Genomic DNA, 72,089 nt, shown 5'->3' on the forward strand with positions numbered 1-72,089 from the left:
CTCACCTGACACCAATAGAGCAGTCAGCCAAATTCGCTGTTAAATTTATTGGACGACAGCTACCGTCCTCACGTTAGAAGGACGGATAGCACTGCGAATTTGCTGGTTCTAGTCGCTGAAAGTCAGGTCGCTGATCGTTTCTCCTCGCCCTGGCCTCGTTGGCCACCTATAGATATATATCAAAGTGAGCGCGAAGGCCTATTTTGCGTGCGAATGGAAATGCGGGCGGCGGCTAGTCAAAATGTCGGTAGGGAGCTCTCCTCAGCAGCAGGTCTTCAGAGCGGCGTCTCACATTGCCTCGTCAGCAATCAAGGATAGTGATGGTTAGTGGGTAATCATCGCATATACAAAATGGTATCGAAGCATCGGTGCATGCTAGCTGGTTCCACGCAGCCCGATCATGTTAACTACGGTAGATGCGGAATATTATAAGAGGGTCGAGTAAAAAAAAAAACGGAAACGAATTTATGTCGTAAAGTGGCTAATTATTTAATAAATCAGAATCTTTATTATACTGGTCGGCCCAAGGTCAAGCTATTGTTCTCGTGTAACTATCGCCATGCTTTTCTATTATTTGTCGGCCCAAGGTTAAGCTATTGTGAATTTTTATTATGTCGATACCCAATCTATTAGTCTACCCAATGCCAATTTATTCTATTCTATTTTTAGACGACGCGGGTCAACCTAATTGTCCATGCCGACGCTATCCCCATTTGCAGCACACGAGTCGTTCCTAATTAAACGCACCGCAACGCAAATGCAGCCCGCACTTGCGATATACTCAGGTCAGGTCGGTTGGTCGGTCAGAGAAACATTTCGAAACAAAGGCAACCGTATTCATACACCATAGGTCTGTCGTGAATTAATCGAAATGAGTCGCGGGTCCGCGAGGTCTAAGTTATTTCACGTACTCCCTTTCGCGATTCAAATGTAAAATGTACTTACAGGTGTCGTGAAGATCAGGGCTACAGGGCTATCGTCCTTTGTCTCTGTCACGTTCTCACCGTATGCTCTTCTCCATTCCCCGCTCGCGCCCAATCACTCTCCTAACGGTCGTCTCACTCACACTCACGCGCTGACTCTTTCTCCCCTCCCACTCTCTCTCTAGCTCAAACTTGCTACCAAGCACGTCGCAACATGGCCGCCGCTCAGCTCACGCGTTAGCGTCGCGTCCCGTTCCCGTTCTTCGTACCTGCTTCCCGGTGCTCGGTTAGTGTGTGTGTATGTGTGTGCTTCGGACTGTCCTTCGGGTGTGCTGATTGGGTGACAAGCGGTATTAGTGTGTATGCGATGCTTCCTTGTGACGTTAGCCAGCAGGATCTAGCCTTCTGGGGCAGCGTCGGTCCGGGTTTCTGTGTGTGAAAATGTGCGTGCGGGAGTGTAATGGTAGTGCGCATCAATCGGATGGGTCCTGAAATGTATTTTCGTAAGGTCTCGGGGCTGTTTATATGCACGTATATGAGCTAAGCGACATCAACTGATCGTCCGTCCGCGTCCTCTTGTCGGGAGAGGATTTCGCGCGAGCCCTGTCGATTAGGCTTTTCGCATGATGACGCATCATCACAAGTGTTGTAATATTTGCAGCACCTCAGAGGAGCCATCCCCATCCCTTGCCGTCCCATAACCAGCCGAATAACTATGCTCGACTCGCGCTCTAACCGACACACTGCTTATTTTTATTTTCGCCCACCCACACTTGGGAAAACGAAGCAACAAGTCAAAGAACGCGATCCGATGGATGAACAAAAAATGGAGCGCACGACGGAAAAAAGAGAGCGCACGCACACACATACTCCCGACCACGTATTGCTGGCAGGAGGGAAAACACACGGGAAACCTGACTAGAAAATGCAATAAAAATGCATGTGAGTGAAACCCGCTGACACGTTACACATCCAGGCACTAGCACAGACACTCTGGGGAAGCTGTTACACTTGGGTGACCAGGAAATCGCCGATGAAACGGTAGCCGGCAATCAGCTGTGTCAGGCTGCCGCTCACCATCAACGACACCCTGAGCGTCATACACACTGCTGCTGACCACTGGCGAACACCTGGAGACATACACACAACACCCGGATGCACATATACAACACGACTGAGGGAGAGCGCTCCAGGAGACGCTCCGGAGACCGGCAGCAGAGCACGAAGTCTATACGCGGGAGTGAGGGCGGCGATTTTGAAGGGTCGAGACAGACTAAGCAGGAGCGAGCGAAACATACTAAACAAGAGAAAGAGATACAGACTATATGAAAATGAATAAATACAATAATAATTTGAAAGCAAACTCGATGATGAGGGTGCTACGAAAATGAAACCTACCTACAACTATGGTATTATATTGCAAGACACCTAGCGATGTGATTTAAAATATGTAACGTAATAATGAAAAATTAGAAATACATGTACGTGACCGCTACAATTCCCTAGGCGTAATCATAAACGACAATTAGTCTGACAAATTAAATTAACATAATCAATCGCAATCATGACACCGAGCGGAATGGAGCCGCCCGATGGCTCACTTCTTAAGCACTACAAATGTCAACCTAACGTAAAAGTGGGTGCGGTAGTTTGCATAGTTTGTAGAAATTTCTATCATACATCTGAAATAGTGGCAAAAATAAATGCAGGCAGTTTAATTAAAATAATAAATAACTCTTTTGTGATATGTCAAGAACATACAGACCTGATACTGACCTCCCAGCTACCATATGGCACACTAACAGAAGAAGCAGCGAAATTTATAGCACAAATAAAAACTGTAAGTAGAGAACAAATTAGACAAGAAATACTAAACGAAATAAGACACGAAAAACAAGATACATATGGTTAAATAATGGAAACAATTACTTTTGAAAATTATAATGAATTACATGCATTAAAACTGAAAAATAACTTATTAAAAGAGCTATACAAAGAAACTAAAGAAAAGAATGAATTATTACAAGAATTGCTCACTACAGAAAGACAAAATAAAACAAGTAACAATTTGAAAAACACATATGCAGAGATTATTGCAAAAAATAAACCAAAAAATAAAAGAGTACCTAGACTAGTTATAAAAAAAATAAATAATGTTGATAATTTGAATCTAAAAATACAATTGCTCATTATCTGATCAGTGCTATAATCGCTTCTTTATCTACACCAAGCCCAGCAGGTAACAATAAAATAATCAAAACGAAATAATGGAGTCCAACAATGTAATTATCACGAACGAAATAAATGCCAACAGCACAGCTACTTTAAATAAATTGTTGAAAACAGAAAATGATGTAATACTTTGTGTAAATATACGTAGCTGAAATGCTAATTACAATAAACTATCAGCTTTCATTAATAGCTTAGTAAAAAACCGAATATTATAGTATGCACAGAATCATAGAATCTTGATTATCACCAACTTTTCAATATAAATGGTTATGTTATGCACTATAATAATAGTGAAGTGAATAAATCAGATGGTGATGTAGTCTATATAAACAATGAAATTCCAGAAACCACTGAAACCATCTAAATCAATAAGCTAAAAATTGTAAATACTACAATTAAGCTCGAACATAAAAAAGAACTAGTATTATTAGCTATCTATAGATCAAACGACATACACAAAATAGAATTTCTAGCAAGCATAAAAAACTTTTTGCTAATACATAAAAATAAGAAAAATTGTATATTAGTTGGCGATTTTAACTGTGATATACTAAGTTAATAATTATTAGACCAAGAATTTTTACAACTTTTACTAGAAAATGGTTACTGCCTAGGATACAATTCCATAAGCCGACCTTCTATAAATGATATTAGTAAGGGCTCATGCTTAGACAATTTTTTCATAAAACTAGAAAATATTAAATACAATACCTACATACTAAACATACCTTTTAATGATCATTATCCAATTTTAATGACATTAAATTCCATTTAAAAAGATATAAAGCAGATTAATAATAGTCCAAAAATAAATTTCCACAAATTAATAAATTTTGCAAAAACAATAAATTGGTCAGAAAGAATAACTATAACAGATCCTAACCAAGCTATCACGAAATTAATAAGAAACATTCAATTATGTATAAATCCAGCAAATTACAGTACTAAAAATAACTAAGACAATCATTCATGCATATAAAACAAAAGAAAAACTCTATGACATCTGGAAAAAAGATCCTGAAAACGTAGTAAAAAAGGAAAATTATAAGAAATATGTTAAAACGTTATACCAGGTAATTAATAAAGCAAAAGAAAACTTTGATAGTATAAAAATTAACCTCAATACCAACAATCTTCGAAATCTATGGACAATACTAAACAACAAATTAGGAAAAAACCCTAAAAAAAAACTAATAATATCGATTTCATTACTGAGAACAATATTATAATTACAGACACACAAAAATAGCCGATAAAATGAAAGAATTCTTCTGTAACGTGGGAAAAGATTTAAGTAATAAAATTAATACGCCCAATAATAAAAACATAGAAATGCCAGAGATGAACAACAAAACTATATTTTTAAACCAACAAATACATATGAAATACAAGAAATAATCCATAAAATGAAAAACAAAAAAGGTGATGTTGACGGAATAAACTCAAAAGTAATTAAAACTTTAACAAGTTTCATTTCAGCACTCCTGGTCCACATAATAAATACTAGCATTGTTAAAGAAAAATGGTCAGATACACTTTAAGAAGCGGAAATAATTCCCATTCATAAAGCCAAAGAAAAACATTTACCAACAAATTACAAGCCTATATCACTTATATCGAACTTAGCTAAAGTTTTTGAAAAACTAATACACAAAAGAATAACTAGTTTTGTAAATGATTGCAATCTAATTTCAAACAAGCAATATGGCTACCAGAAAAATAAAAGTGAGAGAGCGTAAATAGCGACGAAGTAGGAGATGAAATGAGGGAGCTGTTACTTTTCTAATTTGTATATTGACCAATGATTGAATATTTGGAGGGCGCTAACGATATCCGAATTAGCATATCGGCCAATAAAATGATTTTTTCTCCGAAAGAGGAAAAGTAAAGGATCTTTGACCGTGAAAAGCCATTTCTCGTCCATTTTGCCATTGATCGTCAGCTTCGCTACACGCAGATCTGCTACTAGCTGAGATCATCGAAAAATTAGGGAAGTAATCGAGTGAGTCTGTAGTTGGAATCTGTAAGTAGGCAAAGCGCCGCTCAGTAGGGGTGCTGTGTGTGATTCGTCGTGTCCATAATTCCGTCGTCACGCGTGGATCCGTCGACGCCGGGAATAAAGTGCTCCGCCGTCCGAGTGGAATGAGAGACCAGGGGTTGAGATTGGGGTCACTTGGACCCCACACCTTTCTAAATTGGACGCAAAATTGAATGAAGGCTGCGAATAACGTTTTCCTAAGTTGACCTCAAAATGACCTTAGGAATGAGGTGCGAGTCACTTAGACACCACAGACATGACCTTGCCTAAAGGTAGAAATGAACGTAAAATACGAATATTATTTCTTAAATGTAAGTTTATGTCATGTCTATTTAAAAGAACTAGATCTGAAAAGTGTTTTAAGAGGTTTTTCGATGGTCTGAATCCATACACGTCTAGTGGTTGTGAACATCCTGTGGCTCCAGCTGGTATCGTACACACTTTTACTTTTTTAGATTAATTGCTCATTATCTGATCAGTGCTATAATCGCTTCTTTATCTACACCAAGCCCAGCAGGTAACAATAAAATAATCAAAACGAAATAATGGAGTCCAACAATGTAATTATCACGAACGAAATAAATGCCAACAGCACAGCTACTTTAAATAAATTGTTGAAAACAGAAAATGATGTAATACTTTGTGTAAATATACGTAGCTGAAATGCTAATTACAATAAACTATCAGCTTTCATTAATAGCTTAGTAAAAAACCGAATATTATAGTATGCACAGAATCATAGAATCTTGATTATCACCAACTTTTCAATATAAATGGTTATGTTATGCACTATAATAATAGTGAAGTGAATAAATCAGATGGTGATGTAGTCTATATAAACAATGAAATTCCAGAAACCACTGAAACCATCTAAATCAATAAGCTAAAAATTGTAAATACTACAATTAAGCTCGAACATAAAAAAGAACTAGTATTATTAGCTATCTATAGATCAAACGACATACACAAAATAGAATTTCTAGCAAGCATAAAAAACTTTTTGCTAATACATAAAAATAAGAAAAATTGTATATTAGTTGGCGATTTTAACTGTGATATACTAAGTTAATAATTATTAGACCAAGAATTTTTACAACTTTTACTAGAAAATGGTTACTGCCTAGGATACAATTCCATAAGCCGACCTTCTATAAATGATATTAGTAAGGGCTCATGCATAGACAATTTTTTCATAAAACTAGAAAATATTAAATACAATACCTACATACTAAACATACCTTTTAATGATCATTATCCAATTTTAATGACATTAAATTCCATTTAAAAAGATATAAAGCAGATTAATAATAGTCCAAAAATAAATTTCCACAAATTAATAAATTTTGCAAAAACAATAAATTGGTCAGAAAGAATAACTATAACAGATCCTAACCAAGCTATCACGAAATTAATAAGAAACATTCAATTATGTATAAATCCAGCAAATTACAGTACTAAAAATAACTAAGACAATCATTCATGCATATAAAACAAAAGAAAAACTCTATGACATCTGGAAAAAAGATCCTGAAAACGTAGTAAAAAAGGAAAATTATAAGAAATATGTTAAAACGTTATACCAGGTAATTAATAAAGCAAAAGAAAACTTTGATAGTATAAAAATTAACCTCAATACCAACAATCTTCGAAATCTATGGACAATACTAAACAACAAATTAGGAAAAAACCCTAAAAAAAAACTAATAATATCGATTTCATTACTGAGAACAATATTATAATTACAGACACACAAAAATAGCCGATAAAATGAAAGAATTCTTCTGTAACGTGGGAAAAGATTTAAGTAATAAAATTAATACGCCCAATAATAAAAACATAGAAATACCAGAGATGAACAACAAAACTATATTTTTAAACCAACAAATACATATGAAATACAAGAAATAATCCATAAAATGAAAAACAAAAAAGGTGATGTTGACGGAATAAACTCAAAAGTAATTAAAACTTTAACAAGTTTCATTTCAGCACTCCTGGTCCACATAATAAATACTAGCATTGTTAAAGAAAAATGGTCAGATACACTTTAAGAAGCGGAAATAATTCCCATTCATAAAGCCAAAGAAAAACATTTACCAACAAATTACAAGCCTATATCACTTATATCGAACTTAGCTAAAGTTTTTGAAAAACTAATACACAAAAGAATAACTAGTTTTGTAAATGATTGCAATCTAATTTCAAACAAGCAATATGGCTACCAGAAAAATAAAAGTGAGAGAGGGTAAATAGCGACGAAGTAGGAGATGAAATGAGGGAGCTGTTACTTTTCTAATTTGTATATTGACCAATGATTGAATATTTGGAGGGCGCTAACGATATCCGAATTAGCATATCGGCCAATAAAATGATTTTTTCTCCGAAAGAGGAAAAGTAAAGGATCTTTGACCGTGAAAAGCCATTTCTCGTCCATTTTGCCATTGATCGTCAGCTTCGCTACACGCAGATCTGCTACTAGCTGAGATCATCGAAAAATTAGGGAAGTAATCGAGTGAGTCTGTAGTTGGAATCTGTAAGTAGGCAAAGCGCCGCTCAGTAGGGGTGCTGTGTGTGATTCGTCGTGTCCATAATTCCGTCGTCACGCGTGGATCCGTCGACGCCGGGAATAAAGTGCTCCGCCGTCCGAGTGGAATGAGAGACCAGGGGTTGAGATTGGGGTCACTTGGACCCCACACCTTTCTAAATTGGACGCAAAATTGAATGAAGGCTGCGAATAACGTTTTCCTAAGTTGACCTCAAAATGACCTTAGGAATGAGGTGCGAGTCACTTAGACACCACAGACATGACCTTGCCTAAAGGTAGAAATGAACGTAAAATACGAATATTTGATCAAGAATAGAGATTCCCGTTAAAACAAAAGGTTGACCAAGAAATGACCTTGGGGATGGGGTGTAGATCTCATGGACCCCCATACATGTTACATTATCTGAACGTAAAATTTTCCGCTGAATCCAAATCTGCCATCAAAAATAGGTGTTCCTATTTGAAAAACAATATTGACCTTGAAATAACTTTGGAAAAACATGGTCAAGGTCAAATGCAATATCACCAAAACATGGCCCCCTCAAAATTAAATAACTTTTGTCTCAAATTTTTTTTGAGAAAAAGCTTACTAATTGAGATATCTTACAAGTAACACTACCCAAGTGCCACTCACTGATTTCAACCAAACTTGGCACATCGTTAGAACACTAAAAAATATTGAACCCGTGTTTTTTTATATTTGCGGAATCCACTTTTTAGGGGTAGAAACCACCCCTACCAACCCCTATGCGGGATAACCCACCTTATCCTGGGTAGAGCGAGTTTAATTGACTGCTTTCTATAAAAAACTTAAGATCTCAACCATGGAGAGGTTAACCCACCGTAACATTGACATACTTCATCCCCATAAGCCCTTACAACCCCTTATAAACCACCCCTACGAACCATTAAGCAGGCTAACCCACCTAACCCTGGGTAGAGCAAGTTCAATCTTAACCATAAATAGGCGAATCCATCTTAACCCTGATATACTTTACCTCAACAAACCCTCACAACCGTAATAAACCATCTCTACGAACCCAACCCCTAAGCAGGCTAACCCACTTAACTCTAGGTGGAGTAAATTTAATCAATTATTTTTGTATTAGAAAATGAGTTCGTTGGCTCTAAATAGCTTAATCTGCTTGCACCATCATTTTATAATTACTTTATCTCCCAAAGCTATATGCAATCCTCAAAACCCATCTTTTTCAAGCTATTGTTAGTGTTATCCAGGACAACGACGAGGACGTAATAGATTTTTGTTCACATATTGAGTTCGTTTGTAAGAGTTGTCATATAAGGCTAAATATTTTTGATTTCCTTGTAACCGTTGAATCATAAAGAAAGATTATTTAATGATTTGCCAACTATTATGAAATTTATATTTTTCATAATTTTGTCAGCAGAGAAATCAGTATTATAATTAGCGTTCTTGAACAACTTAAGATTTCGTTGTCGGAGTAATATGTAACATTATTCTTTGTAAGTAATATGAATGTGACGCATTACATAGAAAACTAACAGTGTCTAAAATAATATTTTGCTTTAATGGGCCCTATAATTTTTTTTCTTTTAAACGATGTAATATGTACTGTAACAGGCTGCCGTTTAGCCTATAATACCTCTTGAACGTACCTATATAATGACTAAACGACGCCTAGTTATCTATGTACTCGAAGCACATCAATCTACCTTGTCTTGGAGTGCGCCTGCGCAGAGTCCGTTCGCTACTCCGAGTTGGGTTCCCCCAACTCGCCGCTTGGCGGCGCTGTCGCCCTTGCTTAGTAGCGCTCGCGCGGCCGCTGCTGGAAACTCTGTTGACGGTTCCCGTCTACCGGTATCCGCGTGATCCGTGCTGCGCTACCGGCGAATTCGAATCGAATGTAAACAAATATAGACGCGACCTCCGGACAAAGGAAAGACTAAATAACGATGACTAGATCTAGTAAAGATTAACGTTCACTTTATTCATGCAATTCAATTACACGGGGGGATTTGCCGAGAGTCTTGCGCACGCTAGCGCGAATGACAATATACGCTGTATGAGAGAGAGAGAGAGAAAACCCGTTCGCCGCGAACTAACCGCTCGCACGCAACAATTAATCCCTTAGCGCACGCTGCGCGGGATCGCACGCTATTAACAATAATAGGGGAAGGTGCACCTACCGCGAGATAGTAGAGGATACGGTGGCCAACCGTATCCGATCAACAAGCCGCTGAAAAGCTGCTTCGCTGCTCGCCGCACCGCCGCGATTACTGTTGCTGTTGTTGCTGTCGCTGCTACTGTTGTTGCTGCTATTGTTGCTGCTGCTATTGCTGGTGCTATTGCTGCTGCTGCTATTGCTGCTGTTGCTGCACACCGCACCAAAGTTCACGCTGTCCGATTTAGCACCACCAAACGAAAACGCGTTGAAGGCACGGAAAAGGGTTAGCTCCACGATACAGGCGGACTGAGTGACACAGTCATATTGCCTGTTGAACTCTCCCCTCCCGGTCATTGCCCCTACGCGCCCTCTCTTTCTCGCGAACCGATCGCGGCTTTTCTCGATCAGCCGCTAATTAACCTCGCGCGAGTCGAACGATTTTCGGTAATCGTTGCAGTACGGAAATATTAAAATTTTTTTTTTAAATTTGTATTCTATTCATTAATTTTGTGATAATATGTAAACGCTTATGAAATTATTTACACCTATTGTTTTTTTAATTTACTAATCGTATAGACAATTGAAGCTTATCTTGTTTTAATTTATTTAAAAAATTTTGAGTAAGTTTTTAGCTGTTAATAAGGATTACTATGAATCCAAAAAATATTTTGAAACTATTAAACTTTGCTTTTCAACATCCAATGTACAACATAGAGTCAAAAATTACTGATGAAGAAATCACTTTTGCAGCAAATATAGTTGATATTATAAAAGATGCTATTGATAATGATGTATTTTTAGAGACTTATGATACCTTATGTTTAAATGAAAATAGTGTAATTGCTGATGAGGCTTTAATGATCGGAAATGACGAAGTGGAAGATGAATCTGATGAGACATTTGAAGAAGAGAATGAAGTTACTGAAAATATTGATATAGAGTACAAAATGAATGCTGTTAACTTTTGGCGTTCGTCAACCAAGGCGCGGAGAAGTTTAGGCAGTGTTTAGAGCAAATACAGGAAAGTGAAAGATTTAAAACAATTGTACAGATGGGAACAACAAATAAGTAATAATGGCGAAAGAATAGAGAAGTTACAGTTTATTTCTAATAAGGTTTTTCAACATTTTCAAAGAGCAACAGATCAGTGTCTTCCTATTCATGATATAGATTTGAAAAGATGGGCTTTGGAAGCTAGAGAGAAATAGGATTATCCGCTAAATTATTTACAGGTTCGGTTAAATGGATTCATAATGTAAAAAAAAAGAATGGTATAGTTTCGAGAAAAATAAATAAATTTGTTACTCAAGCGCAAGTATCAAATAAAGCAGAATTATTACAAACAACATCAAGTTTTGTTGAACAAGTCAAATTAGAAATTTCTCGAATAGGACCAAGCAACGTTTATAATTCGGATCAGTCAGGATTCAATCTTGAATCCCATGCTGGTCGTACACTCGCTATTACAGGTACTTTGAAAATTTAATGTCTTGCTCAATCTCTGAATTCATTGACTCATAGCTATACAATACAGGCAATCATTTCTGCCGATGGTACTCTAAAATCACCTTTACTAATAATTTTGCAAGAAAAAGACGGCCAATTTGGTCCAATGATAGAAAAATTAATATATAAAGCTGAAAATATTATTGCATATGCTTCGAATTCAGGAAAATCAACATCAAATTTAACTATCAAATGGTTTGAAGATATTTTTTTACGTATTACAGGAAACGAAAGTACGCTGTGCCTAGATTCATGGACTGGACAGAAAGAAAAAATATTCACTAATTCTAACAAAGGGTCTAAAAAAGTAAAAGTGTGTACGATACCAGCTGGAGCCACAGGATGTTCACAACCACTAGACGTGTATGGATTCAGACCATCGAAAAACCTCTTAAAACACTTTTCAGATCTAGTTCTTTTAAATAGACATGACATAAACTTACATTTAAGAAATAATATCCTTAAAATTCAATCGTTAATACACAATCAATTTTCATCACCGCGATTTGTAAATATGTTTAAGTATGCATGGTGGAAAAGTGGGTACATTACAGAAAAACCAGAAAAGGTTCAAGCTCCTGTTGAGTTTTGTTTTAAAAATGTTGACGCTTACTGTAAAGCATGTAATACTATTGCAATAATAAAATGCGCCTGGTGTACTAATCCTCTGTGCATACAGCATTTTTTCTCTATCACTGACGAGAATCGTCCTCATTATTGCAAGAAATACGTGAAAAGCTAGGGAATTCATGGAAATCTATCATTCGTGAGAAGCGAGGGGACTCATGTTAATCTAGCACCCCGATCGTGAGAGGCGAGGGGACTCACGTTAATCTAGCACCCCAAAGGGAACAATAACCTACTACGTCCTCATCGTTGTTCCTGGGTAACGCTAAATGTAGGATTAGATAGGTTAGCCTCCTTGGAAATTGGCAGAAAATATTTGGTTGAGATGTTAAATTCTTTCAAAAAACAGTCGATTGAACTCGCTCTACCCAGGGTTAGGTGGGTTAGCCTGCTTAGAGGTTCGTAGGGGTGGTATATAGGGGTTGTGAAGGTTCGTGGGGATGAGGTATGTCAAAGTTACGGTGGGTTAACCTCTTCATGCTTGAGACCTTAAGTTTTTTATTGAAAACAGTTGATTGAACTCGCTCTACCCAGGGTAAGGTGGGTTATCCCGCATAGAGGTTGGTAGGGGTGGTTTCTACCCCTAAAAAGTGGATTCCGGAAAAATAAAAAAACACGGGTTCAATATTTTTTAGTGTTCTAACGATGTGCCAAGTTTGGTTGAAATCAGTGAGTGGCACTTGGGTAGTGTTACTTGTTAGTGGGGCGATTAAATTTGGCCAGCCTGCATATTTGTAATAAAATTGTATGTAGTTCGTTATATATTTGCACATTAATAAAATATATTTTATTTTCCAACTAAAGATTATCTATAAAAGCGATCTGTATTCATTTCTGTACATATAAAATAAATACACTGAATTATTGCCTTGCAGGGAGGGTGGATTTCGGGGGTTTATGTCGTACGCACGAAATCTCTTCGCCACATGAATTACAACAACTAGATTTAAAAGGGCACTAAACCACCGTTTCTGGGTATGATAATCGTCGGGGATTCGAGTTAGAATTGGCGCAGAGTTGGCTTTGCCCACAGTGCAACTGCGTAGAATGGGCAAAGTTTTTATTTAAATTTTTTGCCTTTTCTACTCTTCGAGCCGGTTCCGATGTTGTCCACCGATCAATATTTGTCTTTCCTAATGCTTTCTATTTTAACTTGTTGAAATGCCGGATAGCATAGATATAACTCTTTCTCATAAGCCGGGGGTCGGATGGGGTAACGGCACGTGCGGTTACTTACGTACAGAAATTTAAATAGTTCTCACTAGTACAAGTCGGTCTGCGGCTGAAAATAAAAGTTAACATGCAAGAGGGAATCGGTCAGCGAGACGAAAATAACGGAATACCAAATACTCTTCACTTCTCTTTATTATCGAAGTCTGAAATACACTCGCGATCGGGAATGGTGGATGGTCAGCGCGGTTCTATCGGATATTGGGGTTTACGGTAGCGACAGGCTCACATATCCCGGCAAATCGATTAAATTATATATAATTCGCAGTAATTAGCACGCGCGTTCAATAAATTCAAAAGGTGTCGGTTAATTCCGTGCACACGGTTTCAGTTGTTCACTGTCTTTTTCTAGTCACTCTCTCTCTCTCTCTCTTTATCTCTAGCTCGTATTCCTTCTCACTCTCTATTCTATCTATTGTTGTGCCTCATCAAGATGGCCACCGCCACTCATCCACGTGTGCTTCGCTCCCAGCGCCAACACTAGGTTTCGTCTCCGACAGCGCTTGGTCGTCACTCCAGTCACGTATTTTTAGTGTGCGCCTATGTGTATAAGTAAAAACAACGAGTTTTTCTCCACCGTATGTTAGTGCGGCGCTCAGGGCGCCATTCACCATCTACGAGTAGCCGACGACAGCTCATTGTCAGCTGTTCGTATTTCTTGCTTGAAGCTGTGGTTTCAGCAACTGAGTGATCCTGTGAATTGAGAGAAAGTGTGTGTGTGTGTTGTAAATGCGGTGCAGTGTCAGTTTTTCGGGTCTTTTTACGCGATACTCCATTTGAGTGTAGGTATGTATAATGTGTGTGTGCTCTGTCGTCTGGCGTTTTCCGTTGCTTTTATTTTCCCTTTTTCGCGGGTTTTCGCTTTTCCGTATTTGCGAGTCGATTCGAGGGTGGAAAACTTACCGATTTTCCATTGGTAGACGCGTGTCAATTATGCGGTAGCGAATAATAGCCGTTATCTGTTTCGAGGCGGTATCAGAGTAATGTAGTGTGCGTGCGCTTCTTAATTTTTCCTCTCTCGTTAGCTGCTTTTGTTCGCCGGCCATTGGACCACGCAGCCACATTTGTTACGCCGTTTCCTCCGGCGTGGGTCACCCAGTTCTTGGGCAACAAAGTGTTCCGGTTTTATTAATTGACGGTCTAATATTTTCGCGCAGACACGTGGCGGGGAAAAGTGAATAATGAAGGAAAAATATTCAAATGAATTGAAACATTGAATTGATTAGTGAAATAAGGGTCAACTTTATAGGAAATTAGCTTTAATATTCTTGACGAGACTCCATCAAAACTGTACCTGATTGATATTTCAATAGTAAGGGATCTCTAATGCAGGTTTAAAATATTGAATTCGAGAAAAGTAAAAAGATGGTCGGTTTGTTTACCGGAGTTTATTTGACTCTATTGTAATGATCATCAATAACTAAGAACTGATATCGCCATCAAGCTAATCAAGCTACTGAGGGTTTCTCAAACTGCTTACGTGCACGTCAGCATTATTTTGAGTACAATACTGCGCGAACCATTAGCGGATTTCTTGAATTATGACATTCCAATCATTCACAACCGTAGTCAGAAGATGGAAAATGGTCTTTCACAGCTCCAAAAGATGCTTTCAAATTAATGAAGACTACAACGATGTTTCAAAAAAAAAAACCAAAGAGCACAGGAATTTCCTCGAATATGACTACTTGATGTTAATAGGAAACATGAAAAACATTAGTTTGCTTAGGGGAGTATATATGCACCGTAGCCATGAATATTCCGCTGGACCATGGAATCACATACAGATCTATCAAAGATATAGGGGGGGGGGTGGGAGAGTAATAAATAATATGCACTTGTATATAAAAAAATATATTCTTTAAAAAAATATATTAAAACGTTATAAAACGTCGTGCGCGTAAATGAACTGGTGAACTGGCATACTGGGATTCACTGCGGATTACTGCACGTTAATTACAGACTGTATGCCAACTCGCATCGATGAAGACCGCTAAAAATGAAACTACTGTACTATGCTGCTCCCGCTGAACGTGGTGCTGTTGGAAAGTAAGCCAAGCTAGCGCGCGCTCAGTCTCTGTTAATCTTCCGTCTTATTCTTTCTTCAGCAGTCATGATGCCCACCACACTTTGAAAAAAGAAAAACGAAGTGTCAGTATAACTCAGAGCTTGGTAACAAATATGGAACTACGATCGAAAGCGGACAAATGGTAGAATAGGCTTCACGTATCGATTACTTTATAAATATTAAAAAAATCACTATTAAGAACAGTGAATTATTCACAACGTAATTGAGATTATATCTACTCACCGATATTCGTGCTACTCAAATATTGCCTTGAGAATTAAGCGTTGAATAATGATAAAACATTGTTTTACTTTCAGGTAGCCGGAAAGATACATAAAATTATAAATTCAAAAATTCTAGTATTAACAAGTAATCATAAGAACTGTAAATACTATACATAGGTCCATGGAGTAATTGTACGTGAAACATAACACTTTTTAATTATACTAATATAATATTATTAATTTTAATTTATATTAAAATTAATAATATTATATTATAAACGCACGATTTTTTGTAATGACGACATGAATTCTTTCTTTATTGTATATCGATTACAATCTTTAACTAGACACTCATAGTTTCCAAAGTCAAGATTATATTGTATCGTTTATAAACATACCATTATTAAATTGTTTATTAGACTTTCCAACATAATAATTAGATATTAATAACATAAATTTATTTATAAATGACTTGCTTATATTATATTTCAGGCAGAAAGCTTCCAATTTTATTCCTGGCTAATAAAATGGATTTAGCTGATTCTTTGACGACTATAAAACTTGTGGCTGGATTGGGTCTAGATAAAGTGCAAAATAAGCCTTGGCATATCACTCCGACGAATGCAATGACTGGAGAAGGATTGCAAACTTCTATTGAATGGTTAACTGATCAATTACGTAATATATATTATCAAAAAAGATGATTTGTTTTGTTGATTATAACATATATAAAGTATTTATAAGTATGAGAAGTCATATTACTGAAACATTCAATAAATCATGTGGTAGATGAGTCAACATAAACATATTATGTAAATATTTTTTCTAATGTATAAATATTACAAATAAATAGGACATTTTCAAATTTCAAAATGATTTTAAATATACTGTTATTCCATAAAATCTTTTGATTACGTCAACGAATTATTATTTTACATTTTTTTAGGTAATAATATTTAAGAAGAATAGTTTTGAGAAATTGTCTTATTTTATTGCATGGTTCTATGAAATATGTTTGTCTGTTTTTGGAAATCATAAGATTTACAACGAACGTATATTCGTTAAAACAAACGCTTATATGTTTGCACGAGACTGCGATAGTGAGTAGTAAGTGTGAGAGCGAGAAAGAATGAGAAGCTAGCTGAGGAATATGGCAATCACTGCGTTCGAATAGGTAGCAGAAAAGGAAAACAGCACGTAACGGGCGATGAAAAGTAACAAATACGGCTTTGACAAACAACATAGTAGCTTGCTCGAAAAAGCAACTTTATTTTCGACGCACTGTAAAGTATTGACATATGAATACCAGTAGTGATTTGCGTTAATGGTGTATGTAACGAAAGACGAAAGCTTATCTGAAAGTGTCGCTGTCTGTGCTCGAAAGAGGCTTGGTTGCCCGGTGTAACTGGATGTGTGACCTAGATCTGAAGAACTATTTTCTAAACAGTATCATGGTTAAGCACGGAGAAGGGAGTATCATGGTGTGGGCTTATACTCAAGTACGAAATTCGAAAAAGATTTTAATTTGAAAAAGAAGTTATTATGGATTAAAAATCACATACTACAGCGTTTTGCAGCAGCACACTATTCGGTTTCGATCGCATTTAATTAGTGATGGATTCCACTTCCAAAAGACAATAATCCTGAACACTATTCAAAGTTTTATAGGACTATTTGAGTTATAAAGAAAGATATGATATACTAAAAAGAATATGAGCTCATTAGTCGCCAGATTTTAATTCAATTGAATAATTGCGGGATCAACTAGATCGACAAATATGAAAGAAGCAGAAAAGAAAACAAAACTTTTCCGAATTATGGAATGTCCTTGAAAGTAGCCTATCTGTGCTTTAAAAATCAGTATTAAGAATGCCAAAAATATGCAAAGCTCATTAAAGCCAAAGAGAATTTTTTTATGAAAATTTTTGTTGATTAAAAGTATGTTTGTTTAAGAATATATATATATATATAATTTATTATTCTACTAATCGAAATTGGTTTCAAACTTTTCTTGAATTTTCAAAGATTTCAGAAAGTTGTTATATTTTGTGTTGTATTTTATATATATTGTATATTTTGTGCAAAGTCTACTTAAGATTATATTATACACTATGTAATGGGGCAGTTATTGTTCACGTGGATAAATGAACAGGAATTACGTGTACTTGCCCTGGCGGACAGTCATGATTAATATCACGGCGCAAGGTTTGCCTCCATGCTCTTATCTTGATAACCATGATGTGGTGATTGCATTCAACGGTGTCGTTGTCTGCTGCTGATCTATAGGAGGGAAGGTGCACTTTGATATGCTCACAAAAATGGCGCCGCAAAATCGCAACCACAGACAATACATACGTTTGTACTCGGGATAGGTTTGGGCAGAATGTTACCAGTGGAATAATATCGACTCTTAACATTGTGAAGGTAGCTCTGAGGCTGATTCATTTTTCTTCATGATCGCCGTAATTACATGTGACAATGTCAGTTTACGATCAGAAAATGCCTTAGCGCGTGATGAATATGGGCGCCGCCATTTTGATTCTCGTTCTGCGACTGTTGTACGCATTGTAAAAGCTCGGGGCAAAAACGTATTTATATGATCGAATGATAAACTCTGGTGAGATCGTTCGCTCGCTGCTACGGCTTAAATATACCGTGCCTCTGTGAAAGAAGGATGGAGGGATAACAACTAAATTGATGGCGTTAATGGTTGACCTTCTTTTGCGAAATTGGAATTACCTATCGGATAGGTGCTTTTCCGCTATTACTTCGATTTTTCGATTCTCAGATACATCATACATTCTACGATCTTAGCTGCGGAGTCGAGCATGCAGAGAGGATGGTAAGATAGCGGTTCGTCCGATAGCTTTTTTTCTTTCAAAAGAAGAATAAGGTTTAGTCGCTTCCATTTGTCAGAGAAATGATCTTCTTGTAAGCACAAGCTAGAGGAACCTATCTGGTGCTTTACTGTCAATTTCAGGGCAATGTTTGGGATGCTGTCTGATCCAGGGGCCTTCTTGTTTCTTAAGTTAGTCTTGCGCATGCGTTCTTTATTTTCTCTAATGTGACCAGTGGAATTTCATTTCCTGCATTAAGATCTCCGATATTCAGCTCTGGTTGCTACGGGAAGAGACTTGCGACAATCTCTCTCAGCAGGACCGGGCACGTAGCTGAAGATAGTAACTGAGGCTTTACCCTTTTCACCATCACTTTGTAGAATCTGCCTCATGGGTCGCTACCTTTTCAACTAGTTCTTTCCAGCTCTGTTCCTTACGTGTTTTAATTGTCTTTACCAATTAAAGTCGCGCTACGTTGCGAATCTCCTTGTGTTGAAATCTCCCGCTATGACAGGGGAAGTGTTTCTTGGCATCCTCTACCAGTCAGTCAAGTAAGTCCGTGAATTCGTTGATATTCAATCTGGGAGGAGCATACGAGGGTGGTCCGATAAGTACTTAGCCTACAAAAGAAAAACGAAAATTTTAGAAAAGTGGCGTTTCATTTTTCAACATAGTTTCCTTTTAGTTCAATACACTTGGCCCAGCGATGCTCCAACTTCTTTAACCCGTCTGAAAAATACGTTTCCTCGAGGTCTGAAAAGTAAGCTTTCGTGGCAGCGATTACCTCCTCATTCGACTCAAATTTCTGCCCGGCGAGTGACTTTTTCAAGTTTGGAAACAAAAAGAAGTCGCACGGGGCTAAATCTGGAGAATACGGTAGATGGGGCAGCAGTTCGTAGCCTAATTCGACCAATTTAGCCATGGCGACGGCGGAGGTGTGAGCCGGTGCGTTGTCATGGTGGAAGAGCACTTTTTTCTTCGCCAAATGGGGCCGTTTTTTCTGCAATTCGACGTCGAATCGGCCCAATAATTCGGCATAGTACACCTCTGTGACCGTTTTGCCCCTCTCCAGATAGTCGATGTAGATCATACCTTGTGAATCCCAAAAAACGGTGGCCATCACCTTTCCGGCCGATGGGGCAGTCTTCGCCTTCTTCGGAGCACTTTCACCGGGTAAAGTCCACTGTTTCGATTGTTCCTTGGTCTCTAGTGTATACCAGTGGATCCATGTTTCGTCGACTGTTACGAAACGACGCAGAAACTCCTTCGGATTGCGCTTAAACAGCGTCAGACATTGCTCTGAAGTTGTCTTACGGTTGCGCTTGTTGTCCGGAGTGAGCAAACGCGGCACCCATCGCGCCGACAGCTTGTAACGTGATTTTCGGAGACACGTTACACATCGGCGAGCGGATAAGGAAGCGTCAGGAGCCGCGCACACGAGCGATAGGTAGCGCGACAAATGTAAGGACAGAGAGAGAGCTAAACACAAACGACGCGAGAGAGAGAGTAGCGCGACGCCGAAATCACGAGCGCGACCGCGAGGAAAACCGCTTTCGGACTCCGGCTACGGGACGCATCGTACGCGAACAGTGACAACCGACGTGTTCTAAGGGCGCCTGAGCAACTCTGTAAACCGACGAGTAGCACGCGGTCCAAGCCCTTCCTTGCAGCACACACGAGGAAGTAAAGCCCGGAGACGAGATCGAGATTCAGCGTAATTCGACGAGCGATGTGAGTCTGTTAGACCGATTACTCTCTCTCTCTCTCCCGAATATTAAAGCTGTAAATTGCTGCTCGGCGGAGCAGCAGCGATTGTGATAATCCACGGCGAAACGAGCGATCGACTGGCGCGAAACAATCTCAGATTTTGTATCATCCCACTACAATAAAGATATTGATAATCGCTACCAAAATCTTTGTCATGGACGCCCGCTAATCTAAGCCACGGATCCCTCATCAGTCGACGCATCAGCAGCAGCTTTTCGGACCACGCCTCTCCGCGGGCAATCGCGTGCTGACCCGACTGCATACTATCTGAACGAGCCAGGCAAATATCCTCCTGCAGGGAGACTTTCGCGGATAAATCTAACATCGATTTATTAGGTTCTAGGGGATCCCGCACGCGAAAAGTACCTCCTCACAAGCTTTTTCATGCCCAAAATTTCATGCAGGACATGACCCATGCGGTCTTTTGAGATGCCTACGATCTTAGCTATCTCGCGCACCTTCAATCGTCGATCTGCCAATACGAGATCGTGAATTTTTGTCACGTTATCCTCCGTGGTAGCCGTTTTCGGAGCACCTGGTCGTGGCTCTTCAAAAATCGACGTGCGACCACGTTGAAACTCGTTAAACCAATTTTTGACGGTCGCCATCGAAGGAGAAGAGTCACCATCCAAGCGCTTTTTGATTTCGCTGAGCGATTTCCCTTCCAAAAACAAGAATCGAATCACCGACCGATACTGCTCTTTATCCATTTTTCAAAAATCAACGGACACACTTGCTTTCACACGCTCTCAAAAATAAACTGCAACTCCGATCCAGCTAAAATCTTGACAGTAACCATCGAAAAGGTTGTACTACGTTATAAAATATTTCTTTTGCTAGAGTGGCGCCATCGGGCGGTGAAGCTAAGTACTTATCGGACCACCCTCGTAGACGCTGTAGAAATTCACGTTTCTAAGTTTTGCCCTCACAAATCCTCTGTAATTGGTGTCAGGCTGGTCTTCGAACGACGGGTTGCTGAGATTGCGGAAAAGCACCCGATAAAGGAATCAGTAAACCAACCCCATTAGGTGTGTGTGTATGTGTGTGTGTGTAGCGCGGATATTAGCCAGCTTACCTGTAAAACGGAGCAGAGTTCCTCTCGTTATTTTGTTTCTAAAACACCGTTACGTTTAGTAAGCTTATGTAAAGATAATCAAATGAAGCTTAGATGTGTCCCTTGTCTTTCGCACGGTAGCTTCTATATCCTTCGCTTTATCACACGTACGAGAATATCTCACGCTGTACACTCTTACCAAGTAAAACAAGCAAACCAACCTATTTATTGCGAGATTAAAACTCGAATGATGCGATCGGTCGCCCTCTCGTCCTTCTGAACATACGTGCGCATATAACGAGGTCGATATTTGAGCCAGTTGATGTTACTTTCGTGAGTATGCTTGATGAACTGACCAATACGCGCGATTATTATCGTTGCTATAAGAGAAACACAAGAGTGATCTTTTGTATCTTTATTCAGCTACATTGGATAGGTAAAAGGCCTTAACTTCTTGTGCTAGGATTCTTCATTCCCATATCGTGCACCAGCTTTATTATCACCATCTTCCTTTTTCTTCTCAAAATTTGGGCGATTTCTAGCAGCTATTAGTTCTTGTATGGCATTCTTGACTGGATATCGCGGTGATAGGATCTCAAGAGCTCGACGCTGTTGCTGCATCATGCCTATAAGTGCAAGCAGCTTATTGTTGCCGGTGCGTGACCATGTTGCTCCAGTCGTCCAGATCATCTGGGCGATCAATCACGTGGTAGCTGCTGTTCTACATTATATTGCTAACATACCTGGCATCTTTTGAAATATCTCTTTACGTCATTGTACATGCCCGGACAGTAGTAGAATCGCACGATACGAGCGAATGTCTTCTCACGACCGAAATGTTGACTGGCTCCATATCTGCGTTTTCGAACAGAACTTTTTTCCGGTCCTCAGATGGTACAACCAGCTTTCAGACATCTTTATCCTTATATTCTTCTTGATAATCGCCGATAGGATGTTGATTCCATTGCCAGTGATTTTCTATTCAGGATATTCTTCTGGAGTTATGATAATTTCTTGGAATTTTCTTTCGTATCAATCATCGTTACTATCCTTGGATCAGTCGGTTGCGCCAACCTCAGCCTTCGTAGATTCAAATACATGCAATAATGCGTCAAGTAAGACATTATTTGCTTCCATTCGACATTCAATCTCGAAATCATGATCTTGGAGCTGCAATGCCCATCTAGCTAGTTGACCTGTAGGATTTTTCAGACTATGTAGCCATTTCAAACTGCTGAAATCTGTTATGATCTTGAAATGATATGCCTTCATATATGGGCAAAACTTCTATATGCCCCAGATGACGGCGAAGTACTGTAGTGTTGAATAATTATATTCAGCCGGATTAAAGACTATGCTAGCGTATTCGATGATCCGAGCTTTTTCATCCAACTTTTGGATCATTACAATTTCTTATCTAGTAGCGCTAACATCCGTCTACAGCATAAATTGTCATTCAGGTTCCGGAAGCCCGATTTAAAGTACGGAAATCACTAAAGCCTTAATTTTAGCAAAAGTATGTTCTTGTTCTATACCCCATACGTATTCGTGTTGCTTTTCTGTGAAATTAGTCAACGGTTGAGTACACGTAGCGAAGTAGCGATGGTACCACGAGATAGCCCCTAGGAATATCCGCAATTGTCGGAAGTTTCCTAGTTGTGGATACTGCACGATAGAGCCCTAACTTCTTGGGATCGGGCCTGATTCCATCTTACTTGATCAGTAACCCCAAGTACTTAACGTCTGACTAGCAGAAGACCTTCTTGTCCGATTGATTGACAGCTTAGCTTGATTGTTCAGAATAGTCTGGAGGTATTTTAGATAATCTTCGAATATAGATGATACTACGATAATGTTATCTAGGTAAGCGAAAGCGAATTCGCTAAGTCCGAGACTGATTACGCTATCTATGAACCGCTGAAAGATGATATCTGCGTATAATAGACTAAGTTATTCGCACAAACTGAAAGTGCCCCAGTGCTGACACGGTAAACGCGGTTATAGCTCGAGATTCAGGTGTAAATTGTATCTATCTATCTATCTATCTCTGTATTTTTGATAGGGGTTACTAAGGTCGAGAGTAGATATGTAACGAGCGTTCCGAAATTGTCTTAATATATCATGCAAGAGTGATAAAGGATCGGCTCGATGACTTTATTGACTTTTATAGCGTCGATACAAAATCAATATATTCCATCCTTCTTGCTTATCATAATCACAGGGCTTGGCTAGTCACTGTTGGCTGGTTAAATGACTTCTTGTTCCAACATCTCCATTACCATTTGATGCATCTCTTGCTTGATCTTATGCGATACTGGACAGTAGCGCTGCTTGATTGGCTTAGCATCACCTACACGAATCTCGTTCGATCCCTGATGCGTATCCAAGTCCCGCAGGGGCTCGGGATGAAGCTTCATCTACCGCCTTCGGGAATTCTATCATCTGCATTGCTATTATTTCGGCTAATCCCACTGTTGCTAACCTGGATTCTGTCGTTTAGCTCGCCACCTCCAGGTTCTTTTTCCTCTGCGACTTTTTTCTGTTAAATTTATTACTAAAATGCATTCATCGATGAGAGTTGGGAGTATGGTCACTTTTGTTGGGATTGTCATGCCGACCACAGTGTTGGCAACATAATGGCTATCTGGAAAACCAGCCGTATCCGCGTGGGTAATATTCATTCTTACATTTGATGTTGAAGACATCTGTTAGAGCATTACTTTCCATCGCTGTAGTTAAGGCCGCTGGATCGTAGAGAGCTTGAATTTTGAACTACTATCTGTACAGGTAGCCATCGGCACATTTCCTGCTCTGGGGAGTATTTTGTAACCAATTTTGAAGCTTCATCAATTTAATCGTGATGTACCATAGCGCTTGGTGTCATGCTCTCATGGGGTGGTACACCGACGTTATCGATTGGTAATGATACACTCATTACTATCGAAGGTCCTTTCTAGAATCCTGGTCGACTAAGTATACGAAACGTTATCAATGTCTCCAAGAACGTGGGTTCAATACTCGCTACCACCTCGACCGAAACGTGGTCTTGGGCTTCATTTATTTCGAACTTTCACCTCTTTGTTATTAAATTCATGCTATGCGTATTGCAGGCACTATAAAAACAATCCGTACTCCCATCACTTATCGTATTTCTTGCCATCAACGCTTTTTGTGGTAACGAAGAAGCGCAAGCCACACATAGAGCAATCGACGAACTATTGGTTTTCAACACACGTAAGCGATGATGTAACATCTACGGAGTTTATGATAAGGAGGAGCAGAGTCAAGCCTATCTAACCATTCCTTTTCTAGTTTCCCTTATTGCATTGAGTATGGTACCTTTTATTGAAACCCAATAATCCACACTCGATACATGTGACTGACTTGGTAAAGTTCCTTTCTCTTTTGGGGGATCTTCAGAAATTCTTGGATCGACCCTCAAGGGTTGAACTCCGTCTTCCAAAGTTCGATTTTATGTGCTCCGAGATCTTCAAAAATAGTAATACTTAGTTCATTACATTAGGCTTTATATTCTTTTTATCACCTTCAATCGTAACTAAGATTGTACCTGTCATCGGTTCCACTGTGTTGATGTATACTACACGGTGTATAGATGGTGCATTACTTTTTCCTAAACCGTTTTCATTCGCTTCAACCGATCGTCAACCTCTGGTTTCTCGTGAGCCATGGCCTTAATTTTTGTCTTGCGATTCATGTTTTTACCTTTATGAGGGCGATAGTCTAGCTCTGGATATAATGTAGATTGAGGATCTGGTATAACGTGTTCTATCTTTCTCTAATTCAAGGTGTTCTGCGTCACCGTAACCAAAGTATTTAGCATGCGTATGGAGTTGATTTCAGCTCACTGTACTTGGCTCTGGATATCGATGAGAAGTTAGCGTGGAGAATGTCTAGCTGGCGCTCGCATGCCATCGGCTCGTTCAAACGTCGCATCAGACTCATCATATTAGTCATGTATACGTTAACCGGTTCGTCGAAACCCTGATAGAGCGGCTTTGAACCTCCCGCATCAGTCTATGCTATTGTTGCATACTGGTGCCGAACCATTCCTGTACGTCGGCTTCGAATTTGGCGTAGGTGAAATACTCTTTTTTCATTACCTCGTATCAAGTGGGTGTTGATTCTAGTAACAGCTCAGGTACTGATAAGAACATCTCTTCTTTTGTGAGCCCTGTGCCGCTGCTCATGTTGTCGAAACTTAAAAGGAAAATGTCCACGCTTGCGTTGCATTCTCCTGAAAACTTCAACTTCCATCCTCTGACGATGAGTGTGACAACTATGTTGACTTGACCATATTTTGAAAATTCAAATTTTGAATATTGGCATAGATATCATGCAACGTTGCATACTGATTTTTACTGATATCGATGTTAATATTTCCAAACAGATAACATTGTGAATTGAGATAAAATTTCACCTTGGATATATTGCAGTGATCAAACTGACTGGCATTAACTTCTTTATTATTTTTTCGATTTGATTGAAAGTCCAAGATAACGGAGCATGGGTTTTCAAGCTGATTTTCTGTCAGGATTGTCCATACGTGACTGGTATTCCAAGGAAGCGTATTCCAAATATTCGTATCATTCCCAATAGCGTAACTCATCAACATCTCTATTCAAAAAATGACAATGTTTTCCGTATTGAAAGCACTAATATATGGCATAAGCCACTCGATGCATATAAGATTAATTTTAAAGACTTCGTACGCATCTACGTTGTTGATTTTTTCGATATTTGTTGAAAGGCATTAATATCATTGCTAGATCGTATGAAAATATGAGAATAAGTTCATGTTTGACATTAACTAATACTTTGCGGTAATCTTCAACTAATCCAAGAATAAAGCGTAATCACATAAGTTAAAATAACCATTATCATAGACAATTTTATGTTTTTCTTCAATGTTTTATTTTTAATCAATGTCTTAGAATTTTTAGAAATCACAGTTTGACTAGAATTCAGTGACAATAAATTTTTCATTACAGTTGTCAAGCCGACGTTTTTACATTTATCGATTTTTATGGTATTCAACTTACGAGGTGTGTTCAAAAAGTAAGGTGACTTTGTATTTTTAAGAAAAAATATTTATTTATTTATCAATATTTATATTGTCCCCTTCAAAGTAATCCCCCTCAGATGCAATACACTTATGCCAACGATTTTTCCAATCCTCAAAGCACTTCTCATAAGCACTTTTCGGTATAGCCTTGAGCTCTTCCAGCGATGCAGTCTTTATCTCTTCAATCGTTGCAAATCTCCGTTCTTTCATAGGTCTCTTTAGTTTTGGGAACAAGAAAACGTCACATGGGGCCGAATTCGGTGAATATAGTGGCTGAGGTATGATTATGGTGTTGTTTTTGACCAAAAAATCTCTCACAATCAAAGATGAGTAAGCAGGGGCATTATCGTGATGCAAAAGCCATGAATTGTTTTTCCATAATTCTGGGCGTTTTCTTCGTATTGCTTCTCGCAAACGGCACATAACTTCAAGATAATACTGTTTATTGACCGTACGTCCATATGGTAAGAACTCCTGATGCACCACGCCATGGTAATCGAAGGAAACAGTGAGCAAAACTTTGACATTTGATCGAACTTGGCGTGCTTTTTTCGGTCTTGGCTCATCTGGGCTCTTCCATTGGGACGATTAGACTTTGGTTTCGATATCATAACCATATTCCCACGATTCGTCACCAGTTATGACCCTTTTGAGTAAATCTGGGTCGTCGTTGACGTCATTCAACAGTTCTTGAGCGATGCTCATGCGACGGTTCTTTTGGTCAAAATTTAACAATTTCGGAACAAACTTCGCTGACACACGTCTCATGACCAAAACGTTAGAAAAAATTTCATGGCACGAGCCAAGCGATATACCAACATCCTTAACAACTTCTCTGATAGTGATTCGACGATTTTCCAGAACAATTTTCTTCACTGCTTGAACGTTTTCATCAGTTGTTGAAGTGCTTGGGCGTCCAAAGTGAGGCTCGTCATTGGCATCTTCCCGGCCATCTTGGAAGAGTTTGTACCACTAGTAAACATTTTTTTTACTCAGAACAGTTTCACCGTATGCCACCATCAACATTTCAAGTGTTTCGGAGCACTTTATTTTATTTTTTGCACAAAATTTGATGCAAATCCTTTGATCCATATTTTTCGATAGCAAGAAATCGCCGAGCACGTAAAACACTTATAACCTTTACGCCTCTCACAACCAAACAAAAAATGCTATACACTTGAAACTTGGTACAGATGTTCGGGAAGAGTGTATCAACATAACAAAACAAAAAAAATCGATAATCGAAAGTACGTTGCCCGTGAAATTTGAAAAGTCACCTTACTTTTTGAACACACCTCGTATACCTGATTTCTTCCAACATATAGCGGATAGCATTATTATCGAAGTGAGTATTTGTCGAGTTTTTATTTCTAGGATTGCATAATATGCAACGAGCTGTGAGATAATAAAAGGTATAAGTTTTTATGTTGAATTAAAATACCAATTTCATCGTTGTTCTTGAAAAATGTATTGGTGTAGGAGTGATGAGCGTGAATCTCGTAATGAAGCAATGATTCCTGAAACATGATAGGAGATAAAACTTTTAGAACATGCTCTATTATTTCGTTGAAAGTAGCAAAAGAAAATGCAAGTTAATATCCGCCACTTACGACTCTGAATCTTTACTTTTTTAGAAACTGAATGTTTCGTCATATTAACGTTTTTTTTCCGACGACGACTGATGGTGGGTTTGCATATTTTGTTACTTAAATAGCTTTTGTGAGAATTATTTACGATACCCATCACGACGTACTTTTAAGATGTAAACTGATGGTGATGAGTTCAGGACACAAGTTGACTAACCTACTGTCTTGATCGACGACACACAATAGTAATTGATCAATACGTTTCTTTGAGGTTGGTAAATAAATCACCTGCAAGGGAATTTTGATATTTTTACGGTGATATTTTTGAAAAAGGCGCCAGTAGTGATATTACACTCAACTCTCAGTGTGTTCAGTTTAAGAAACGAGACTAGAATATCAGAGTCGGTCTTGGAAATAGCGTAAGCACACATTTTTTTCCGAAGCTATAATCTTTGGCTAAAATTCGTTTCCAAACTTTATCGGCTGAAATTCTGCCTGCGTTGTTTCTAGCCTTTATATTCTCTCCATTTTTCGAGTGGATAATGTCAGGCTTCTTACAAGCTGCGTCGAGCGCATTGATGACAAGATCACTGCGGCGTAATCTTTTTTGTAATTTAATCCCAGGACCACAGTATTGGTAGTCAGGAATGTAGAGCTCGAATGGTAGATTACACAGGCGCACAAAAAAATACGTGGTCTATGTCAGAAATGACATAGATATATTCTCATATATTTACACGTTTAATCCAAATCTGCAGGTAGTTTCACCCCAGCATGTCAAGTTCAAGAGCATTTAGCTAGTCGCGAAGGAGGAGGAGGTATTGCACGCACAGTTGCACCTCTCTCACTTGTCGCAGTCAAATGTCACTCTCTTGCCACGAGACGATTCACAAATAAAACCAATACAAGTGCACGTACGACCGAATGCTTCTGCACGGCTCGCGAGCTATCGGCTAATTGCCGGCACTTCGTCACGCGGCGCGCGACGCGCGGCTGCTGCACTTTTGCTCCTGCTGTACCAGGAGGCGTTCGCGCTCCTTCTGGATGGCCTTGGCTTTATTCCAACGTTCTGCAGCTTGGGTGAGAAAGGCCCGGCGCTCTATTTCATCCCGGACCTTCTGGATAAAGCCGGGGGATGCGGCAGCTCGAACACGAGAGTCAGGATGCTCTGTGAACGCCATAACGGCAGCATAGGTCCGGCGTTCCTCTTCTTGCACCCTGATATGCGCAGAGCGGCACGATCACGCTGTTGCCTCTGCGTCGGCCCGCCTTTCCTCGTGGGTTTGGGCCGGAGTCGGCTCTTCATCCGTGACGTCGGTCAGGCGCACGGAGGATCGACGCTCCTCTTCTTCTTCTCTGCGCTTGGCAACGTTACGCTCTGTCCAGCGCCTAGCCTGCTCCTCCTCTTCTCCATGCTTGTCGGCGTATCGTTCCGCCTAACGCAGAGCCAGCTTCTCGATCGAGGGTAACTCCAGCTTAACCTCTGGCGAGAGCAGAGCCTGCGCCTTAGCCATCTCAGAGGCGACTCCCCGAATTACGGGGAGTCGCCAGGTGCTCCCGGAATGGTCACCTGGACAACATCTGACTCTTCACGAGCTTTCTTGAAGGGTAACATTCTCTGTAAAGGATCCATCTAAATTAATAAGGGCTAACAAAGGAAAGAAATTGAAAGCGGCGAAGCATAAGCGGAAGCAGGGCAGTAAGCAAGCCAAGGGCAGAAGTGACTGTAGAAGGTCTTGAAGAATATAGCGTAGGCTTAGTGTTGTTATTGTGCCGTGTAGTATAGGCACGCTGTGATAGAGGGATGTTAAGCGTCAAGCTTGCCTCTAGGGCGCAGCCGCCGGGGCTAGGTCGTTACTAATGGCGGTATGGCTTTCTTGGTGCCACGTGGTCGGCCTCTTTTTCAATGAGCAATGACCCTTGGTACCAGAGGAGCTGGGCTTGGACTCAGCTGAGTCTTTGCGTCATCATTCACAGGCACAGAAAAAGCTGTTACCGTTGATTCCTCCATCACTGGAAGAGCATCTGCACGGGCGCTTTCATCAATGCAATGGAAAGCTTTAAGTCTTCCGAACGTCACCCTGATCCTGTATCGCGTCCGAGGGAAATTGCTCGGCATCGAAACAGGGCTTCATGTCACAGACAACGACTTTTCCTATATCGACTCCATTCTCGTTCCGAAGCTAATAAGAATTCATGCCAAGGGAGATATCACAACAAATGGGCCAGCGTATTTTGGGCAGAGTTTAGCTGCTATGGCTTTAGCCGCAGAAGAGAGTACTCGGTTCTTTACCCAAACTTTATCGCCGACGTCGTAGTTAATACCGCGATGTTTCCGATTGTAGTACTTCTCTTGTTGCAGATGAGCAGCTTCACTCCTCTCGCGGGTATCGGTTCGTAATTCGTCGAGCTTTTGCATGCGAAAGTATCATTCTTCATGGGCCGTAGTTTCTAGCTGCTGGAGAGCAGCGCGCTCTTCCCTGCGTCGAACGTTATATGGTGGTTCAGAATTCCGTCCGTAATTTAAGAAGGCAGGACTGGAGTGAGTAGTCTCGTGGATAACAGTGTTATAGGCAAAGGCAAACTCGCCAATATGTTCGTCCCACTTATTATGTTTGTCCGCAATAAATGCCGCGATCATAGTTTTGACGGTACGGTTTATTCGCTCGGTCGGGTTCGATTTAGGGAAATAAGGAGCGCATATGCCGTGAAAGACGTCATGTGCATCTAAAAAAGAGTCGACTAACGAGTTTTTAAAGGGCGTGCCGTTGTCCGATAGAAATCTATCGGGGATTCCAAAACGTAAAAATATGCGATGATTAATCTCTTGATCGTTTTGGCATTGGCCTTGCGGATCGCAATACACTCTATCCATCTCGTGAAGATATCCATGAAGATGAGTAAGTGTTGGTGATCTCGGAAAGCGGCCCATCGTATCGCCACAGACGATTTCCCATGGACGGAAAACAACGTGTTTTCCCATCAGTCTAGCAGGGACTCGTTGTTCGACTTTAATTTGCTGGCACACTTGACAGTTACGTATAAAGTGTGCGGTATCTTTGAAGACACTTGGCCAGTAATAACGTAGCATCACCCTCTGGTGAGTTTTGTGTCAACCTAAATAACCAGCTGTGGGTTCCTCGTTGCATTCCATGAGAACCTGCTCACGCTGTTATCTTGAAACAACGAATTTCCAGACATCGTCGTCTCCCATGAGATCGTCGATCACAGGGTCGGGTCAATTCGAGTCAAGGAACTTCATAAGTACGTTTTCCAGCTCAGAATCGTCAATTGGCTGTATTTTTTCGCTTAGAGAGGACAAAACAGAAGGCTTAGCCATAGTGGTTTTGGTGCGTGACTTATAGGCTGTTTCAGGCCAAGCGGCATGTTCAATAGGTGGAGGTGACTTCCACTATCCCTCTTCATCGTCTTCGGCCTGTCTGGCTTTGTTGAGGAGCACCTGTACGTCCGTGAGGTTGTCCTTAAATGGCTTAAGTTTCTTTTGGAGCTTAGGCAACATATTGTCTATAACTAGGTTAATTTGGTCCTGCATACTCCGAGGCGGATCGAGCCTTTTCATAATAGTGAATAATGAGACAGCATATTCAACTACGGGATCGTCAGCGTCTTGCGTACGAAAATGTGTGCCTCTATCGTCATAATTCTTTTATTCCTCCTTAATTTACTGTAGGTCGCAAGAGCGGCCTCTTTGAATTCGCGGAAAGTAGTCCACGAGGGTCTTACAGTGAGATACCAAAAGAGTGCTGACTTCTCGAATAAGGGAGTCATAGAGTTTAACAGCTCTTCGTCTGACACTTTGTCTAACAGTCGGTTTTCTTCAACTCGCTCCAAAAATTCCTCTATGCTCAGCCTTTCATCTCCGGGAAACTTTATTTTTCACTCTCTTACCGCTTTTCCTAGAGGTTTAGTTCTGGGAAAGAATCCGGAAGACGTATTCAAAGTGGTTGCTTGCTGTGAGCTAGTACTTTGGTTTCTTGTTGGTGCGTTAAGTGTTGCCTGCTGCGGTGTGACTCCTACCGAAGTACTACGCAGAACCCCCCTCCCCCAGCTCGAGTACACAGGGGTGAACGAGCATGCGTGGGATGTCACGGGGTCGAGAGATAATGAAGTACTGGAAGGCGTATGCTTCTCTCAGTGCAAGGATGCAGGAGGATGCAATGTAGACAAGGATGACGTAGTCATCGCTAGCGATAATGGCAAGGGTACTTGTGAGAGCATTGCGGAGGGCTATGTTGTCGAATGGAACAACGGCGCTTGCGGATTGAGGATGGCGTATGAGAACGCGTTGTATTACCGAATTGGTTTGGATGGTTATAATAGTTCAGTTCGAAAGTGTCTGCAAATTGAACATTTCTGTTTCTCGTGGCCTCTAGGCGTACCTCCGTAGCTTGATGTTGAGCATTAGATACAACTGATTTTAATTGCTCGTGCAAATCTTGCTGTATTTTGGTGGAGTTAGCTTGTTCTAGAGTTATTATTTGTTCATACTGTGCTATTTTCGCTGGTATGTTTTCAATTTCCTTTTCTAAGGACGACGTATGAATCAGAAAGTGTTTATGTGCCAATAGCGCATCAATTTCTACTTGTCAGAGCCTTCAAAGTTCGTGTGCCACGGCGTAAGGCACGAAGTGCGACTTACCGTCTGGCATCACTATTTGCACGTTATTTATTTGAGCTGTGGCTGTATAATTTGCTGTAGAACCGTAATTCGAAGTTGCGACTTCTGTTGACGCGATGCTAGTCGTTGTTGCTGTTGAAGCTATGTGCTTGGTGGTAGCAGCGTTTTGATTTAATCCGGTATTTTGTGAGGTTAACTGTCGAGGTCTTAGCAGCCATCTATCGTTATCTGACAGGGTCTCTGGTTCCTCTACGGCTCTGCTATGTGGTGAGCTCGTAGTTATATGTTCATTATCCTCTAAATTCGACTACCCCATGGTATCGAGGCTTTCTTTCACCTCTATGGCATTTAGCAAATCTTTCCGGATTTCCGCTGGTAAAGCTTCTGACATAAAAAATAAACGACTAAGGTTGTCAAGTCTTCCTCTTGCAGTTTCTTCATCCAGATCATCTGTTCTGGAAAGCGATAGAAAAAAAAAGGGTAGTTCAAAAGAAAAGCCATGCAGTTTTAGTAGTATACAAATATATATAGTCCATGTACGAGTCAGTGTATAGGGCGGTTCAGAGAGAGCGGCGAGATATGCAAAGTGAGAGAGAGAGAGAGAGATCCAAGGAACGGTCGGTACTTACATTAATCGAAGCACTTCAATTACACCACGATTGTGGAATTCGCCCAACAGTACAGTCGCTAGTCGCGAAGGAGGAGGAGGTATTGCACGCACAGTTGCACCTCTCTCACTTGTCGCAGTTAAAAGTCACTCTCTTGCCATGAGGCGATTCACAAAGGAAACCAATACAAGCGCACGCACGACCGAATGCCTCTGCACGGCTCGCGAGCTATCGGCTAATTGCCGGCACTTCGTCACGCGGCACGCGGCGCACGACTCGTCATACATATCGCTACGCGGTCTCTCTCTGCCGACGCTCGCTCTTACCTTCTCCACAGTCGTCGTCTGCTGCTGCTAAGGAGAAATATAATTCAAATAATGTAACATTATAAATATATGATATTCTTAATTTTATCGCCGTATAGACAGAGAGACATAACGAGCTGACGTCAGACTCGTTATACCTCCAAAAGTCAAACAAACCATAATTCGGTAGACTTTTTATAAGGATTATTATCCACTTGGTTAGAAGAAAAGTTATCTGAAAAAAACTGTTTTTAGGAGTGAACTTTGAGGGGGGATACCACCTCTTAAATATGTTTTTCTGTCGATAAAAAAATATGAATCTCTTGTTTTTTTAATATGCTACAACATGTACAAGAATTATAAAAATTGGTGTGTTCAGGTTGGTGTACCTTCCTAGTCAGAATAATACAACTGCATTTTACTAGCTTCACAATGATCAGTTAAATTCTTAAAATAATAAAAAAAATATTTTTTTTTAATTCTGAAAAAATGTTTATTGATTCATTACCATAAAAAAAGTTTTTCTTTTTAGATTTTTGTTGTTGTGTTAGTTACTGTAGGAAATACAAACGATCTAAAAATATGCTAATTTTTGACAAAAGTCACCGCAATATGGTTAGTTTTTAAGCTACAAAAAATAAGAAAAAGATTTTAAAGTTCTTAGATAGAGCTTGAAAACTATTCGGACAGAATTTTTGTAGATGAATTATTTATTCAACTGTGCGGATTTAAACAGAACTTGAAATATTTCATTTTCTCAATATCCATTTCAAGGTAATAAAAAGTTTAAAATTAAACTTAACAAAACTTTACACTAAATTATTAAAAAGTATTTACAAATGCCTTTAAAATGAGCATCTACTGATGTCTATGCAACCAGTTTTAGCCGAGATACAAAACTTTGAATCTTACCTGATTGTAGTTACTGGTAACCTTGTTTTATTGACCACCACTGTATATTTAAATTTTTGTACACGAACAGGGAGAGAGAGAGAGAGTAAGAGGAAGGAGAGAGAGAAAGAAAAAGAATGAGAGAGAGAGAGAATATCAATAAAAAAGAGCCTTTCTATAAAATATTGTGTTTTTAAGAAAAAGACACGATATATCAAAACTTGGTTTACTATTTCATTCTTGCACACCTAAATATATCAAGATACACTCTGTTACTGCCAATTTCATTATTCGTAATTTCATTCTGGTGTTCTAATTTATACACTAGTCGATTGTCATTCTCCTAATTATTTTTCGTGTCCGACAATTGATACATATACATATATCAAACATACGTATAGATCTTTCCATTCTTCTATTTTACGCGCAACAATCTCTCACTCGTCAACCCGTCTTGCTAAAACAAGGACATTCATTCGGATTAATAATCCAATCTACTTCAAGTCTATTTCTGAATCCTACAAATGACAATTTAAATTCTGTAACGGTCCAGTCTGATTTGCTCGTTTAACGCCTTTATATTAAGACAGCATACTCATTGTTTAATGTTAAAAAAGTATATTATATTTTTATATATATATTTTTTTATTTACAACTTATGTTACATTTGGTTTTTTTTTATTTCTTACATTACTATTTGTTCGCGGCATCTGCGCTCCATGTGCATAGCACGAAAGTAGAGAGTAATAATTTATAACAATTTTTTTGGCGGTTGTAAATGTGAAAGTTTATTTAGAGATTCGGTCCTTTGTCGCTTAATGTTTTCTCTCTTTTTTTGCGGATGGGGAAAACCCAGAATATTAACACGTGCGGCAGTTCCAGCGGTGCGCGCGCGATACAAAAGAAAACAGGCGGTATGGTCGTCCAGCAATTGTCGCGCAGGTAAAGGTTCGGAGGGAAATTCGGCACTATAAACCTTGCTTTTTGTAATTGTCTCCACGAACAGGCCCAATGCTGGAGAAAACTCTGATCCTTCTTCAGGAAGGAGGAAGCAGTAGTAGCTCTCGAGAACTCGAATCCTTACACCTCGTAGCTCTATCTCAGCACCTCGTCGCATTATTTTTCAGTCACCTAGTTGCGCTCAGTTAACTGCTGCTTTCAATTGTTACGTCGTTGTGTTAGTTTATCGTGCTAGCCTTCACGGGTAACGAGTGTGTTGAATGTGAGTGCGAGTTCCTGCAGTATCGTGTCTTTTATCTTGTGACTTGTCGAACCCACGATCGCAACAAGGGCTACCGGCACCCGTAGGCCTAGCTGAGGATATGCGTGATATCCTCTGAGGCGTCTCCGACCCTGGGCAGCTCAGACAGCAGCAACTCGGCCCTACTTTAGGGGCAGCATAGTGCGGGCCGTGCCCGTGACCAAGACGTTGGCACTGTGCTGCTCTAGGAGACGACCGTCCTTCTCGCACAAGGTGCAATTAGCGTCGTGTGGTAAGCGAGTAGTCTATAACTTGAATGGCCATTCACAGGCAAAGCGAGCCTGCCGAAATGTATTAATTATAATAAGTAGCATAACTCTTTGTACATTCGTCGACTGTATTTGCTCATATTTAGATGGCTTTTCCCTACTTATGACTGGGGTTTTTATGCCGGATAAATACGAGCCTAATTATACTTGATAAAATTATAATAAAAATAAATCCATATCTTTTATTTATTCACTATTCACGCACCATATTCGTATTAATTTTCAAATAACTTAATATACATGAGACTTATAAATTCTTTCTTATAGGGGATCCGAACTTCTGTGTTAATTATATTTAACTTAGAATTTCTACTAAGAATTGTCCAATTTGTTCATGGTGCCCCGGGTGAGGAGTGCGTGATTAGTGAATAAATACATTGATTGTTGCGTTGCTTTATGGTCATATTTAGAATTGTCTTGTGTTAGAGGTCCACCGCGATATAGTACGCTCTTTCCATTTGTCTTTTTGTCTTTGTGTGTAAGATGGCGCCTAGCCCGTTAACCCGACTGATAGTACTCCAACAACAACGCCATGATGAAATTAAACGCATCGGCGATCACATACGTCATCGTGCGGCTAACACGCTTAGCAAAACGATCGTACAAACGCGCATTAATATGATCAACGACCTGTGGGCTGATGTGCGTAAGACACACACCGATATTGCACTGCGAGCAGAGGCGTTTGAAAACGCTTATATTACTGAAAATAAGTACGCTGCCTTGCAAGATATCTATGAGAATACCCTTGACGTATTGTTAACCGCACTACCGCAGTCTCCGAGTTATGAGGAACGCAATCCTCGACGACGCGAACGTGAAGGCGACGATCATGACGATTGTTCAGCAAAACTTCCTAGGTTAGATCTACCTACCTTCTCGGGCAAGCATGAAGATTGGGATAGCTTCGCGGACATTTTTACCACCCTCGTACACAACGCGCCGCGCATTGCTGATACTACTAAGCTGCAATACCTGAAGTCTTGCTTGAAAGGCTCTGCAGCCGAGTTAGTGAAGGACGTCACTATCTTAGGTATAAATTATGATACGACATGGAAAGCTTTGAAAAATCGATTTCATAATCCGCGCTTGACAATTAATAACTTGCTTGACGCCTTTATTAACTTGCCGCATCTTAAGAAAGAGTCAGCCTCTGATTTGCGTAGTTTTATCGACAACGCACAACGGATTGTGCGTGCGCTTAAAAATCTAAGAGCTCCGGTAGTCCATTGGGATTTATGGCTGGTCCATTTGTTGGAAGTCCGTCTTGATACCGAGTTCCGAAAACACTGGGAAGCTGAGTGGAGTGCGAAAGATCAATCATCCTTAGCCAACATAGAAGACGATGACGATGATTATCTCGTTCGCATGCCAAAGTTCGTCGACTTGGCTGCGTTTCTAGAGAGACGCGCACAGTCTTTGATAGTCATCCAAGCTGATAAGGAGGACAAACGTCCGAACCCTCCTATCAGTACTCTCTCAAGCTCGCGTAAAGTTCATCACGCACAATCGTCGCAGCCAGCCAGGACTTTGAAATGTGGATTTTGCGAAGGAAATCATTTTACTTCAAAATGTTCCGCCTTCCTTGCAAAAACTCCAGAAGAACGCAAAAAGGCAGTGCGCGAAGCTAAGCTGTGCTTCAACTGCCTCGGCCGTCATAAGCGTTCCGCGTGCCCATCAAAGTATAGGTGTAGAGACTGCACAACCGAAGAACGTCATCATACTTTACTTCACTCCGCTTTTTCCACTGAAAGGTCAAGCGCTTTAGCAGCTACACAAAAATTTAGAGCGAATGTTGGGCGCACGGCGGGCGGCCCCGGACTCAGTATTAACGCTTGCAACTCGGCTGCAAGTCAGCAATCCATCTTACTCGCCACGGCCCAAGTTACGGTTATAGGCCCGTTTGGAAGACAGACTTGTGCTCGGGTCTTGCTTGATCAAGGGTCAGAAGCCACGTTTGTCTCTGAGTCACTCGTCCAACTCCTCCAGCTCAAACGAGATCGTGTGACAACTAGCCTAATGGAAATAGGAGGCTGTACTGCTGGCGCCGTCAAACACGCGACTAGCTTCACCATGAAATCGAACCAGGATCCTCCATTTAAAATTGATGTGAATGCGTTTGTTCTGCCTCGATTGACGTCCGAATTACCGTCGCGAAATCTTGTGGAGCTTGAATTAGAACCATTTAAGATGCTACCTCTCGCTGATCCGGAATTTTATCTCTCGGATAGAGTCGACATTTTGATAGGAGCGGATCTTTACGGACAATTGTTACGAGCAGGTTTGACCAAATTTCCTTCAAGCTCGCTAGTTGCGCAAAATACTGCTCTCGGCTGGGTGATATCGGGTCCAATGCAAAGAGTGCCGTCACGGCGGGCGGCAGCAAGCAAACGTGAGACCGTTGAATCTTTGCGTTGTGTAGTTAGCAATGGCTTACGTGATGTGATCGAACGTTTTTGGACAGTCGAAGAGGTTCCTGTCGCGCCTAAGAGTCTGAAGCCTCAGGATGAAGTATGCGAGAAACTTTTTGCCGAAACTCATAAGCGTACTACTGACGGACGATTTCAGGTTCGCCTACCCCTTAATTCAGAGCCTCCACGAGTAGCCGATGAGACGCGAAGAGTGGCCCTCGGTTCTTTGCAACATCTATTGCGTCGCTTTTCGCGCGATCCTACATTACAGCAGGCATACACCGACTTTATGGAAACGTACATAAAGCTCGGTCATATGATACCTGTACCAAGATCGGAAATTAAGAACTCGCGAGCGTGGTACCATCCACATTATCCTGTTATCACCGGTACTGCAGAAAAACCCAAGATACGTGTTGTTTTCGATGCCTCTCGTCGTACTCATGATAAGCACTGCTTGAACGAGCTTCTCATGTCAGGGCCAGCTCTTCAGAGTGATCTCTCGTTGATCTTGTTGAATTGGCGTCGGTATAAATATGTTTTTACAGCTGATATTGTGAAAATGTTCCGGCAAATTCTTGTTGCTCGCGAAGATCAGGATTTGCAACGTATCCTGTGGTCGCGTGCACCGGGAAGGCCTGCTATGGATTACCGCTTAACAACGGTCACGTACGGCACGGCCTGCGCGCCTTTTCTCGCGATTCGTACACTGCTGCAATTAGCATCCGACGAAAAGACACGTTTTCCCCTCGGAGCGGCTTGTCTTGAGTCAAATACGTACGTCGACGATACGTTCGCGGGTGCAGATGATTTGCCGACGGCTGTGCGTATACGTGACGAGTTTATCGGCATCTTGAAGTCCGCTGGCATCGAGTTAGATAAGTGGGCTGCAAATCACCCGAATCTATTACCTTCATTTATCCTGTCGGGTGAAGTCGGCGCGATTAAACAAATCGACACTAACAGCGCAGTAAAAACGCTCGGTGTGCATTGGAACCCGTCGAGCGATGCCTTTAACTTTAGCGCGTCGATCGTGAGCCGTTCAGAGAAAAAACTCACAAAAAGATCGATCTATTCGGACATCGCGCGGTTATATGACCCTCTTGGCTGGCTTGCTCCCGTGACGGTACTTGCAAAAATTATTATGCAGGACTTATGGATTGAGAAGTGCGACTGGGATGAGCCCTTGTCTGCCGAGATCTGCGACCGCTGGCAGAGCTACTGCCAGTCACTCTCAACACTGCACACTCTCTCGATTAATGGTTGGCTTGGGTTGTTTGATCAGAAACCATTTGAGATTCATGGGTTTTCTGACGCATCTTCACGTGCATACGCCGCTGTCGTCTATTTACGCATCGATAACGGTAACGGCAATTATCATGTATCGTTGCTAACAGCAAAAACGAAGGTTGCACTAGTTAAGACCGTCAGCATTCCGAACCTTGAGTTGTGCGGTGCAACTCTTCTCGTTAAATTAGTGGTACACTTGCAAAAACTGAAGTTTCTGCAAAACGTGCCAATACGCCTATGGTCCGACAGTCAAGTAGTACTTACTTGGCTCAAGAAGCACCCGTGTCATTGGAAGACATTTGTTGCCAACCGTGTTTCTTTAATTCAAACCGAGTTACCTTCAGCGTTGTGGTCGCACGTACCCACAAAACAAAATCCGGCTGATCTTGCCACGCGAGGTGCGACGCCTGACGAATTGCGAGCGAATGACTTGTGGTGGACTGGTCCTATGTGGCTATTATCTCCTTCTGATAAATGGCCCCAGCCTCAACAATCGTTGCGTTCACTACATACTCGGCCAAGCTCTGACGAACCAGTGTTGTTGGCGAGATACTCGAGTCTTACGCGACTCGTACGTATAACTGCATGGTGTTTGCGACCAATATTGCAAAAGGTTCGACAGCGAGCATCCCAAGTCTCTTATCCTAAATATCTCACGCTTGCAGATATTGATAATGCGAGAACCGTGATCGTGAGAGTAGCTCAAGCGCACGCGTTTTCGACGGAAATCGAGTTACTACGATCTCATAAGACTCTACCTAAGCGCCATTATTTATGCAAATTACAGCCCTTTTTAGATAAGGATGGTATTCTTCGCGTCGGAGGTCGCTTGAGTAATACCAATCTACCTCGCCATTTACAATATCCGCCAATTTTACCTCGTTCCTCATCCCTTAGCCGACTCTTTGTGTCATACGCGCACGAGCGAGCGTATCATGGTGGACCTACTCTAACGATAAGTATTCTGTTGCGATTTGCGTGGATTGTGAATATGCGAGCGTTGGTAAAATCAGCGATACACAAATGTGTAAGATGCCAGCGTCATTCGCCTCGCTTGGCCCATCAACTCATGGGCGACCTACCAACGGAACGTGTGACCCCTGCTCGACCATTTACCAACACTGGTCTGGATTATGCTGGTCCCTTCCAACTACGCGCATCAAAGGGCCGTGGCCGAATGATCTACAAGGGCTACATTGCGCTCTTTGTATGTTTTGCTACAAAGGCATTGCATCTTGAAGTTGTGAGTGATCTCACGACTACTTCATTTCTCGCTGCCTATCGACGCTTCGTAAGCAGAAGAGGACTCTGCAAGAAACTTTTCAGCGATAATGCTACAACCTTCCGTGGAGCTGACACCGAGCTTCGAAGCATGTTCACAGCCGCCTCAAGCTTTTACAAGGAAGCCGCAAACTTACTACTCAACGATGGAACAGAGTGGACATTCATCCCGCCTACAACTCCATACTATGGAGGACTATGGGAGGCTGGAGTTAAGTCTACTAAGAATCTGCTGAAAAAGTTGAGCTATCAACAGTCCTGGCTGAGATTGAAGCTTGCCTCAATTCGCGCCCCTTGTGCCAACTGACAGCAGATCCCGAGGACTTGCAAGCACTCACTCCAGCACATTTTCTCATCGGAGCTGCCTCTGGAGTTATCCCTGACGAAGCCACACCATCGGTCCCAGAAAATCGTCTCGACCGATTCCAATTCTTGCAGCGAATCCGAGACCAATTCTGGAAGCGTTGGTCCAGCGAGTATGTACTTCTACTGCAAGCGCGAAACAAGTGGCAACATCCGACTGCAAATTTCACAATCGGTCAACTGGTCCTTATGAAGGATGATCGCTATCCACCATCTAAATGGCCTCTTGGGCGTGTGCTTGAATTACACGCTGGCTCAGATGGTCTTGTTCGAGTGGTGACTGTCAAGACTGCAAACAACACACTCCGTCGACACATTGCCTGTCTCGCACCCTTGAACCTGCATCGATCTGAAGACCATGAGGATAAGTCCAAGCCGGAAAATGGTATATAAGTTGCGAAGTGTACATTCGTCCGACGGACGAAGGCGGGCGGAATGTTCGCGGCATCTGCGCTCCATGTGCATAGCACGAAAGTAGAGAGTAATAATTTATAACAATTTTTTTTGGCGGTTGTAAATGTGAAAGTTTATTTAGAGATTCGGTCCTTTGTCGCTTAATGTTTTCTCTCTTTTTTTGCGGATGGGGAAAACCCAGAATATTAACACGTGCGGCAGTTCCAGCGGTGCGCGCGCGATACAAAAGAAAACAGGCGGTATGGTCGTCCAGCAATTGTCGCGCAGGTAAACGTTCGGAGGGAAATTCGGCACTATAAACCTTGCTTTTTTTAATTGTCTCCACGAACAGGCCCAATGCTGGAGAAAACTCTGATCCTTCTTCAGGAAGGAGGAAGCAGTAGTAGCTCTCGAGAACTCGATCCTTACACCTCGTAGCTCTATCTCAGCACCTCGTCGCATTATTTTTCAGTCACCTAGTTGCGCTCAGTTAACTGCTGCTTTCAATTGTTACGTCGTTGTGTTAGTTTATCGTGCTAGCCTTCACGGGTAACGTGTGTGTTGAATGTGAGTGCGAGTTCCTGCAGTACCGTGTCTTTTATCTTGTGACTTGTCGAAACCACGATCGCAACAAGGGCTACCGGCACCCGTAGGCCTAGCTGAGGATATGCGTGATATCCTCTGAGGCGTCTCCGACCCTGGGCAGCTCAGACAGCAGCAACTCGGCCCTACTTTAGGGGCAGCATAGTGCGGGCCGTGCCCGTGACCAAGATGTTGGCACTGTGCTGCTCTAGGAGACGACCTTCCTTCTCGGACAAGGTGCAATTAGCGTCGTGTGGTAAGCGAGTAGTCTATAACTTGAATAGCCATTCACAGGCAAAGCGAGCCTGCCGAAATGTATTAATTATAATAAGTAGCATAACTCTTTGTACATTCGTCGACTGTATTTGCTCATATTTAGATGGCTTTTCCCTACTTATGACTGGAGATTTTATGCCGGATAAATACGAGCCTAATTATACTTGATAAAATTATAATAAAAATAAATCCATATCTTTTATTTATTCACTATTCACGCACCATATTCGTATTAATTTTCAAATAACTTAATATACATGAGACTTATAAATTCTTTCTTATAGGGGATCCGAATTTCTGTGTTAATTATATTTAACTTGGAATTTCTACTAAGAATTGTCCAATTTGTTCACTATTTGTGTCTCGTGTCCAGTTTGTGTTTGTGTAGTTGATGATGTATGTGTTTTGTGTGTGTATGTATGTATGTGTGTGTATGTTTTGCGTATGTGTGTATGTATGTACGTGTGTCTGCAACTCTTGTGTCTCTGTCTTCTGCGCCTGTCTGTTCCTCTTTTCATCCCATTTTTATGTTGATTAATCTTCTCTTCCTCTCTCTCTCTCTCTCTCTCTCTCTCTCTCTCTGGTGAGCGCCGCACGCACTTTACATCGGCTCCAGGTTTTTATAGTTTTACTAATATAATTTTGTTGCACCTCCGCGAGCAACTTGTTCCAGGTGATATGTAGTCCAAGAGGCAGCTAGGCTTGAGATAGTTAGTGCATAATTTGCCCTGGAATTACACATTACCTCAATCTACAGTTGTCACATAACCTGTTCCATCTCAATCTGAATGTACGTGAGACTTCACCAGCCACTGGTATCATCTGGCATCATTTCGCACTACATAGATTTCTCCTGCACATCGGATTCCTGCAACATCGGCTACTAAAGAACACATTGTCATCGCCTACGCACCGCTTTAGTAAGAGAGAAACATCAAAAATTTAATTTAATAATTATCGCCCCGTTATCCGGCTGTGCCCTTAATCAATTTCTCCTGTATCCGTCATCGTTGCCTCTTCGATTGAGTGATTTGTTTTGTTGTTTCTGTTAGCCATCTGCCAATTTATTATTAAGCGACCTATTTTAAGTACTCATAATTCCGAGCGCCATTTATGTTCAGTTCCTCCGCTAATTAATATTCCCGCTAATTTTTCCAATTTTCCCGCGAAATTCGAAATATCTTGCATTTCATGTAACTGCGGGTAGGAGTCACGAAACTCGTTTATTCTTGTTCGCGCCAAATTTTCTATGTATCACATTAATACTATCTTGACCATTTCGACTACGTTAATTCGCTCTTTCCTCTCCAGTTTATTTACTTGTTGAGTTTAACGTAGTTCGACTCCCTCTTAATCCTCTAAACCTTAAGCCTGTAATCCCTTACGATTTCTTAATGTCAATTAGAGACTGTGCTAAGTGTTACCTTCCATTACGACGACTCGACAGATCTCTTTTGTGCGGCTCCTGCAATTCGCTTTACCACCTTAACTGTATATCCCCAAATTCTAGGCCGATATCTAAAACTACTGAATTTATATGTTGTGCTGACTCGTCACCTTCCAACCAATTACCGATCGCCAATACAGCCGCGCTATTCGCCACGCCTACCGGACACTCTCCATCTATACTCGTCCGGGCCAAGAAACGCCTAGCCTCGCCTACTCAGCCGTTATTGTCGTCGGTAACCAAACACCACTGTACTGCGCCTCTTCATTCGTCACCTGAGTCCTCTGTTCCTGCAACCAACGTTTTCGCTGTGAATCAGTACCACCTTCAATCGTCGTCGCACTCAATCTCACATCAAGGCGTAGATCGCTCTACTACCATGGCGGATGCACCTGAGTGGTTCAAACAAGAGGCCCAACTAAATGCCGGCAGACATCAAGAGATGCGCGATTTGTGGTCCCAATTGCGCATGGAGCACCAGGTCAGGGATGCTCTCTTTGCAGTCACAGATGAGCAGGAACTTCTCGTCCACGGTCTTCCCTCTGACTATCAAGGCACACTCTTCCAAGCAGCAACTTCACTGCTTGTTGCGCTCGGTTTTGGCGGGATGCACAATCTGCCGCAAATCATACATACGCGTGATTGGAGCCATTCTTCTGTCACTTCCCAAAGCTCTTTATCACTTCCCGGCGCTGCTCGTCGGTCTACTCGCTCATTCGCTTTTCTTGTGGACTCTCCATCAATCAGGGATAGGATTCTGCGTTTCTCGCCGAAGTTAAAGGAGCACACCGCCCAGTCCATCTTTGGTACCGGTGGACCGACGAGAGTCTACGTTCGCCCCATATGGCCGAAGCCGATCTTCGAACTTCTCACAAAGGCGAGAAAGGTTAGTGCTGAGCTTGGTTATGCCTGGCCAGTGGTCCGTAATCTGAGAGTGTTCTGCAGGCAGACTCAGCGCTCCGAGCTGATCCCCATTTTAACTGAGGCTGACTTATGCGGGCTCGTGCCTCTCCAACGCGTGACACCGTCTGCCGTGAGGCCACCCACTCAGCATACTCATACTCACAGACGATTGTCCCCCTTACCCTCTTCGCCGCATCAAATTAATACCAACCAAATCTGACATAAACTGAAATCCAACAACTTAGCTGAGACAAACTTATCTTTCACTGCTGCACGCGTCAATATTAACGGATTAAATGTACCCTCTCATTTCTCTCTCCTTGAGGCTGAAGTCCAGACTGTCCCTTACGACCTAATAGCTATTTCCGAAACCAAACTCAGAGAATTTGTATCAGATGCTCACCTTGCTCTTCCGGATTACAATTTTGTACGACATGATCGTGTGGGCAAGGAGGGTGGAGGTGTTGGTTTTTATACGCGGAACCCATTGATGATCAAAATACTAGCCGAGTCTGATCCCGTCTATGATAATACTCCTGAATTTATAATTGCCGACATTCAACAGAATCGACGTATCAGGCTACTTTTTGCCGTAGTTTATCGTCGTCCCTCAGCCTCCATCCCCACTTTCTTCTTTGACTCCATCTCTACTTTTCTTCCTTATTACAACGATATCCTAATCACAGGTGATTTCAACTGTGATCTCACCTCTGATCTTCCACATGTTCGTGCTTTTCGTGATCACCTGGACTCTCTTGCCTTAAGGGTTGTTTCTACTGTACCTACACATCATCCTATGTCAACCACTGGGGAAATCACACACACAACCCTTGATTTATTTATCACCAACTACTCAACTAACATCTTACAGTTTGCTCAATCTAATTCACCCTTTGTTCCTTATCATGACTTAATCGCAGTCTCAATCTCAGCTACATACATCAAAAATACCATGAAAACTTTTTCCTCCCGTCCTCTCCAACACATTAATCCCTCAGCCCTTAATTTGATAATCGACACTAATCTCTCAGTTTTCTCCTCCGGACCTTTACCGGGCCTCTCACACTCACTTGATCAGCTTGAATCTATCTTTACTCTCAATGTACTTGCTGCTTTTGATCAGCTTGCCCCACCTCGCAAGATCACTATCCCATCCATGAAAAAGCCCTGGGTCTCTGGGGAGCTACGATCCAAGATGCGCATACGTGATCATCTTTTCCTTCGCTACAAAAAGACAGGTTCTATTGAAGTACTTTCCCAATACCGGTTACTTCGTAATCAAATCTCAAATTCCCTAGACACTGCAAAGAATTCCTTCATTCATAACACAATCCACAATGCAAAGTCTATCACACACAAATGGGGAGCCCTCCGGGACATGGGTGTAGCTTCCAACCCTCTTCCTTCTCCACTACTCCTCTTTTCCCCTGACATTCTAAACGTTTACTACGTTTCAGTTGCCTCTCGTCGCCCTGCTCTAACTAAACAAGCTTTCGATGACATAATTAATGCTCCTATATTCGAACCGATTCCCGCTCATTTTCCACAATCCTTCACCTTCTCTACTGTCTCCCAGCGTGAAGTTGAGTTCGAGGTCCTTGCCCTTCGCTCCAAAGGCAAAGGAAACGATGGCCTCTCCTCCCGAATGCTAAAACTTGGTCTTAGTTCTCTAGCTCCCTTCCTCACACTTATAATAAACCAATCCATCCTCACTTCAGTCTTTCCCTCAGCCTGGAAACGCACTATCATCTGCCCTCTCTCAAAAACTAAATCACCCCAGTCTCCCTCTGATACACGGCCGATAGCTCAGCTTTGCGAGTCCTCTAAGGTCCTGGAGCGCTTACTTCACAAGCAACTCTTGAACTATCTGGAGGCCAGCAATTTCTTTGACCCAAGACAGGCTGGATTTCGCAGGGGGCACTCAACTGAGACCGCTCTGATTGGTCTGTTGGAGGATGTCAGACGAGCTGTTGAGATGCGTCAGCTCACGATCCTTGTCTTGTTTGACTTCTCCAAAGCGTTTGACAGTATTCCCCATGACCTGCTTGTCCGGAAGCTGCGGGCCTGTAACCTGGCTGACTCAACTTTTCGCTGGTTTTTCAGCTATCTGTCGGGTCGGTCGCAGGCTGTGGTTGATCGGGCGGGCTCATTGTCTGACTGGCTGCGTGTCTGTTCAGGAGTGCCCCAGGGCAGCGTTCTTGGACCTCTTCTATTTTCCATTTTCATTAATGATCTTCCCAAGGTACTGCATTTCTGTCAGCATATGATATATGCTGACGACACCCAAATTTATCATCATTGCTCTTCCTCTGAAATTATTCCAGCCCTCACCAAAGTTCAACTTGACGCCCAGGCAGTCGCGGACTGGGCTACCTCAAATGGTCTGCAACTAAATGTTTCCAAGACCCGTGTCATTGTTATCGGCAGTGAGCTTTACTTATCCTCCTTACATCTTGACTCCCTCCCCCAAATCTCCATCAATAATATCATCATTCCATTTTCCTCATCCGTAAAAAGCCTTGGACTCACGATATCCTCACCATTACATTGGAAAACTCACATCAACAATACGCTCAAAAAGATCTACAGGAATCTAAATTCACTTAAGTTTTACAGGAAGTCCCTTTCGATTTCCACCCGATCCTACCTAATCAAATCTCTCATCTTCCCTCACTTCACTTATGCTTCTATTGCTTTCCACAACCTGGATAAAACCAGGCGGCTTGCTCTACAAGTTGCTCACAATGCTTGCGTCCGTTTTGCTACTTGTTACATCCCTTTCATCCCATCTTCTGACATTGAATCCCACGTCACCTTTCATAGACTACGTCTTTGATGGCTCTCCCTTGAATCTCACAGAAATATTTCTCTAATCCTTCTTGCATACAAAACAGTTTGTCTTTCTCATCCCTCATACCTTACTACCTATTTCCAATCTCCAAACTGTCTTTATATAAAACGTTCCTCTCGTAATCTACCTTCAGCTTTCTCATATCCAGCTCCACGTACTTCGACTTGGAACCTCTCTTTTACAGTTCGTTCCATGTACCTGCTAAATCAACTATCCATAACTGACTTTGACATTTCTAGATATAAGGAGCTTAAGTCATGGCTGTTCTCCCTCTTTACGGTCCTGGAACATCAGCACTTCTTCCAGAGGGTCACGTCCGAATCTTTAACAAATCTCTCATCCCTTCGAAAATTACCCACAGTATCCCTTCCTTTCAACGTCTCAGCCTTCACTGACAGTCCAAATTACCTGCAGACACCTGGTTCCTACCTCTCCTATAATTACCCTCCCTTTAACTCATAAATCCTGGAATATTGAATCTTCCTCCGTCTTCTGTCTAGATCTTATTTCTTCTTCTCCCTCTTCTCCTCCCTCTATCCTTCCAACGTAGTTATCACATGACTCGCATTAATTGTCGTTACCAACTAGATTTATCTGCCTCCTTGAGGTCATTTCTTTTTTTTTTTTTTGAGGCCCACCTATTCTTTTTGCTCACACGACTCTCTTCCCTCTTTCTTTTATGCGACTTATTTTCTTTTTCCTGTACTCTGCGACCTGTGTATCTCCAGTTTTGTATTGTTATTTATATTATTTTATCAGTGTGATATTATTGTCTCACACTCCGTCATTTCTTATTGCCTTTCTTATTGCGTTTTATCCTGTTATGTTTCTTGTTATAATGCCAATGTATAGCGTATGTTATCTAATGTGTTTTATTGTTTTATTATTATTGCGTATTTTCGGTTTATTAATGTTTGTTATTGCTTATTATTATTGTTATTTTATTGTTTTATTGTTTTATTACTGTAATAGCACTTTATTTTCTTGAAGCCTACGGGGTTATACCTTATGGCTAAATAAAAATGGTTTAATCTAATCTAATCTAATCTCTCCAAGATCTGCCTTTTCTGCTCTTCTGTTTTTCTCTTTCTTGCATATTTTCTTTTCAACTTTTTCCTTTGTTACTTTCTTTATCCTTTTCATCTTTGCCTTTCCTTTGCTTTTGCTCTCATTCTTGCTAATCATTTCCTCTATCTTTCTCCTTATTAGGGTTTTGACACCTTTTTCTTATTTCCTATTGCTCCCTCTGCCTTTCCTTTCCTCAACCTCACTTATTTTTCCTTAGTATCTTATAATTTGTCTTCTAATTTACCTTTTTCTTTCTCTTCTTCGATTCTTCTTCTTTTCCATTTTGCTCCATCCTCCAATACCCGCTTCCTCTCGCTTGTGTAATTGCTAGTACTTGTGTTTTGTGTGTGTGTGTGCAAGTGTATGTTTATGTTTGCGCGTGTGTGCGTGTTTTGTCTGTGTGTATGTACGTGTGTGTATGTAGATGTGTCTACGAGTCTTGCTTCTCTGTCTTCTGTTTCCGTCTCTCCTTAGGGTCTTGCAGTTTCGTCTTCTTGTTTTTCTTATTCTTTCTTCTCTTCATTTCTTCTTCTTTTCCATTTTATCTCCATCATCCACGCTATCTTTTCTTTGCTTCCTATTATTATTTTTTCCCATTCTTCCCCTTCCTTTCTGCTTTCTTCACATTTTTCTACTATGTGTTTCCAATTTTCTTCCTCTTTCATACATATTCTACATCTCTTATTTTCTTCTTTTTCCCAATACCTGCTACCTCTCGTTTCACTACCTAACCTAAACCTTTCCCTTATTTGTAGGCCTTTTATTCTTCCCTCTCCTTGAATTTCCTTTAATCTATACTTTTTCATTTCTTCTTTCAGTTCTTTCCACTCGTTTATATATCTTGACTTTTCTAGCTTTTATTCTAGTTCTTTTTCTTCTTTTTTCTTTAGCTCTTCTCTTATTTCTTCCCAAAACTCTTCTCTCATTTCGTCTCCCTCCTCCCTCTCTCTATATATTTTACTTTTTTCTAGCCTTTCCTCTCTCTCCTTCTTCTTACCCTTTTTATCTTTTTCATTTCTTTCCCTTTTCTTTAATTCTCTCCATGCTTCTTATTTTATTGAGCCATCTCTTTCTTCTCTTATTTTGTTTTTATACCTCATTGCTCTTTCTAATGCTGTTTCTTTCATTTCTTGTCTTCCTGTTTCCCATCGTATTAAGTAACTTGGCGTGTTTCTATCTAATCCTAATACCCACTTGATGTATTTTAGTTATAGTCTCTCTATTTCTTCATATCTCTTCCATCCCCAGATTTCTGCTCCATACATAATCACGCTTTTCGCCAGTGCATCGAACAGGTTCATCCTTAGCTCCCAATTTTCTCTAAATAGCTATTCTCCTAGCCCCCATAGTCTTCCGAGTCCCATATTTATTTTCCCTTCTACCTTCTTTATCTGCTTTTTATTTCCGTTATTTCTGCTTATCACATATCCCAAGTAGTTGTACTCTTTAATCATCTCTATCTTCTCACCTTCCCATTCAAATTCTTCTTCCTTCCCCTTTCCTCCTTCTTTCCAGCATTTCATCATCTTTGATTTTCCTACATTTAACTCTAATCCCCTTTCTTCCAGGTATCTTTTTAATTTTTTCAGCATTGCTTTCATTCCACTTTCGCTCCGTACCATCATCACTATATCATCTGCATATCCTAATGTCCATATTTTCTTCCTTCCTATAGTGATAGGTAGGAAGAAAATATGGACATTAGGATATGCAGATCCCCTCCTTTCTACACCTGCTTGATCTTCACTTCCAGGTCGACGAAGGCAAGATTAAATAGCGAGGTGCCCAAAAGGGCACTCTTGCCTTACGCTTTTGTAAGTCTCAAACTCCCCAATTATTTCTTCTCCAGCTTTTACCTTACTCCCTGTTTTCTTGTATATTTCTTCTATTCTTTTCCTAATTTTTCTATTTATCCCTTTCTCTTTCATTATTTCCCATATTTTTTTCCTCTTTATCTTGTCAAAAGCGGCCTTCATATCGGCAAAGAATACAAACAGTTTTCCTCCTTTTTCCCTTATTTCCTTCCCTATTATTGTTCCTCTTTTCTTCCTAAATTCCATCTGCGTATCACTTAGCGTTTCTTTAGCTTCTAGTTCTCTTTCCAGCTTTTTCCTCAGTATTTCAGCATAAATTTTATATCCCGTGTCCATCAGCATTATTCCTCTATAGTTTTCTACTTCTTCTTTCCTCCCTTTCTTATATATTGGTACTATTATTCCCTTCCTCCATTCTTCCGGATATCCTTCTCCATTCCATATTCCGTTTAAGCATTTTATCATATCTTTTATCAAGCCTTCCGTGCCTTCCATCCACGCTTCATTTGCTATACCATCTTCTCCTGTCGCCTTTTTCTTTTTCATTTTTCTTATTACCTCTTTTACTTCTCTTTCTTTAATTTCTTTACCTTCCTCTCCTTCGCTGTCTTCGGCTTCTTCCCCTTTGCTTTCTTCCTTTTCTTTCTATCTCACAATCAGTTGTTCTTTGAAGTGCTTTAACCATTCTTCTTTTCCTATATTTTCATCTAATCCAATTCTTTTTTTCCTATTGCCATTCACTTTATCCCAGAATTTTCTTCTCGTCTTATCTTTTCTTATTTCTTCTGCCACTCTTTTCCCCTCGTCTTCTTTTGCTTTTCTTATTTCCTCTCTATATTCTCTCTTTGCTTCTAGGTATTTGCCTCTGTCTCCTTCCCCTTTTCTTACCTTATTTAACTCTGCCATCACCCTAGCCTTTTTTATCTTACATTGTTTTCTCCACCAGCTTTTTTTCGATCATTTTTTTTTATCTTCTTTTATACAACTACGTTCTTCACTCTATTTTTTATCTCTTTCCATTTCTCTGTTCCCTCTATTACGTCTATCCATCTCTGATACTCCCTTATACCTTCTTCGCTCCAGTTGTTATCATTCTATCTTCCTCTTCTTTTCTTTCTTCCGCTATTTTGTCTCCCAATTCCACCTCTATTGGTAAGTGGTCCGACTTTATCCTCTCTTTTATTTAAACCCTTTTTATTGCCTCATCACCTTCCTCGTTATCTACTACATAGTCAATCGTTGACATTCCTCTCGCTCCTATATATGTTATTTCTCCCTCTTCATCTCCTTCTTTTCTCCCATTCGTTATCACCAAGCCCCTTTCTCTTAGCCATTTTATCATTTCTTCTCCCTCTGCGTTTAACACTTAATCTTTAGCCTTTATTTCTTCTAGGTTTTTTTCTGTCTTCCATTCTCTCCCTTCATTTCCTATTTTTCCGTTGAAGTCTCCTTCTATAATTATTGTTTTTCCTCTGTTCTCCTCTATCTCTTCGCTTAGGTATTCATAGTTTTCCTTCTTCTCGTGTTGCATATACACCGATGCTATCATGTATTTCCTCCCTCCCATCTTTATTTCTCCTACTATTACCTCACTTGTCCTTTCTTTCTTCCATTCAACCTTACTCATCCCTTTCCTCTCTCATACCGCCATTATTCCTCCCCCTATTTCTCTCCCCCTTCTTCCTTCCCTTCTTGAGTCTCTCCACTCTATGTTGTATCCTTTCAGTTATTTCTCCACACCAGTTTTTGCCCCTTGCCTCTTCACCCAAGTTTTCGTTAGCCCTATTATGTCGAATTCCCTAACATATTCCCAGTCGTCTTCCTCATCCCCGCCACGTTCCAGAATAGTATTTTTATTGCCTTTCTTCCCTCTCTCTAAGTCTGTCGCTATTATATTGTTTATCCTACTTTCTCTATTCATTTTTTCTCTCATGTACTCTAATTTTTCCTTATTGCCTACTTCTGTTCCTCTTTGCTTCTTGTTTCCTCCTTCTATACTTTCTTTTAATTTCACGTACTCCTCTTCCAACTGGTTCATCCTCTCTCCCCATTTTTCCTGCAGTTTCTTTTCTCTACTTTCTGTTTTTTCCCTTTCTTCTTTCGTCTCTTTCTTTCTTTCTTCTCTCTCTCTCTCTCTCTCTCTCTCTCTCTCTCTCTCTCTCTCTTGTTCTCTCCTAACTTTTCCTATTTCTTTCTCCCATCTTTCTTCTCTTCTTTTCGCCTCTGCCTCAATTCTATCCATTTTTCCCATTATTTATTTAAACATTTCTGTCCATTCTTTCCTTTCATCCTCCCATGCCTCTCTTAAATCCCTTATATCTGCCCGTATCTTTTCCATTATATCTTCTGCACCACTACTTTTCCCCACTTCTCTTATCGTGTTGTTCAATCCCTCTCTCCCCTCCCCTTTCATCTCGCTCCCCTCACTTTCACTCTTGCATCTTTTTGCCTCTCTCATTTCTCTTCTAATATTCTCCCTCTCCGCTCTCTCTCCCCCTCACCACCTTCACTCTTTTCTTCTTTTCCTCCTCTGGGCCTTTCTTATACATCCTTCCACCTTTATCTCTTAATTTTTCTGTTATCACAAATATTTCCATCACTATCCCGTACGCCTTAATTCGACTCTAATTCTACTCGTGATCCCACTTTTATTCCCTGTCTTACCTTTTCTGGCTCCGCCTTTACTTCTTACCGCCCCTTCTCTCTACCTGCCTTTCCCACTTCCTGATTTTCTCTCTTAACCTCAACTTTTCTTTTTTCTTTATTCTGAGCTAATGTGCTCTGATGCCGTGTGTTCTCCCCCCTCCCCCTTCCTCTACTATACTGATGTGCTCTGATGCCAGATCGCCGAACCTGGCGATAGATATCAAAATATCGATCCTATGTGCGCGGTAAGCCACCTCTGTGCTCGAGACACTGTTTGAACTACATGTATCTTGAAAAAAAAAATTGCAATAAATGCGGAATCCTTTGCAGAATTCGGATATGCAAATAAATATAACTGCGAATGTCGCCGCTATTTGCAATAAATTCAAACAACTATTGACGTAGCGAGAACTGAGCGACGGTCAGTTTATATTTGAGAAGAGGCTCTACATCAGTATAATATCAACCGGAGACATTTGCAAATGAATTGCAAAAATTTGAAATGCAAAAATTCGGATCATGCAAATAATTTCCCTGTTAAATAATCTAATATATTTTTTAACAATAAAGTTATTGCAATTCTGCTCATTTGAATGGAAGGGCAGAGGTCCTCATGGTTCATTTCTCGTTGCGCTTTACGAAATGGCCTACCGCTTTTCTAGGATATACGAGGCGTGTTCAAAAAGTAAGGTGACTTTGTATTTTTAAGAAAAAATATTTATTTATTTATCAATATTTATGTTGTCCCCTTCAAAGTAATCCCCCTCAGATACAATACACTTATGCCAACGGTTTTTCCAATCCTCAAAGCACTTCTCATAAGCACTTTTCGATATAGCCTTGAGCTCTTCCAGCGATGCAGTCTTTATCTCTTCAATCGTTGCAAATCTCCGTCCTTTCATAGGTCTCTTTAATTTTAGGAACAACAAAAAGTCACATGGGGCCAAATCCGGTGAATATGGTGGCTGAGGCATGATTATGGTGTTGTTTTTGGCCAAAAAATCTCTCATAAGCAAAGCTGAGTGAGCAGGGGCATTATCGTGATGCAAAAACCATAAATTGTTTTTCCACAATTCTTGGCGTTTTCTTCGTATTGCTTCTCGCAAACGGCGCATAACTTCAAGATAATACTGTTTATTGACCGTATGTCCATATGGTAAGAACTTCTGATACACCACGCCATGGTAATCGAAGAAAACAATGAGCAAAACTTTGACATTTGATCGAACTTGGCGTGCTTTTTTTGGTCTTGGCTCATCTGGGTTCTTCCATTGGGACGATTAGACTTTGGTTTCGATATCATAACCATATACCCATGATCCGTTACCAGTTATGACCCGTTTGAGTAAATCTGGTTCGTCGTTGACGTCATTCAACAGTTCTTGAGCGATGCTCATGCGACGGTTCTTTTGGTCAAAATTCAGCAATTTTGGAACAAACTTCGCTGACACACGTCTCATGCCCAAAACGTTAGAAAAAATTTCATGGCACGAGCAAGCGATATACCAACATCCTCAGCAACTTCTCTGATAGTGATTCGACGATTTTCCAGAACAATTTTCTTCACTGCTTGAACGTTTTCATCAGTTGTTGACGTGCTTGAACGTCCAGAGCGAGGCTCGTCATTGGCATCTTCCCGGCCATCTTGGAAGAGTTTGTACAACTTGTAAACATTTTTTTTACTCAGAACAGTTTCACCGTATGCCACCGTCAACATTTCAAGTGTTTCGGAGCATTTTATTTTATTTTTTACACAAAATTTGATGCAAATCCTTTGATCCATATTTTTCGATAGTAAGAAATCGCCGAGCACGTAAAACACTTATAACCTTTACGCCTCTCACAACCAAACAAAAAATGCTATACACTTGAAACTTGGTACAGATATTCGGGAAGAGTGTACCAACATAAAAAAATAAAAAAATCGATAGTTGAAAGTACGTTGCCCGTGAAATTTGAAAAGTCACCTTACTTTTTGAACACACCTCGTATAAGTTAGGGCGTTGAGTTGGTACCTGAAAGCTTGCTTTATTTGAAAACCTGCTGTTACCACAAGGCTAGAGACTTTAACTCCATATAGCAGCAGAAACTAAATCAATGAGATTCGTTAAAAAGGCTTCGAAAAACATTTATTAATGATTTAGTTTCCCATTGCCGTTAAAAAGGCTCCGAAAAACATCTATTTACGATTTAGTTTCCCATTGCGCCCCAAGCACGCGCGATATTTTTAGGCCTTTGAAGAGGAGCGCTGCTTCGAGACCAAGAGCTTTGGAAATTAAAAACTGCAATTCATTTATCATTCAACCTCCTGAGTACTCCACTATTGGAAATATATATGGCATTCCGTTTTCGCGGATTTCGTCAATTCTATTCCTAGCGTGTGACGAAAAAAAAAAACAATTTCAAACATGAATGCAAAGCTCGAAAGAAATGCCAATGTGTTGCAGGCGAAAAAGCGCTCTCTATATCTCTTGCGTTTCTCTACTTTTAATAATTACGGCGTCGATTCCGGCGATCTCTGCACATATGTTTCCTCTCTCTGCAGAAAAGTTCTGTCTCTTGGCATTTTCCAGGTATTCTCTTTCTTTCTCTCTCTGTACGAAAAAAACAGCTTTTTTCTATCACTTTTTGATAAACGATCAGAGTGAATTCATCAATCGATAAAGTTGAGTACCAAGAGGTTTTCCAAGATTAATGAAATATTCCTTCACGACTTTCAAGTAACATACATGATGAAGCAAACCTGCGATCTTAATAGCTTGTAGCTTGCGGTCGACTCTTTTCACTAATAGTCATTCGTATATATCCTTCCCACTCGTTCGCATATAAATATAATTAATTTTTGGAAATATTAGCTATCAAATACAGAATTTCGGTGTAAAAATGCAATTTCGAGAGATTTTATTTTTCTTCGCATTTGCGAGCCAAGTATTTTTATAGTCTTTATACACAAAAAAATATCTAAGCCAACAGGAATATCGTGTTGAATTTATTTTAAGTAATCAGTCAAACCAAGAGATTCATCATCCGCCATTGGAGAAGTTATATATTTAAAATAAATACGTAAATATAATTTTATAAACCATGATCATTGTAATTTAGTGTAATATATTTGACATTTTTAGATAGCCCAATTATCATTGTCGATTGAAAAAAAATAAACATTTTCGAAGTGTTGTGTTAATTTTGTTAAAAATGACTGGGATAAAAACGATTGCATCTTCTTAAATAAAATATATTGTCATGCAAATATATATACAACGTGAATCACATACTCAGAGACACGGTCCGCCTCGAGCAGCCGCTCTCTCTCTCAACTCGCTTTTAAGATACGTACAGATACATCTCGCCGTGTACTCGTGCGCTTCTGCGCATGCGCTACCACATATATCTTTTACGCGGGAAATATGAATTCACATATTTCAACACACCTCCTTGAATTTATATTTCTTAGCAATAAACATTTTCAAAAATCCATAATATTCACAAGTTTCATAAATCTTACATTCTTTCTCTTATAATTCGTTACACAATATTTAAATCTTTCCTGAACATTTCGAACTTGTTTTTACCTAGTGCTTTTGTAAATATATCCGCAATATTCTTTTCGCTCTCTACTTTTACAATATCAATTTCATTTCTTACGTAGCTTTCGTTAACAAAATGAAAATGCGTTTCTATGTATTTAGATTTCTTTGTGAGATTACTATATTTGGCAATAGCAATTGCACCAGAGTTATCTTCGTAGATTTTTATAGGTTTAACAATATTTACGTCTAAATCTTTTAATAAATTTTTGATTACTTTTACCTCGCTAACAGCATCAGATAAAGCTACATATTCTGCTGCTGTAGAAGATTTAGCTACTCTACTTTGTGTCTTTACTTTCCAAAAAATTGTATTCCCATAATAACATATAACAAAACCTGTCGTCGACTATCTACTATTTTTGTCACCTGCCCAATCAGCATCAACATAGCAATCTAGAATATTATTATTACTCGATTTTCTTATAAAATTCAATCTTTTTCCTTTGGTTAAATATAAATATTTCAGTACTCTTAAAGCATATTTATAATGCGTTTTATCATAACAATTGTGAAACCTACTCAAATAATTTACACTATAGCTTATATCTGGTCGAGTACATGTACTGATATACAAAAATGCTCCAATTAAATTTCTATATTTAATTTTATTAGATGCTGATTGTGCTGGAGGTATATGTAACCTTTCCTCCATAGGTGTTGAGTACAGTTTAGTATTTTCTAAATTATAAACATTTCCTAACGAGTTTATATAATCAGTCTGATCAAGACTCAATTTTCCCTTTTCAAGATCATATTCAATATTAATTCCTAAATACGTTTTTATTTTTCATAGATCTTTCATAGCAAATCTTTTCATTAATTTCTTTTTAATTTTATCAATGACAGTTTGATTTTTTGAACAAACTAGCAAATCATCAACAAATAATAATATATAAATTTTTTCTCCATTCTCAGTTTTATAATATAAACAATAGTCGCTTTCACTTCTTTTGAAATTCATACTTTTAATAAAATTATCAAAACATTCGTACCAAGCTCTAGGACTTTCTCTTAAGCCATACAAAGCTTTTTCTAACTTTAAAACTTTATCAGAATTCTCATTAACATTTTCATAACCTTGTGGTATTTTCACATAAATTTCAGATTTAACTTTTCCATTCAAAAACGCTGTTTCAACATCCATTTGTTCAATATAAAATTCATTTTGGTTACAGTAAGCTAAAAGTAATTTCAAAGTTTGCAGTCTAGCTACTGGTGAATATATGTCCTCAATTATTTGATCTTGTTGGTATCCACGTACCACAAGTCTCGCTTTTTTCCTACCATCAGATTTATTTGTGTAAACCCATCTTAAATCTAAAATTTTCTTATCTATTGGTTTGTCAACTTTTGTCCAAGTTTTATTTTTTTCTATACTTTGAATTTCTTTTACCATAGCATCATTCCACAAATCAGAATCATTACAATTTACTGCATCATTATAAGTCTTAGGTGAATCAGCACTAACAGTATTTACATAAATAAAATTTGTCACTGGTTGATCGTACCAACTAGGTTTTCTTTTCTCTCGCGTTTACTCTCTCCTTTCAAACTTTAAGTTTACTTTTTCATTATCATTTCCGCTTGAATTTGTACTAGATTTTTTTCCTTTTTGAAATTCGTTTTCTTTCTTAATTTTCTCATTATCATAAAATACTTCATCATCACTCATACTTTCATAACTCATTTCAGATTCATTTTCACTCTCATTATCAGTATCTATTCCTATCCATTTCACATCATCTTCAACTACTTCTACGTGTCTAGCAATTATAATTCTACCATTCATTAAAACTCTATAACCTACGTTATCATATCCAACCCAAATTCCCATATCAGCTTTTCTGTCCTATTTTGAATGTCTGTTTTCTTCCGGAGTTTTTACAAAGATTTTACTTCCAAAAATTCTTAAATACTTCATACTCGGTCTTTTTCCAAAAAATATCTCGTAAGGTGTCTTATTAAGAAATGTATTCGCAATTGTACGATTTTTTAAATACGCTGCAGTTTTTACTGCTTCAGGCCAATATCTAATATTTAACTTTGCTTCCGATAATAAACATCTAGCGGTGTCCATGACCGTTCTATTGTATCTCTCCGCTGTTCCATTTAGTGGATGAACATACGGTGGGCAAGGTTCAAGATATATACCTTTATCTCTGATCAAGTTAAAAACATTGTTATTTATGTATTCTTTTCCATTATCGCACCTCAATTTTTTAATCTTTTTACCTGTTAAATTTTCTACTAAATTTATGTACTCAAGAAAACATTGATATACTTCAGTTTTACTTTGAATTGGAAAAATCAATGTGCATTTGCTAAAGTCGTCAATAAATGTGAGAAAATATTTTGAACCTTCGTACCCCGTATTTCTGTGTGGGCCATTTAAGTTAGTATGAACTAATTGAAAAATTTCTGTTGCTCTTGTTCTATTGTTTTCAAAACGTAAATTATGCATTTTATTTTTGATACAAATTCCACATTTCATATATTCTTTTTCTAAGTTTTTTGGAAGTCCTTCGATTAATTCATATTTGCAAAGTTTTTCTAAACAATCAAAATTTACATGGCCAAGAATTCTATGCAATTTTTCTTTTTGACTTATTATTCCAGAATTATTTACGCTAATATTTCTTTTATCAACATATGACGAAATTTTATATAGACCATTATCATTATACGCAGTACAAATTATATTATTGTTTCTATCGTAAATTTGAGATCGATTTCCTTGTTATAAGATTTTAAAATTTTTATTATTTGTAATTCTTGCTTGACTTATTAAATTTCTATCCAATTCTTTTACATAAAAAACATTTGTCATAATTATTTCAGTTCTAAAACTTTTTTGATAAAATGATGTTATAATATTTCCAACTTTTTCACACTTTATTTTTCTACCGTCTGCAATAGTTATATAAATTGGTCTTTCTAACTTTTTAAAATTTGAGAAATAAGAATCATCGTTTATAATGTGGTCTGTACAACCACTATCTAAGATCCAATTAATTTGTGTACTTTGACTCTGATTTATGGATTTTACTCTACTATTAAAATTTTTAACATCAGTTCTTGCATGCAAATAAAACGTCTGTGGTGTATTATCGTAATACCTATCATTATAACTATAGCGTGCGTCGTGTTGACCTTCTTGTTGAAAACTTCGTTGTTGGTTGAACTCTCGGTGACCTCCTCGTTGACCGTAACTTCGGTTGTTGTTGTAGTTGTATCCTCTGTTGTTGCTGTAGCCTCTGTAGTTACCGTAGCCTCTATTGTTGTTGTTTGTATAACCTCTGTTGTTGTTGTTTTGGTAATTTTCTTCTTGATTGTGGCTGCCCCTTTGCCAGCTTCCACGAGTTGCCTCGCCAGCTGCCTCGGGTTGTAGCACCTCCTCGCCAATTTGCTCGGAAATTCGGAAAGGCATTAGTTTTACAATCCTTTTTTGTATGCCCTTTTTTGTGGCAAATAAAGCATTCAATGTCCTTCTTTTCAACTTTAAATAAATTTGACTTTTTACTGTTATCTTGGCTATGTTGAATTTCATACATTTTAATTTTATTTTTTATATAACTGCAATTTTTATCTTTATCTTGCAAAGTATCGACTAAATCTCCAATGTATGCAAGTGAATCAGGTAGAGTTTTTAATATATAATCTAATTTTTCTTGTTCTTTTATATCTGCTCCAGCACTTTTTAATTCATTAATTAATTTCTCCAATTCACTAAAGAAACTATCAGCATTTTCAAAATCTTTCAGTTTTAATTTATCCAGTCTATTTCTCAAAACTATTTGTAAAGAAGTTGATTTTTTTAAGTACATTTCATCGAACTTATTCAATATATCAATTGCTGTTTTTTCATCACATACAAACTCCAATTGTTCATTTGAAATACTAGAATATATTAAGTTCATAGCTTTACAATCATGCTTTTCCCAATCAGTATCTTTCAATTGTTTTTCGCATGTGACTACCTCATCACAAGTTCTAAATTTCAGTAAAAGTAATAATCTTTTTTTCCAAAGGTTGTAATCTTTGCCATCAAAAATAGGAATTTTCATATCCGTATCAGAAGCCATTCTGTATTTTACAACTTCCAAACAAAATTTTCACAACTTTACTCAACGTTCTCGTTCATGCACGTGTAGCGTATACTTCAATACTCAAACGTAATCTTTCAGCATCAGTCACTTTTTTTTTTCAAAATCTAATAAAATATTTATTAATCCTTGTTGATGTGTTATTAAGCTTCAATGCTTCAACTTTATTTTTTGTTTCTAACTGTTTATGATTGTTTCAAACGACTTCATTCTTCGATAAAAAATTTATTACATTGAGTACTTTATTATCTTCTTTCTACTCATTTAGTCGTATAGCTTCAAATTGCCATGTGCTCCTGCCATGCACCGCATGACGGCTTCAAAATCGTATCCAATTGCATCTTCTTGATCATTCAATAATTTATTTCCACTTTCGCATTTTATATACTCTTGAATAATATTTCTAGCGATTCACGACACTATTTTTCAACTTTATAAACAAATTTCTGACAACATACACTCAATCAACCTCACTTTTAATCAATCACACTTTTAATCAACCATACTCTGCTACCATGTTAATAATGACTGGGATAAAAACGATTGCATCTTCTTAAATAAAATATATTGTCATGCAAATATATATACAACGTGGATCACATACTCAGAGACACGGTCCGCCTCGAGCAGCCGCTCTCTCTCAACTCGGTTTTAAGATACGTACAGATACATCTCGCCGTGTACTCGTGCGCTTCTGCGCATGCGCTACCACATATATCTTTTACGCGGGAAATATGAATTCACATATTTCAACAAATTTTATTAACACTGTATCAACATCATTTTTGCATATTTTTTATTTATATTATTTATATTATGAAATGATTATGTTACTTGTTAATAGGTAGACCAATAAAAGAAAACTTAAAAGTAGTCCAGTTTTATTTGCCTAATATATATAATAAATATATAGCCTAATTAAGTATAAATAATAATAATTTAAAATTGCAATTGCCGAAATACGAGGTGATTGAAGCAAAAATTTTTTTTCCTGGAGATGGTTGGTTTCAAATGCATAGTTTAAAAACTTGCAACTAAACATCAAATGCTTTCATATTATAAATATTTTGTGCCGATATTCAATCACACAATAATGACATATTTACAAACAACTAAAACTGTAAAATTGAGGTTAGACAAATTCTTGATTCAGAACTGGAAACCATCTTGCGGCGCAGTAGTTGATGCTTGAAACTCGAGTAGACTACCAGAATAGCGTGGAATGCAGGTTCAATTATTCTTGGTTAATTTATTTACAGTGATTATTAATATTTACAGTGTTCAAATCTTATTTATACATTAACAAAAACGTCTGAAAAAGAAATCACTTTTGATTATCATATTGTCGTGATCATAGAGATAGAAATAATTATATTTTACCTCGCAATTTTCCCATGCTGCTTCCATTTGCGATTTGTAATCTCCTTGAAGAGATTTTTTTTGGATTACATTAGATAATTTTTAATGTACACTGTAACAATGTCTGTGATTGATGTAATATAGATCTTCATGCATTCTCTGTATGAATAATAGGTAATAACAGTCTTATTTCATCTATCAATAATCCCATTGCAATTCGTTTTAATCTCTAAAATCATCTCTTTCAGGATATATGCAAGATTGCAATAAATTTAACTGTGCTTACATATTCTATATGATTATTACAAATAAATTATCTATGATCTTGTTCATAGTCAAAGCTTTAATAAACAATAGTTTAAATTCTATGGCTTTGCATCTACAAAATCTGTAAAAAAAAATATTTATACAGTAAACAATAATTAAAGTTAGGTAAATCAATAAATATAGAATTTTACATACGTTATTAATGAAGCTGAAAGTTACATTCAGGTTTATTATCAGATTTTCTGACATTTGTTGTTTCTTCTCTAGTCTGATTAATACTCAAAGCTTCTTCCACAGTATCATTGCTATTTGACACTTCTTCAGAATTAAATATGATGTAAATAGCTAGAGCTATATTTCTACATTTATTCATTTTCTCACATTTTATAGGGTTTATTAGAATCATGCGAATCGTTGTACTCAAACCATTTAGAACTAGTATCTCTTGTATATGCAACATAATATCGATAGTTTTCTTTTATTGATTTTGTTTATGCTATTATTCCAACCAATGTGAACACCTGTTTTTTAATTTTGAAATATACATGTAAATCACTTAATTTAATAGGAGTGTCTTCATCAACCTTCTCTAAGTCAATACAAAGTAAATTTTTAAAATATATTTCATACAACAACATAAGTTGTTACAATTTTCACATTCAATTTGTGATTGAGCCTCAAATTTCTTATATATTTTAAGATCTATATCTACAGACGTAAGTTCTGTTAGCGTTAAGTGTATATAATTAGTATATTGGTATTCAAATGTATTACAATCCAAGCATAGTAATTTGGAAAAAATACTAGGATACACTACTCTCGGATAAAATATCCCAATGGACTTATTCCAGTAAAGATTATTGTTGTACCTTTCAGGACACAATTTTTTCATAAATTTGGCACTGTCATTATAAAAATTGTAGTATTAAGTGTACTCACATATGAATGAACGATAGTAAAAAATTCTCTTTTTATTTCTTCAAAAATTAGATCATCACTGTTCTTAAAGTTTTGAAATTCACTGATATTAAAATAAGCTGAAGTCAGAATTTCTACTATGGTGTTATGTCGCGACTACGTAGCCGTGACGTGTATTTTTAAAATATGTATGATCATTCATTTATTAGTAAATATTATAGTGACAGGAACTTACCTGGGTTATTATTTCGAGTTAAGTTAGCTGTTTAGCTTTATCTTGATAAAGTATATATGAGGTCGGTCGGTAATGATGCACGAACACTCGATTCAAGTAATTATTTATTTATTCAATGACAGAAATGGTTTCTCAAAAATAACAGTAGGTGAATTATACGTTGTTCGGCTGTCGCGCGTCGCGAATCAGCCCGTAAGAACTTTAACAAATTTTAATGTTATTGAGTAGTCGCGCGTCGCGAATCAACTGCCGAATAGTCGAGTCTTCTGTTTTTATATTGACCCTTCGGCCCATATTAATGTGTTGAGTAATCAAAAAATCAAAATGTCGGGCGCCCCAGATTTTCGGACTACTCATCTTTTAATTTCGCTGAGTTTGTATTTTGTAAAAATGCCGTTCGTTGTTTATACATTATTTCGTTTTTCAATTGATTGCTGATGAAATCAAAATGAAGAAATAGTTACGTCTCGGGACGCAACACCTCCGTGGCTAGATCGTTGTATATCGGTGTGATATCAACGCAAAATAAACAGAGAGAAATGAGAGAGAAAAAAAAAATAAATAAATAAATAAGTAAATAAATGTGCGTTACTCTTAGTTATTCGGCAATCGATTGAATACGCTTTAATTTTACCTTAATAGTACTTTTAATGTTACGCGGACAATAATACTCCGTATCACGGTATAGTAGAGCTTCATTTCAGGGTTCGATATGTATATATATAACAGATTTGTGTTTTTAACTAATGTGATTCTAATGTGAAAATTGGGATATGTTGCTTCTTTCTGGTGGAAATTTCTTTAGGAGTAGGGACGGGGAATGTGGTGTTTAAGGTCTGATTCGTGAATGGGGTTATTGCTTGTGGGTTCTCATTTTTTTGTTTGTCTATTACTATTTCATCCAATGCATATTCTTCCTCTTTTGACGGAGTTTGGTTTCTCTGTTTGAGCAGCGGTTTGTTCAGTGCCACCAGTAATTGTGTTATTGAACTAAATATGGCTCCTAGCAAGTATGCAGAAATTCCATATATAGAGTGTAGAGTATAGCCTCTGATTATTACATTGATTAGACTTTTACAGCATTGAAATATAATGGCGGTCATTATGATGGCAGAACTTATAGAACCAAATTTAGTTAGTTTGGTGATGAACTTATTCCATGTGCTTCCAGCGATGTTGGTTAATGTTTGTTCTGTCAGTATTAGGTTTGATACTAATCCTCCTTCTACACTTTCGTCGCCCCGCATACTTCTCGCGGTTACGTTGAGGAGTGATGCTTTCTCCATGGGAAAGAGGATGTGATTTTGTAGTTTTTGTAGGTCTTCTTGGGAGTAGATCCCACTGGTTGCCAATGATTCTAGTTCCGTCGGTTTCCATGTTATTTTGGTGGTCGGTTTCAAGGTTAGAACTGCGTTGGTTGTTCTTCTCGGAGTTGGTGTCAAATTTATCCATTCGTTTCCTATTTTGTAGTATTGGGGAATGATTGTGTTGCAGTTTATTTCTGTTCCTGTTTTCATTAAGATGTGTGTTTTTGGTGTGAGGTAAAATGTTTCGTTTCTTGAAATGACTGGAAGTTGCGAGAAACATTTGTCTGTATGAAGTAGTTGAACTTCTGTAGGCGTACATTGTATAATATGTACGGCTTCCCCTGCCAGGCGAGCTATGTACCCGGGCTTCTCCATGATGTTGTACGCAAATTCATCTGGTGAGAAGGATGCCAGGGATAAGGAGTTATATAGGACTTTCCTTTCCAATTCACATTTTTGTTGCAATATATCTATATAGAGGCTTTTTTTTCGACCCTGAAATGCTTTTCTACATACACAAATTTGCTATTGAAGTACGTGAATAGATCATAGCTAAGTATCCCTTGCTTCGTTTGAATATCATTGTCGTACAAAATATTGAATTGGGTTCGTTCATATATAAAAAGTTTTGGATGTTCAGTTGTTATTAAGATTCTGTTGCAAAAACTCATGTTCCCTCTAGTTGACAATGCAAAGGATACTTCGTTCGTACTTATGCTAAAAATGGTTTCATGATCGGGTGAGCTTATTTTAGTGACCGTTCCCCTATACAGTATATCGTATTGATTTTTGAAACAGTCTTCGTGCGGTAGTAATGACCAAAAGGTGTAACCTCCTTCCATATCGATACAATGTTGGTCCGAAAACTTACATACTGTACCCGAATTTAATCTTAATCTATCATTATTTAATTCGACTGCTGCATAGCTCTAACAAGGTTATTTTTATAAGTCCTTGTACGAGAACATCGCTCCACGTACCAAATCGGTCGGCGTAGGCTGCCCCTGAACAAGTTTTACACTTAACGTTTCCTGCTAGATCTAAACCTACACTTTTTGTCGAGTTAATCCTTAGGTCGGCTATTGTGTGTGCGTTATCATATTTAAAAATACCCGTATCATGTATAGCTTTACAGTTGTCGTGTGATATTTCGTAAATGTATTCTTGGATTGCATTTTCGGTTGGGCCTAAATGACTAAACATACCGCAATGAAAAATTGTTTGCCTTATTTCTATTTTACATTGTATAATTTTCATTGATTTGAATTCCGTTTTTTGTAATAGTTCGATAGTGGCTTGTGTGTTATTTACTTGAATTTCTTGAAAATTGCATTCCCCTGCATCCAAGAGTGAGTATGTTGTAATGGTAGGGTTCGTTGAGCCGCAATTGAAACCAATAAGTCCTTTGCTTGTTGAAAAGAAGGTGATTATGATTAAGATAGTCATTGATTGTTGCGCCATTGTGTTTCCTGGAAATAGAATAAAATTACTATGCTTGTTTTGCTACGCTTAATTTATTGGCATGAATTGTTTTTGGTTTTCCATTGTAATCGATTACAACACTGCCTTTTTCAGTTATTTTTAATACTTCAAAAGGTCCTAAATATTTATTTTTCTCTAATTTCCCCGGTTTTGGTTCTTTCATGAACCATACTTTATCTCCAATTTTTAAATTTACTGGATTTGTAAATCGGTCATAATAATTTTTTGATTTTTGTTTTGAGATTATTAGATTTTCTCTAGCCATGTGTGATATTATATTTATGTTTTTTATTAAATTCTCTAGGTATCCATTAAAAGTTGGTAATTGTTCGGATTTTTTTAATGGTACGGTAGATGGTAATTTAGCTGAAAAAGCAAAAACTAATTCATGTGGTGTGAAATTGTGACTAGTGTGTATGCTGGTGTTGTAATTGAATTGGGCCAACTCTAGGAGTTCATCCCAATCACATTTTTTTGATGTAAATTGTTTGATGTATTCGCAAAGCGGATGGTTAGCCCTTTCGACAGATCCATTAGATTGAGGTGAAAATGACGTTGTTTCAATTTTTTCGAAATGAAATCTTTTGGCAATTTGCTTTAACATTTTGCTTCTGAAGTTTTGTGCTCTGTCCGTTAGTACTATTTTTGGAGTTCCGAAAGTACAAATAAACCTTTTTATAAAAGCTTCGCTTACAGCTTCCGCTGTTTGGTCTTTTAATGCTACTAATGTGATAAATTTTGAAAGTTGGTCTTGAATTGAAAGTATGTACCGATTATTACTTTTTGTAATATCGAATGGCCCCATTATATCCATGGCAACTTTATCAAAAGTTTTGAAAGGTGTATCTGTTATAATCATTGGTTGTCGTGTAGGTTTACGTTTTAATTTGTTTCTTTGACATTCTATACACATGGAAATTCTTTTTTGTATGTCGTTCTTTAGGTTTTCCCAACAGTATTTTTCTTTAATTCTATTGTAAGTTCGATTCACTCCCGAATGACCTCCTAATCTCGAAGAATGATATATTTCAAAAATTTTATTTCTCTGGTCTAACTCACATATATATTCAACATGATTCATACAAACAATAGTCTTGATGTTAGTTCCTATGAAAGTATCATTTATGATTTCTTCTATTTCTGACCATTGTATGTTTCTTATGTCAATATTTTTTGAAATACTCAGCATAGAGATTTTATTTTGTAATAGAAATCTTTTCAAATTTTTGAACAATTCGGCTAAATCTTGTTTTACTGTTTCCGTTGCTGCGGCAGTGTTCAGGCACAAAATAAATATTTTTCGTTTACCGTAGTTTAATGTTTCTAAATTATTACTGGATAAATTTTTGTTTATTTTTAAATTTTTCTCTGCAAGTATGTTACTCGTATTTTTGTCTAGCCCTTCATGTTTTTCAGAGATTAAATGGATAATGTTATCATTACGAAGTTGTATGGAACTTTTGCTATAAATGACATGACCTCTATTATAATCATTATTAAAGCTACTATTTTTTATACATTTTTTATCTATATTGTTGGATTTGTATGTATGTTTCTGTTTGCTCTTTTTTTGAATGCATGCGTGATTTGTAATTTGTTCCTTTTTGTCAACATTTAATGATTTTGTCTGTACTACCTCCTCTAAGTTCTCGGTTCTTTTTCTTTGTGCTCGTGTCATAACACAAATTTTTGGTTCTACCGCAATCCGCGATAAACAGTCAGCTGGACCGTTTTCTTTGCCTGGACGATAAATTATGTCAAAGTCGTAATCAACTAGTTTTAATCGCCATTTTTGTACCCTACTATTATTATCAGCCGACTTTAATGAAAGTAAAGGTTTGTGGTCTGTTACTACCGTAAATTTATTTCCGAATAAGTATGTTCTAAATGTTTTAATAGCGAAAATTATTGCAAGAGCCTCTCTTTCATAAGTCATATAATTTTGTTCTGTTTTGTTCAAAACCCTTGAAGCGTATGCAATGGGTCTATCGTACCCTGATTCTCCCTGGGAAAGGACCGCGCCCAAACTATGATTCGACGCGTCCGTTCTAACGATGTAAGGTTTGTTAAATTGTGGATATTGTAGGATAGGTGCTTCGCATAGTAGTTTTTTTAATTTATTTAAAGCTTCCTGTTGTTCGTTGTTCCAGAAAAATTTTGTGTTTTTATGTAAGAGTATAGTTAATGGTTTTGTTACTTCTGCAAAATTTGGAATAAAACGTCTATAATAATTGCATAGCCCTAAGAACTCTCTAACGTTTTTCGTAATTGTCGGTGTTGGAAAAGCTTCAACAGCTTGTACTTTTTTTTTATCTGGTTTAATCCCATATTCACTGATAATATGTCCTAAAAAGGATACTTCTGTTTTGAGCCAATCGCATTTTTGAGGTTCAAGTTTTAGGTTAGCTTCTCTTAGTTTTTGAGCTATTTCGGAAAAACGTTTATTGACCTCATCCACTGTTTCTCCAAAGATGATTATATCGTCAATAAAAACAAAGCATGTATTGGCGATTAAGTCCCCCAAAATTGTATTAAGAATTCTTTGAAATGTTCTAGGCGAGTTTACTAATCCGAATGGTAAAACGAGAAATTCAAATCTTCCTAATGGATGTATGCTAAAAGCTGTTTTGAAGATATCTTTCGGGTGCATTGCTACCTGATGGAAACCGGATTTTAGACGGACAACATGATAAAATTTGGCTTTCCCGAGTTGATCAAATATTTCTGTTATGTTTGGAATTAGATATGGGCCAGGAACAGTTTTTTCATTCAATTTCCTGTAGTCAATTACTAATCGCCATCTAGTTTTCCCGTCTGCTAAGCTCTTTTTCTTCACTACCCATGTTGGTGCATTGAAAGCACTTTTCGATTTCCTTATTAAATTATTAGATATCAATGATTTTACTTCTTCAATAGCAATGGCCCGTAATTTGTGTGGCAAGGGAAATTGTTTGACGTAAACCGGTTTGTTGTCTGTTAAATTAATTTCATGTTGTTCTATATTACATGTACCTAATCTGTCGCCATCGGCCCAAAATACATCTTCGTTTTCCTCAATAAGTTCTTTCATTATCTTATAGTTGTTTCCGACTAAATCTCTCAAATTTATTTTTTCTAATACTTTTTCCTTGTGGTTTAATTGATTTCCTTCAATTTTTTCTTGTTCCTCTCCTAAAAAATTTATGCTCCCCGCGTATACAATTTCATTTTCATTGACGTTGAAATCTATATTTTCCGTTAGTTCAATACTGTTTGGAAAGTTTTCTAAGTCGAAAGATAAATATTGATATGTTTGGATTTCTTCTGAAACAGTATTTTCCGAAGGGAATTCTATTCCTATATTTTCTTTTATAACCGATATAAATTGTTTATAATCGTAATTGTCTGCATAATCATCCTTTGTGTTAGTCATTTCATCAGTACTCATTGCTACATTTATATCGGTAATCATGTGTTCTATTTTGGAAGGGTCTTTCTCTAATTCAGCTTCCAAGTTCGTTATTCCGTTGGAAGAAAAAGGTATTAGTAATGAGTTTTTACAATTTTCGATCTCGCGTTCTACTTTTAAATCTTTGGCAGTCATTATTTCATTATTTATTTTATCCGTTGTTGTTGTGCAAGAAAATGTAACAGATTCGGGGTCCTCTAGTATATTTTCTCTTTCTAGTGGATGAAATTTGTTATTTTCCTCAAAGATTTTCGATTCTTCGTAGTGTTTTTCTTTTTCGTTTTTTGTTTTATTTTCCTTATTATTGCCATGTAAAATTTTACTTAAAAATCCCTTTTGTTCTTCTGTTATCCTTGATTCCTCTTTCTTTTTGTTTTCGGTAAAAACGATTGAGTTCATTTGAGTTAACGGTATTGATACAAGTCTTATTTTCCTATTATTTTTTTCCAAATAACCTTCATCTAATCTTAACTTATTTTCTTTCAGAACAGGTATGCCAAGAATGCCATCATAAGGGATTGAAAATTCTCTTGGTACAATATGAAAATCAATTAACAACCCATTAATTGTTATTTTTATCAAACCTAATGTTTGAATTGTTTTATCAGTAATACCGGATAATGAAATTTTTTCTGAGTCCAAAATAGCGTTTGATGGTATACAATCGCTTTTTATGATATTGATTTGAGCTCCGCTATCTATAAGTAAATTAAAATTAACACCCGAAAACGGATTCGGTACCTGTATGTATTGTAACAAATTTTTTAACTTTAAGAAATACATTGGCATTTTAGTTTCAATGATACTTGTAAGTTCTATATTGCCATTACATTCATTATAGAGTTTCTTTTGTTTGTCATTTCGGAGGCATACTTTATTATTTTTTTCCGTTTTGATTTGCGACTCATATTGTCTTGTTAAATTTAATGCGTGAGTTTCATTTTGATCATCAATGTCCATTTTTCGTGTTGTCGTTATTTCGTCTCTTAATTCTGCAGCGAGTGACTTTTTATTTGTTTCCTCCGTGCACTCATGTTCGGAAGAATCTATTCGTTTCCCTGATTATTACGTCTAAAACAAGTCGACTCTGTATGATCAGTACGTTTACAAATTGTACAAAATTTTTCTTGGTTATTTTCTAGTGATTTTATAATTGGACATGATTCGACTTTATGACCTGATTCCTTGCAATAAGTACAAATACTAGTGGTTTTCGCGTTTCTTTCTAAAGCTCTCAATTTCAAACAATTGTCAATTACATGATTATTCATGTGGCAATAATCACACTTAGTGTCATTATTTCTTTTCCCAAAATTATTGAATCATGAAGGTCCGTTATCGTGATTAAAATTTCCATTTCTGCGTTTATTGTCACTAGAATTTGTATTTGAACTGATTTTATTATCGTTACTTCTATTGTTCTTACTATAGCTAACCAGGATTCTTGCCAATTCACAATTATTTGCTTCATGATCTTTTTCTTTACAGATTGTACATATTGCAAATCTACGTTCTTTCGTTTCGTCCGCGTTTGGGCAATATTTTACTGAGTGACCGATTTCATTACAACGTCTGCATGTCACATTTGGGCAATTGCGTATCGTATGGTCACTGCTGTCGCAAACAGCGCAAAAGTTCGTTGATTTGAAAGATTTTGAACAGTTGTGCGGGGCGTGTCCGCTTTCCTTACATTTCCAACATACTTCAAATTCTATAATAAATGGGCATTGTGTAACTGTATGACCCATCACCTGACAATATTGACAATGATTTCCTTTAACTCTGTTAAATTTGCAACCGTCTATAGAATGCCCCTGAGCATTACAGAATTTACATATCAATTCGATCTTTTTATTTACAATTTTACAATTGTTTGACAGGTGATCTTTGTTCTTACAATATACACAAGCTCCTTTGTAACAAAATAAAGCTTCATGGTTATAGTCCTGACAAATTTGACAATTATATATGTGAGTAACATTTGTTGAAGCAGTAACCGAGTCTACATTACTATGAAAGGGACTAGCGATATCACCCCTCAATAATCTTTGTTTTTTTTAATTTGTTTCAATTTCAATAGCGTCTTGTAAAGCAGTGCCCAAATTAATGTGATTTCCTAATTCCAGACGAATGTCTTGTTGTAAACCTTGTTTAAAAATTTTTAACGCGTCAGCATTTAATACTGTTTCATACGTTTTGAAATCTTCGTCAGTTA

The 72,089-nt window shown here is 38.6% G+C and overlaps 1 protein-coding gene across 1 annotated transcript; it reads left to right on the plus strand.

Annotated features, from left to right (window-relative positions):
* Positions 1-36,323: 36,323 nt before the first annotated feature.
* Positions 36,324-41,129, plus strand: LOC131667188 (uncharacterized). The gene has a single exon (XM_058940463.1). It carries the CDS (start codon positions 36,324-36,326, stop codon positions 41,127-41,129), a length of 4,806 nt encoding a protein of 1,601 aa, XP_058796446.1.
* Positions 41,130-72,089: the final 30,960 nt, after the last annotated feature.

The sequence above is a fragment of the Phymastichus coffea genome, unplaced genomic scaffold, assembly GCF_024137745.1.
Source record: "Phymastichus coffea isolate CEN01 unplaced genomic scaffold, Cenicafe_Pcof_1.1 PCOF00004, whole genome shotgun sequence".
NCBI classification, from domain to species: Eukaryota; Metazoa; Arthropoda; class Insecta; order Hymenoptera; family Eulophidae; genus Phymastichus; species Phymastichus coffea.

Coding starts and splice junctions, on each gene's coding strand:
- LOC131667188 (XM_058940463.1), top strand. CDS start 36,324: ATGGCGCCTAGCCCGTTAACCCGACTGATAGTACTCCAACAACAACGC.